At 47.3% G+C, this 72,089-nt stretch overlaps 1 pseudogene; it reads right to left on the bottom strand.

Moving 5' to 3' along the window:
• Positions 1 to 22,497: 22,497 nt before the first annotated feature.
• Positions 22,498 to 67,427, bottom strand: LOC141059308 (uncharacterized; annotated as a pseudogene).
• Between the last annotated feature and the right edge of the window lie 4,662 nt (positions 67,428 to 72,089).

Here is a 72,089-nt window from a genome sequence, read left to right as displayed (position 1 = left end):
ATCACACAATTCATGTGCCAAGCCACGGAATTCTTCAGCGTCTTTAAGTAATCCATCATCAGTCAACCTCCCTTTACTCTTTCTAATGCCTTCGTCCCATAGCGTAGGCTGTAGCCTCCCGGCCTTGGAGAATCCCAGAATCGAAAATATTTTTACTGCATTCTTAACAGATTTCTTTCCTCGTCTTTGAATCATAAGACTAACAGTATCTGATCCGTCACAGGAATCCAAACTCTTCTTTTTCTTCCACAGAAACATGATTCTCTCCTTTAGAGCTAAATATCCTTGCTTCAGTTGTGCACAATACTGGAGCGGCCGTACAGTCTGTTCCACAGGGTCTATCCCCCTCTGGGATGCCCAAAATTCCTAAGCGGCACTCATTGAAAGGAGGAGGGCGTCTTAGACTATCCCTCCAGACACCTCTGGTTATATATATTTATATATATTCCTGAGTTACGTATCCTACCCAATCTTCGATTTCCTCACCACGCCTGATACTAACAGTGAACAGGATTTCAGGATATTTTGACGTAAAGAGAGCCACAATCACTGATCAATCCGGGGTGTCCGTCCCTTATGAGGTAAGGTTCGAACACTGGGCCCCCAACGGGACTACACCTCTATATGATTCCACCCAAGAATCACCCCACCATCGGGGACAAACCTCAGATCCTCTTTGCAGCAACAAGCACGGGAAAAAACACACCAAGCGGTCAGTTTGAACAGTATAACTGCCAGCTTACCGTGGTTGTCGTGTGGGATGATCCGTCCCCATTTTCCAGCGCTTGTGTCCGGTCCGAGGGTCCTTTGTCTTGTTGTCCTCCAGGGCAGAGGCCTCCTTGTTCGGGGCCTCACGTTGGGTGCCAGCTGTCGACGGAGGGCTAAATTAACCCTTCATGGTTGACCAAGTGATTTCCAAATTAATTCACAAGATGTTGCTAGCAACGGAGAATGACCAAACGGAGATGTATCTCTGTATGGGTGGATCAAAGCAGATCACTAACCCCGTTTATTGAATCTCACATTACATAGCATTCTGCTTAATTATGCAAAGTATACAGCTACCAATAGAATCGTAACACATTTACTTTATAAGCCAATAGTATTGCAAGAAAATGTCCTTAGCTACGTGACATGGAAAGTTACAGAACTTCATGAGCCAAGGTCACTATACAAGACCCCTTTCTTCATACTGATGCGAACTAGTCATAACAGCTAACAGAATTTATCTCGTAAGCACAAAAAGAATGAAGCCTTCAGTTTGATTTTTAGTTTAACCCTTCACATCTCCACAATGCTGCTTTCCACTTTCCTTCCTTTCCAGCACTTCACAGTCAGTGCTCCAGGCCAGCAGCTGCAAATCCTGTCAGACAATGGGTACAGTCCGCTTCTTTGATCCTATATAGCTGCCTTTCTGGTGAGAATAACTGGTAATTTTGCTGTGGCCCATAAAGTGGTCACAACAGTCAGCTTGCTTGTTGAGTTCGATGTACACTCCACTAGGCTAGGGGCTGAGACCCTTTTGCGACCTGGTTTTTCCTCCATCTGATGTCCGTTATCGTGGAATGAGGCCCACGGGGAGCATGTTTTACCCGTGCCTCTGAAAGAACCCCTTTCCTCCTCAGGGAGCTTTCTGTCAAAACCAATCCGTCCAGCAGCTTCTACTGCCAGGAGCTGCTCCAGACACGTCCTGTCTCCTTCCCTCCCTCTGAGGGAACTCTCTCACATCCTGCAATTCTCCTGCTCTTCCTTCCTACACTCCACCCACCTCCCAACACCCTTCGTGTACCAAGCAGGGGCCATAAAGGGTGCTCTGTTATTCTATGTGGGTATGGAATGTGGGTGTTGAATGTAGTCAGGTGTCTCCATCTTACCTGGTCGTGGGATACCACACCTCTGGGTGAGGTGCAGTACCTCTGTGGCGACTGAACCCTCAGGGATACCACACCAGCAGATGCCCGGGCCCATCCGATGCCAGGGCCCACCGGAGAATTCTCTGATTCTCCGATGAGCCAGTCTGACCCTGATGGTGCTGGATGAGGGGAAGTTTATGTGTGTAGTCAGGAGGGGTTTACAGGGGGATGTAGCAGAGGCGTGTGTGTACGAGGTGTATGGAGCGGAGCCGTGTGTGTATGGAGCCCTGTGTGTGCAGAGCTGTGTGAGTGTGGAGCTCTGTGTCTTTACAGACCTCTTTGTGTACAAACCACTGTATGTGTGAATCTCTGTGTGTGTATGGACTCCTATGTGTGTACGGAGCTCTATGTGAGTACGGACCCCTTTGTGTGCGGAGCTCTGTGTGTCTGCAGAGCTCTGTATGTGTACGGACCCCTGTGTGTGTGGAGCTCTGTGAGTGTACGGAGCCCTCTGTATGTGGAGCTCTGTGTGTGTACGGACCCCTGTATGTGTGGAGCTCTGCGTGTGTACGGACCCCTGTGTGTGCAGATCCCTGTGTGATTAGCAAGCGTACATGCTACTGGTTTCCTCATTCCTGTCCATGTGCTTTGCATAAACCATTTCTCTACAGAAAAGAAACCTTTGTGAGACAGGATACATTTTAAACCACCACAGATAAAGTCTATGGATGCCAGACTGACTCCGCTCTGTGTTCAGAAGCATAGACTGCAGCGCCTCTATTCCCTCATCCTGAGGAATGTTCATATAGAGGCTCTCCACGTCTATAGAAGCCAACGTATAGTCCTCCTGCCGGCCAATATCCCTAATAGAATTCAAAACATCGCCTGAATCCTTCATATATGAAGGCGCGTCCTTCAGGAGCCAGGCCACATACTGCGACAGGGGCTGAGTCAGTGAACCCAACCCCAAAACTATTGGGCGACCCGAGGGGGGAGAGGGAAGTGACTTGTGCAATTTGGGGATGTGCTATCAATATGTTTTTTTTTTAAAAAGGGAGTAGATTTTCAGTTCTTTTTCTTGACAAGACTTCCAGTTGTACCTGCTGGCATAAGAAGGTGCAGTGTGGGGTCCTCACTCAATGGTGTATATGTACTACTATCTCCCAATAGTTTTTCTGCCTCCTGAATATAATAATCCTTTCTCAAGAGGACAATATTGCCCCCTTTGTCCCCTTCACAGTTCACCACATCCGACCACTCACCAATTCTGTTCCTCCTCAGAGAGATTTCTCAGGTTATCGGTAAATTACCGCCTCTACATCCTTAGTCACCTGGTCACGGAAAGCGTCAATCATGTTAATGGGTTAAACAGGCGGCATGTAAGAGGAACATACACCACCTGTAATGGGGAAAGGTTCTGTGCCCCCATCCTTTGGTGATTGTGGGATCCAGTTTAAACTTAACAGGACCTCTGCATCATCACGAACATTAGAAATGGAAGTATCATCTACAGTGACTACCCTGAAACCCAGTAGGACGATGGTAAAAGGACTTTACCTTATGGTGGAGACCATTTACTTGTAACAGTGAAAATCTTGTACAAATGAGTTTTACAGACAGCCTTAAAGAAGTCACTTCTAAAGTCAACGTCAAATTTTCCAGAGAAATTACCAAAACAGAAAAAAACATTTAAAAATTGTCTGCGCTGCTGGAAAGAAGCCTCTTTCTGCGATATTCATTAGAAGATTCTTTATTGGTCACTACGTGTTTCAATGGCGTACTGGCATCTTTGTCAAGTGTAAAAAGAAACAGGTTTTTGATAAAGATGCCAGTACAACATTGAAATGCGTAGTGAACCTTCTAAAGAATATCACAGCAAGAGTCTTTCCAGCAGCGCAGACAATTTTTAAATGTTTTTTCTGTTTTGGTAATTTCCCTTTGGCGGATTATTCCCCGTTCATGGGACAGCGGCAGCCGCTTATCTGAACCTTTATAGGGGTTGTGTCTCCACACAACCACCTACGGTGAGCAAACCATTGTTTTCACTGTCTCCTATATTAGGGTTTTACCCTATTGTGTGTTTCTCCCTTCACTGTCACTGTTTCTTCAGATTTTCCAGGGAGAAAGAACCCCAAACCTTTGGATAACACAGATACACAGTCATCGTCCAGGGCGTGATCTGTGAGGTTGACTACTGTTTGGGAAAGGGATTTCACTCTTTCTAATATCTACGTGAGACCTGTTTCTGACCTTGATTTCCCCACCCCTTCTGCCCCTCCATGTGCACCGTCTAATGGAAGCGTGACGTTGGAATCTGCATGTGGAGGCCTGTGGGTCGCGTCCATCATGAAAGCCTTGAATCAGAATCTGTGGTTCAGTAGTCACGTTGAGGTCTCCTGTTCTTGTTAGACAAATCACTTTTTGATCTAGGCAGCCTCTGTCTTTTTTGGTTGATTTTTATTTCATTATATGTGAAAACCTGTCCAGAATCAAAATCACCCTTGTCCCTGATAAATTGAGGGGGCACTGGAAGAAGGCGGTCTTGGCGAAACAGCGCAGTCAGGGTGGTAGTTGGGGTACATTAAGCCAGGTGCACACTGCTGTAAGTACATGGACATTAATGTGTTGGCTTTGCAGTCTTTTTTTTTTCTTCTATAATTTTAACACTTGCCTTATAACTTTTTCTACAGCATAGCACTTTGCATTTTGCTTGTAGTCCAGATTTAATACTGAGTATGTGTCACGCTCACGCCCTTACTGGTGGGAGTGAGCCAGGGGGTTGTGGCCCCTCTTTGTCACAAACCAGACTACCCTGGAAGGGGCGTGACTAAGACAGCTGCCTTGGTTTTCACTGGAGCCTCTGATGGTGTCACGGGGGCTTAGTTCAACTAAGGCTGAAATACCCGGGGCCCCTGTGGTGTCCCTTTACTAGGGGAAACCCTGTCTGACCCTCAACCCAGGGTTTTTGCTGAAGGTGCAAATGCCTGAGCCTCCGACCTTTCCTTATCTCCTGCTCAGCCCTGCACTTAACCCTCCACCCTCCACCCAGTGAGAAGTCACCACCAAAGCTCCCACACAAATAATGACAGACAGGGAGAACTTAAACTGCACTGCGCCGCACACACACAGGAATAAACAGTAATGTGAACAGGGCACAACTAAACACAAATATGGGAAGGAGAAAGGATAACGACTAGAGTTGAGCAATACCGTCCGATACTTCAAAGTATCGTATCGGATGGTATCGGCCGATCTTTAAAAAAAGTATCGGTATCGCCGATTCCGATACCGGAAGTCCCATTCAAGTCTATGGGACTTCCGGTATCGGAATAAGAAAAAACCTTTCCTGCCCTTGTACAGCCTCTCTGGGGTCTGTACGGGCCTTTCGGGGGGCTGTGCCGGCCTGCCAGGGGGTCTGTGCAGGCTCCGGTGGTCTGTGCCGGCCTGCCGGTGGTCTGTGCAGGCTCCAGGGGGCTGTGCCGGCCTGCCGGGGGGCTGTGCCGGCCTGCCGGTGGTCTGTGCAGGCTCCGGGGGGCTGTGCCGGCCTGCCGGGGGGCTGTGCCGGCCTGCCGGGGGGCTGTGCCGGCCTGCCGGGGGGCTGTGCCGGCTCCGGGGGGCTGTGCCGGCCTGCCGGGGGGCTGTGCAGGCTCCGGGGGTCTGTGCAGGCATCGTCCGATGGGACTACAAGTCCCATCGGGCGATGCCTGCTACCATGACAGTGATTGACACATTAGCCAATGATGGGACAGTAGTAGTCCCATCATCCGGCTAATGTGTTAAATGTAAAAAAAAAAAAAAAAAAAAAAAAATTACATGCTACATACATACAACATGCATACTACATACATGCTACATTCATACTACATACATGCTACATACATACTACATATATACTACATGCATGCTACATACATACTGCATGCTACATACATACCACATACATACTACATACATACTACATATATACTACATGCATGCTACATACATACTACATGCTACATACATACCACATACATACTACATATATACTACATGCATGCTACATACATACTACATGCTACATACATACCACATATATACTACATACATACTACATATATACTGCATGCTACATACATACTACATATATACTACATGCATGCTACATACATACCACATATATACTACATGCATGCTACATACATACTACATATATACTACATGCATGCTACATACATACTACATATATACTACATGCATGCTACATACATACTGCATGCTACATACATACCACATACATACTACATACATACTACATATATACTACATGCATGCTACATACATACTACATGCTACATACATACCACATACATACTACATATATACTACATGCATGCTACATACATACTACATGCTACATACATACCACATATATACTACATACATACTACATATATACTGCATGCTACATACATACTACATATATACTACATGCATGCTACATACATACTACATACCACATACATACCACATACATACTACATACATACTACATACATACTACATGCTACATACATACTACATACATACTACATATATACTACATGCATGCTACATACATACTACATATATACTACATGCATGCTACATACATACTACATGCTACATGCATGCTACATACATACTACATACATACTACATGCTACATACATACCACATATATACTACATACATACAATACATTCATACAATACATACATAGACATACAGTACATATAACATAGAGTAACATACTTACCAATACTTGTCACATTGTTCCCCGAAGCCATTGTCGTCTACGGAATAAATATTAACATAACAAACCACAAAAATACTCACCCACGATCCGAAGCAGTCCACGAGTGTGTCCCACGACGATCTTGGGTAGAGAACTGCAGCATCAGATGATGCTGCCGTTCTCTACGGGCTGCAGGAATCCAATGACGGAAGGTAGGTATCCTTCCGCACTGTATTCCTCCGCCACTTAAAAAAAAAAAGTCCCTAGTCTCACTTTATGCCATTGCTGTGTGGGAATTTCCCACACAGCAATGGCATAAAGTGAGACTAGGGACTTTTTTTTTTAAGTGGCGGAGGAATACAGTGCGGAAGGATACCTACCTTCCGTCATTGGATTCCTGCAGCCCGTAGAGAACGGCAGCATCATCTGATGCTGCAGTTCTCTACCCAAGATCGTCGTGGGACACACTCGTGGACTGCTTCGGATCGTGGGTGAGTATTTTTGTGGTTTGTTATGTTAATATTTATTCCGTAGACGACAATGGCTTCGGGGAACAATGTGACAAGTATTGGTAAGTATGTTACTCTATGTTATATGTACTGTATGTCTATGTATGTATTGTATGAATGTATTGTATGTATGTAGTATATATGTGGTATGTATGTAGCATGTAGTATGTATGTAGTATGTATGTAGCATGCATGTAGCATGTAGTATGTATGTAGCATGCATGTAGTATATATGTAGTATGTATGTAGCATGCATGTAGTATATATGTAGTATGTATGTAGCATGTAGTATGTATGTAGCATGCATGTAGTATATATGTAGTATGTATGTAGCATGCAGTATATATGTAGTATGTATGTAGTATATATGTGGTATGTATGTAGCATGTAGTATGTATGTAGCATGCATGTAGTATATATGTAGTATGTATGTGGTATGTATGTAGCATGCAGTATGTATGTAGCATGCATGTAGTATGTATGTAGTATGTATGTAGTATGCAGTATGTATGTAGTATGTATGTAGTATATATGTAGTATGTATGTAGCATGCATGTAGTATATATGTAGTATGTATGTAGCATGTAGTATGTATGTAGCATGCATGTAGTATGTATGTAGTTTTTTTTTTTTTTTTTTTTTTTAACATTTAACACATTAGCCGGATGATGGGACTACTACTGTCCCATCATTGGCTAATGTGTCAATCACTGTCATGGTAGCAGGCATCGCCCGATGGGACTTGTAGTCCCATCGGACGATGCTTGCACAGACCCCCGGACATCAGCACAGCCCCCCGGCAGGCCGGCACAGCCCCCCGGCAGGCCGGTACAGACCCCCACAGGGTGCACAGACCACCGGCAGGCCGGCACAGCCCCCCGGCAGGCCGGTACAGACCCCGGGCAGTCCACACAGCCCCCCGGCAGGCCGGCACAGCCCCCCGGCAGGCCGGCAGAGACCCCCGGAAGGCCCGAAATGACGGCGCATCATGATGCGCACACACCGCGCATCATGATGACGTCAGGCCGTCAATCAACTGAACTTCCGATTCCGATGCCGAATTCCGATATTGAAAAAATATCGGAAGTCGGTATCGGAATTCCGATACAGCAAGTATCGGCCGATACCCGATACTTGCGGTATCGGAATGCTCAACACTAATAACGACGGATCATACGACACCAGATATGAATCTCTCTCTCTTGAACACCTCCACTCCAGACCGGAACCACTTGGTATGAAACACAAGCTATAATCGGCGACGCCCATAGGCCAGCATGACTATTTAAAGACCGTGGGCGTGACTAACCATCCAACCTGGTCTCCAGCAGGATTAACCCCCGAGAGCCTGAAGATCAGGCCGGCGCCACTGAGGCTATAGTGGCTGGAGGTGGAACTACCTCTGCCTGCCGGATGCTGTGGTGTGAACAGCGTCCGACATGACAGTACCCCGTCTTCTACGAGGGACCCCAGAGCCCTCAAGACTCATAGGACCCGGCTTGTCCGGATGACGACGGTGAAAAGAACTGACCAGCCGATCCGCATGTATGTCTGAGGCTGGAACCCAAGACCTCTCCTCTGGACCATACCCCCGCCAGTGCACCAAATACTGAAGAGTACGGCGTACTACTCGAGAGTCCACTACCTTGGCGACCTCGAACTCTAACTCGCCATCCACCATGACTGGAGGTGGCATCGGCGTCGTGTCCACCAAGCCTACCACCTTTTTCAATAAAGCCCTGTGAAACACGTTGTGTATCTTGTACACCGCGGGAAGTTCCAACCGATAAGCTACTGGGTTAATGATGGCAGAAATCCTAAAAGGCCCAATAAACCTTGGACCCAGTTTTAAAGAAGGGATTTTGAGTTTTATGTTCTTCGTAGCTAACCACACCCATTCACCCACACACAGGTCCGGACCTGGCACGCGTCTACTGTCAGCCACCCGTTTGTACCTGGCACTCATGCTCAACAAACGCTGTTTCACCCGCCTCCAGACTGATGACAATTGGGCTCCTAGCTGATCCTCCTCCGGGACACCCCCGGAGTCACCCTGACGTAAGGTACAAAACTGAGGATGTTGACCGTACACACAAAAGAATGGAGACTCTCCTGATGACTCTTGGCGGTGATTATTTAATGCGAATTCGGCCAGAGGAAGGAAAGTAGACCACTCCTCCTGGTTGTCGGACACAAAGCATCGTAAATACTGTTCTAGATTTTGGTTCATGCGCTCAGTTTGTCCATTAGACTGTGGATGAAACGCCGATGAATGTGACAACTTGATCCCCAACCTTGAGCAAAAAGCTTTCCAAAACCTCGCCACAAATTGCGTACCCCTATCAGATACTATGTCAGACGGTACTCCGTGGAGTCTGACCACCTCCTTCACAAATACCTGAGCCAACGTCTTAGCATTGGGCAAAGAGGACAACGCCACAAAATGCGCCATCTTTGAAAAACGGTCAACCACCACCAGGATGACCGTGTTCCCTGCCGAGGCTGGCAAGTCAGTGATAAAATCCATGGAGATTTCTGTCCATGGCCTATTGGGTACCCCCAGAGGCTGTAGCGTGCCAGCAGGACGGGTTCGGGGTGACTTAGCCCTAGCGCACGTGATGCAAGCTGCCACGTACGAGACCACGTCCTGCTGGATTTTGGGCCACCAGAAACGACGCGATACCAGCTCTAAGGTGCCCTTCACCCCTGGGTGACCAGCCAGTACCGAATCGTGGTGTTCCTTCAACACCTTAGGCCTAAGATGCAGGGGTACAAATGATTTGTTGGCGGGAAGTCCTGGTGGTACCTCCTCTTGGGCCTCGGCAATCTCCGCCTCTACCTCAGTCGTGAGAGCCGAGACCACTACCCCTTTCTGGAGGATGGGTACCGGCTCTTCCCGAGGTTCTCCCCCCGGAAAACACCTAGACAAAGCATCCGCCTTGGTGTTTTTAGCCCCGGGACGGTACGTCACAAGAAAATTGAAACGAGTAAAAAACAATGCCCAGCGAGCCTGCCTAGGAGACAGACGCTTGGCCGACTCCAGGTAGAGCAGATTCTTATGGTCGGTGATAACTGTGACCTGGTGAGCCGCCCCCTCCAAGAAGTGTCGCCATTCCTCAAAAGCCAGTTTGATGGCCAACAACTCCCTGTTGCCGATATCATAATTCCGTTCGGCCGGCGACAACTTCTTGGAGAAGTAGGCGCATGGATGCATCTCGCTCAAGGACGAGCCTTGAGACAGTACTGCCCCCACTCCCACCTCCGACGCATCAACCTCTACCACAAAAGGTTTAGACACGTCTGGTTGCACCAGAATGGGGGCTGAAGCAAAACTGTTCTTCAGACGCTCAAATGCACGTATAGCCACCTCAGGCCAGTTCGCCAGATCGGCACCCTTTTTTGTCATGTCCGTGAGCGGTTTGGCGACAGTCGAAAAGTGTTTTATAAATTTCCTATAATAATTCGCAAACCCAAGGAACCGCTGGAGTGCTTTCAGACTCTCCGGCCTCTCCCATTGCAACACCGCTTGCACCTTAGCGGTGTCCATTTTAAAACCAGCTGCGGACACAATATATCCCAAAAAGGGCAACTCCTGGACAAAAAATAAACATTTTTCCAGCTTAGCATAGAGCTGGTTCTCCCGGAGCAACTGTAACACCTGCCTAACATGCTGCAAATGAGTGTCCCGATCGCTAGAATAAATGAGGATATCATCCAGGTATACAATCACAAATCTCCCCAGGACATGAGCAAAGACATCATTAATAAAATGTTGGAAAACGGCAGGCGCGGTGGTCAACCCAAACGGCATAACCAGACTCTCAAAATGACCCTCAGGAGTGTTAAACGCCGTCTTCCACTCATCCCCCTGACGGACCCTTATGAGGTTATACGCCCCCCTGAGGTCCAGCTTGGAAAACCATTTTGCCCCCGCTACCTGGTTGAACAAATCCGGGATCAACGGCATTGGGTAGGGATCACGGATAGTAATCTGGTTTAACTCTCGGAAATCCAGACACGGGCGTAACCCCCCATCTTTCTTCTTAATGAAGAAAAACCCCGCGGCTACAGGCGAGGACGAAGGCCGGATGTGACCTTTGCTCAGACTCTCCGCGATGTAGTCTTTCAGAGCTTGTCTCTCAGGACCAGAAATATTAAACATCCTGGCCTTAGGTAATTTGGCCCCGGGTTTTAACCTAATAGCACAGTCATAGGCTCTATGTGGAGGCAGTTCTGAGCAACCCTTCTCAGAGAAAACATCCGCGAAATCCTGCAAAGCCTCCGGCAGGCTGGGCGTCACGGCGGACACACATGTGGCCAAGCAATTGTCTTGGCAGAAACCACTCCATTGTACTATGTCCTGAGTTTTCCAATCAATTACCGGGTTGTGCCTGGACAGCCATGGAAAACCCAGGACCATTTGAGCTGGGAGATTACGGAGGACCCTACATGTAACCGACTCAGAATGTAGGACCCCAATGTGGAGTTTCACCTCTGCCACAAACTCAGTAATCTCCCCTTGAGGGAGGGGAACAGCATTAATGGTCACCACCTGTATGGGGTGAGGAAGTTTTTCAATCTTAAACCCGGCGGTGTGTGCAAACTCCTCATCTATGAGATTGGTGGCGGAACCGCTATCCACAAACACTGATATAGGTAGCTCTCTGCCGGCGACAATAACCTTGGCAGGGAGCATACATTGAGATACCATCATGGAGGATATGCATACGCTCAGTTGGGTCTCCTCCATACCCTCTGAGCTTAACAGTTTTCCGCCGGTGTGACCCTCTTAGGTAGTACCGGGCAAACGTTAACATAATGACCTCCTTTACCACAGTAGAAACATGCTCCGGACTTCCGGACTCCCGGAGCGCGAGGCTGAACCTGTGCCACGCCAGCAATCTGCACAGGTTCAGGGGACTCATCTACTTCAACCACACCTGCACCTCTGTTTTCCCCCAGAGGTAGCGTCTCCTGTGCCCCCTGACGAAAACGGCGATCAATACGTATCACCAAACTCATGGCAGACTCCAATGATGCCGGAGTCTCATACATCAGGAGGGCTTGTTTCACCCTCCCTGATACCCCATGAATAAACTGGCTCCGCAGTGCTGGGTCATTCCACTGTGTGTCTACAGCCCAGCGGCGAAATTCCGAACAATAGTCTTCTGCCAAGCGCTCCCCCTGGCGGAGGGCGCGGATTTTAGATTCCGCTAGAGCCAGTCGGTCAGGGTCATCGTAAATGAGCCCGAGGGCAGAAAAAACATTATCGACCGAATGAAATGTAGCAGAGTCAGGTGGTAAGGAAAATGCCCATGCTTGGGGGTCACCACTCAGTAATGACAACACCAGCCCTACTCGCTGGGCCTCATTACCTGAGGATATTGGCCGCATGCGGAAGTATAATTTGCAGGCCTCCCGAAATACGACAAATTTGCTGCGATCGCCTGAAAATCGTTCTGGCAGCGGAAACTTCGGCTCTGCACCGATACCTGCAGATGCCGTTTGCACCTTTGCTACTACCAGGCCCTGCTGCTGAACTGCCCCATTCAACTCGGAGACCTGTATGGACAGCGCCGCCAACTGGCGGGTTATGGAATCTAATGGATCCATGGACTCCTGAAAAAATGTGGGCCGATTATAATGTCACGGGGGCTTAGTTCAACTAAGGCTGAAATACCCGGGGCCCCTGTGGTGTCCCTTTACTAGGGGAAACCCTGTCTGACCCTCAACCCAGGGTTTTTGCTGAAGGTGCAAATGCCTGAGCCTCCGACCTTTCCTTATCTCCTGCTCAGCCCTGCACTTAACCCTCCACCCTCCACCCTCCACCCAGTGAGAAGTCACCACCAAAGCTCCCACACAAATAATGACAGACAGGGAGAACTTAAACTGCACTGCGCCGCACACACACAGGAATAAACAGTAATGTGAACAGGGCACAACTAAACACAAATATGGGAAGGAGAAAGGATAACGACGGATCATACGACACCAGATATGAATCTCTCTCTCTTGAACACCTCCACTCCAGACCGGAACCACTTGGTATGAAACACAAGCTATAATCGGCGACGCCCATAGGCCAGCATGACTATTTAAAGACCGTGGGCGTGACTAACCATCCAACCTGGTCTCCAGCAGGATTAACCCCCGAGAGCCTGAAGATCAGGCCGGCGCCACTGAGGCTATAGTGGCTGGAGGTGGAACTACCTCTGCCTGCCGGATGCTGTGGTGTGAACAGCGTCCGACATGACAGATGGTGAGGTCAGGCTTGTGTGGCAGGCAGCTGCCAGGATCCACTCCAGGGTGGTATGTTATGAATGGGTCACCGAGGAGAGCGCAATAGGCTATGCCACCAGAACACCAGAGAGGTTGGTCGCTCAGCGGATTGCAGACCCCTGATCTTATCAACACAACTAGCAGTAGCCGTGCAGCGTTCCTATGTTGCCCTAGACGCCTCATCACAGCTGGAGGACTAACTAAGCCTAAAGACAGAAAGGTGATATCTAAACAGCCCCGGCGCAGATCCCCAAAGGAAGAGACATCCCCAAACATATATTGTCGGTGAGACAAGATGAAGCACAAACACAGACAGAAAATAGACTGAGCAAATGATGGGGCCCACACTGACTAGATAGGACAGGACAGAAAAGGCACTGTCTGCAATCACACAAAAACCCTAATAATTCCAACACGACTGTTGTACAAAAATACTGAGGTTTGAACAACCTCGCCCCCACTATATCAGCACTCAGGTGTAAACTGGCAGCTAGCAACAGGCTTATACAGCAGGGGACTGAGCAAACACAAGATACAAAAATACAGAGCAGGAGCCAGCAGCCCCAGGGGGAGTATGCTGACCCCTGACAGCAAGGCAAAAACAGATGCAAAGGGTTTAGCAAATGACACTTGAAAGGAGTATCACCGGCAGTCATTGAGAGAAGTCTGCTCTCTTATGTAGTCCCAGTCACTACCACCACTCCTCCAATTATCTTCTGTAGCTGTTGGGTTAACATCATGTTGACCAGCACCACTACCAGCAGTATCCACCAGAGGGAGCCTTGCTTCAAAAGTCGGATCAAGAGACCAATTAGGCTGATGGCAACATATGGTGATGAACACAAGTGATCATGATCTTAGATAAGTATTTAGACAGCAAATAGTAAAGTTGTACCATAATATACCAAGAAGGATTACTCTAGAACATTGAAACTGCATTACTGCCATAGGAAATAGGAAAAAGCGCTATATAATGTACATATGAAATATTTATCTGCAAAATTGCTATGAAAAAAAAGGAAGGTACTTGCGCATAGATTGGCCAATATATGTGAGCCCAATTGCCATGTCAAGGCATCCTTCGTAAATTGGGTCCCTGTCCAGATAGGTCACATCTCCTGGGCAAAAAAATTACAATTTATGGGGCAGGAATGGACCAGCTAAAATCACCTGTGGCTAATGGGAGTGCACATATCCAAAAGACTATGATTCAATAGAAAAAAAAAGGACCAGCACATCTAAACTAGTGTGAATAGGCGCCAACCAAAAAAGCATACAAGCTTTTTGGCAATTGGGCTCACATATATTGGCCAATCTATGCGTGAAATGTTTACATAGCAATTTTTTAGATAAATATTTCATGTGTACAATATATATTTTTCCTATGGCAGCAATGCGGTCTCAATGTTCTAGAGTAATCCTTCTTTGTACATTATGGGTCAACCTTACTATTTGTTGCTTATATGCTTTTCTTAGATAAGTATTGGGGGATCTTGAGCATTGATGAAGATCTAAAGGAAAGCGTCAGCACAAAACCTCAAATTACATTCCGATGGAATTGGACATTTGGGAAAAGAATAGTAAAAAGTCATTTTACTATGCCAGATGAGGACAAAGTGTGGCTACCGGGAAGACCTAAAGGCTGCTTTATATGCAGTGGATGTGCGACCTGTCCAAATCTGAAAGTAACCAAGTCCTTCTCTAGCAGTGTTACAGAAGCTTTTGACATTGAGAGCTTTATTAACTATAGGACTAAGATTATCATTTACAAAGCCACGTGTATATGTCATAAACAACATGTAGGAAAAATGAAACGGGAAATTAGGAGAAGGATAGGAGAACATCTGAACGACACTATAAATTAGAGAGAGTGGAGGTAGCTCCTTCTAAGGAGAGCTAATATCGGCTGAGATATAAACTATCGCCAATATCTGCCATTATTGGTTCAAATTAAAATGAAATAAAATAAATACAATCTATCGGAGGCAAGAAAATCACACACAGCCAGTGTCCGTCAGTGTACAATTCTTTGCTGGTTCTCAGATGCCCAGTCACAAGTCTCTATTACAACCACAGAGAAAGTGGGAATTACTTCTCACATTTCAGTTGGGAAAAACAAAATTGTAAATTATGGATTCTGTCAAAATTCCTTTCTCACTGGTTCTAACCAGCTTACTATACTTTCAGAAACAAAGAGGAATGTTTAACACAAAGACACCTCTATCTCAGAGACAACTCCCTGTGTTATTGCTTTTATGAATAACACTTATAAAGCTAATACTAAAATACAGAATTATCCAAGATATATAGTTAGATTTAAATCAATAATAATGAAAGCAAAGTATAAACATTCACCATAACAATTCCTCCCTTTTTATTATTACAGACAATTTATCCATCAGCTATTTCCCCGTGCTATGAGAGCCTGGAGGGGGCGAATCCCATTCACCGACTGATACGTTGTCTGCAAATCTCATCATATATGTTTAGTGGAGGAGCTCTGGGATATTTTACAGATGAGATAACTGATGGTCTATGATGTCTGATCTTGCTCTCTTTACAAAGTGTCGTCACAACAAATATACCAGTTCTAGCGGTTACATTCACTAGTAATACCAACATTTATGCAAGGAAAGGGTAAATGAATCTACTCTTTTTCACTAGCCCCATTTCCATTATATGAGGTCTACCATTCGGTCTTGGGCGATTGTCTGCAGCTCTTTCATACTGGGAACGTTTGGGGACAGCATTTATATCTAGGTCACCATGCGGAAGTATGAAGGCAGCAGGCTTCACTTAAGTTCTTTTACTGGAATCTAACCTACTGTAAACTTTTGAGTCCTGTGAGTTACAAATTTACCTTGCTCTAGGTCCAGCTTATACCGACGTAACCATGAACTGTCCACCCACCCACAATCTGGACCAGAAACACATGGCTACTGGTGAGGTTTCCTCCATCACAAGAGTTAAAATCAAAAGTCTCTTCGCGGAAACAGCTACAGTTGAAAGCCTTGTATGGGTTTAGGGGCACTGCGAAATATGGCATACTGTAGTATTAGAGGATATTGGGGTATGGGTGCATATCCAGCAGTTCTTAGGAATGTGTTTAAAAACTATGTGTTGCAGAAGGACTTAGTGATACTTATCAGTTTTTTGCCTCAGTCCTTCTTTAGTACCTAATTCAGGGCTATGGCAATGTACTGTATATAACCACCATCAGCATGCTCCAGCGGGGCAGGGTCATCATCTGTGCTGGTGCCAGGGTTCTGGACCTTTTTCAGTGAATGGCATGGATGCAAATATTTTTGCCTTGTATCTTTACAGAAGTAGCTCACTGTTTCTGGTTTCCTGTGGTCTCATGTGTCTCTTGACCATGACCCAGTCTCCTGGTCAGTGGCGGATTAAGTGGACCATGGGCCTGGGGCTGTTCATAAAACCTGGGCCCCAGTACCCCCCTTCCCAGGAAAACATTTTCTGTCAAAATTTTGTGGCTCTTCTCACAAAAACACTGCATATGCTGATTTTTAGGTATACAAATTGTAACATTTATTAGACCTTAAAAACAAAGAAAAATTACTTTTTTCTCACAAGAAATTGTATTGTATGGTCAAACAATATAAATAATATTAAATATTCCTCAAAATCAACAGTCAAAATATATAATGTGGTATATACTGGCCTGTATTTCTTCATACAAGGTAAACATAAGGCTATATTCACCGTACCACATGTAAGTGCAAATAAGAACATGTAAACATAATATTAAACAATAATTCAACATAATTATTTATCTATACAGATGTATATCTGTGTGGGTGGTAGCCTAACAGGAAAAGTGCAATGAGCACAGGCAACAATTTCTTAATAGACTAGAAACTCGGATTTTTTTTGACACTGAAGATCATAAACTGCTCACAGACTTTTTCGGCGAGATTTTTTGGTGCTAAAGTCGTTGATGATTTCTGAGAGGTCTAGACTCTTCAAAAGCTCTTGTTCAATGCTCATTAAAGAGAGATGATTGAGTCTGTCTTGTCCCATTTGACTCCTCAACTCATTTTTAATTCGTTTAAGTTTTGAAAAGGATCTCTCACCTGTGCAGTTTGAAACCATCATGCATAAATACAGCTAGCTGAGCGCTGCGGTCCCCGTGCGGGAATTGACAGCCGTACGGACCGCAGCACTTGGCTTGCTACGGGTCCGTACGGAAAACCCGCCACCATTCCGCCACGTGTGGACATGGCCTAAAAAGACGTTGCACATAAGCTGTAGGCCTACGGCCAATACGCACAAAATCGCCCAACGTGAACCTGGCCATAGGGGACGTGATGTGAGGACCTGAATGAGTTACGTTACATAATGCGTGCAGTGCACTGCTCACTGGTCCGAGGCTGTTCCTAAAGTCTGGGCACCCGCCCACCCGGCACCTCTCTTGACCAAGGCCCCCCCTGCCCACCCCCCCATCCACATAAAGTAGGTGAGAGAAAGATGTGGTAGGCAACTAAGGGCTAAAACACGTGTGCCGGCGATCAAGGACGGAGGCCCAGATGTTATGCGGTGTACTCTTAGAGGGTAATCATCAATAGGCAGGAAATGTACATTGTTTATAATATTTAATGAGCAATCAACATAGGGCTAAAATACATGTATAACAAAGAGTGTTTTTCCCCACATCCACATGAGTCAGTCATGACATACCTCCACCCCACCCTGCTGCAACTTACCCCCAAGTTCGGAGAGGTGAGGAACAGGCAGTGCTGCTGCTGCTGCAACACTGTCCACCAGGCACCAGAGAGTTCTTCTTCCTCCTGTGATACACGGCGTCGGCTGGGCTGTCAGTTGCCGGGCCCCGCTGTATCTATGGACACCAACGAAGGGGAGGGAACAGAGGAGCCGCTGCCAGAGTGTGAGTGGCCAGCGTCACTCTGATGCAGCCACGTGATGCCAGTTGCTGGCCGGAATGAGCGCGGACGCTGCGGAGAGAGGGGAGGAGGATCAGGTGACTGAGCCAGCCATTCAGCGCAGCGCAGCCGCCAATTGCCGCGACATGCGACTATTGGGGGAAGCCAAAATTGCGCTGCGGCGGCTCTGGATTGGGCCCTGGGCCCCCAAAAAACCTTGGGCCCGGGGCGACCGCCTCATCTGCCCCTATTAAGATCCGCCAATGCTCCTGGTACCAATGTGGGACAGCTTCTCTCTACACATTGGAGCGGTCATCGCAGAATGCAATGAAAAGCAATCTACTCAGAACCAGTGTGTTTCTTCCATGACCTTCTGGATTTTTATTTCAGAGTACCATTAAGTCGTTCCACCTTCCCACTACTTTGTGGTTCTAGGAAACATGGAAAACCTGCTCTGTCCCAAAAGTGACCATGATTTGTTTCATTAATTCTCCAGTGAAGTGTGTGCCTCTGTCACGCTCTATGGATTGGGCACCCCATATCTACAAACCACTTCACTGATCAAATTTTTTCTTTTTACTTTTCTCACGGCCCAAGCTTCAGATAATCTTCGGAAGAGATCAAGGCATACTAGGACATATTCATAAGTACCCACCTTAGGTAGCTGTATGTAGTCCACCTGCAGACTCAAAAACGGGTAATCTGGTTTTGGTGTGCATTTCTGTGGGACTCGAATAGATCTGCCGGGTTTTGTTTTGCACAAACAAGACATACTTTGTAGCCACATTTGGGAACACTGTGGCGCACCAGTTCTGTAGCATCACTACACACAATACACGCTTTGAGTTGTGACCTGGGGAAGTGTGCTAGTGCAGCTATCATGGGGAACAGTTAGCGTGGCAGGCAAATCCGGGTACTTGCCTGCCATACCCGACAATGACTGCATGGCACGCACTTTGACCCATGTGCTCGGACCGTGGGAGCCTGGAATACCTGCAGTACTTTGTGATCAATGGCTACGGGGGGACGGTGAGGTGACAGTCATCTGTCAAAAGGGGCTTCCCGCACTTTCGGTTACTGAGTCCCCTAACGGGGACGTGTCTGCTATGGCCAGTATTCCAATCAGTTCTAGTTGCTCTGCTTCCTTAGTCACCTGATCAGCAAAGGGATTCCGTATTGCAAGGGTAGTTTGTTCCCATGTGCGCACCGATACTTTGAATACGGCTGCACTTTGGGGAAGGGCGAGTGCTGTGAGTAGCAGCTCTACCGTCTCAGGTTTGCCAGAAGAGTCCAGAAAATTACAGCTCCGCCAAATGGCGCCAAAGTTATGTGCAACCCTTTAAAACATAACTCGAGCCTGACAATACATGAATCTCGTTACTTTTTCTCAGATTGCATGCTACAGTGAGAGCCTTTAGCTCAGCCTCTGGCACAGGGCAGCTGGAGGAGTGGTTCATATATTACTGCCTTACCATTGTGGACTATTGAATACCCGGTGATGAACCGTCCTTGATCATTGATCCAAGCTCAGAAACCATCTACAAAATACTCAGAAGAGGAATTAGTGAGGAGACATCAGGGATATCTAACAAGCCCTATATTTCTGCCTCCATCAATGCCTGACAGTCATGTTCATGTGTCAAAGTCAAACTCCGTTTCCTCATCTGCTAGTTTACAGGTGCAGGTTTTGGCTCACAGTCCCATCCTTCCTCCCTATCCTGATATTCTCCTCCCTTTTCTAAATCCACTGATAGTAGTGTAGCTGGAGTTAGAAAATTACAGCGTTTGATAGTTATATGGGGCTGTTAATCGGGGAGTTTATAGGAACAATAAGACCTTCTGTCTGGAGCTCTCGGACGTTATCATGTATCACCGCATTCTGGACAGTACTTATAGGGTCCGGCTTCATACAGCTGGTTGGAGACTTGGATTAAGTTTAACTGTCACCAGGGAATGGGTAGTTGTCCCCAATAAAGTCTGTGATGTGCTACAGCTGGCTGGTTATTGTCTCGAACCAAGTAGGTATGGAATTGGGTTCAGAGCATGTGCTATCCAAGTCTGTGGGAACTGTCAGGGACAGAAGACTAGACAGGGGGCCTTCGCCTATGGGGCTGGTCATCTTGGGGCCATTTGGAGTGAATTCTATGCAGGTTCCTATTTTCTGCAACACGTCTCTAAATTCAAAAATACATCAGGGGAAACTAAAACCTGGGTCACAATTGAATCAAGAAAATTCAGTCAGAAGGGCTGAGTCACTTGTAATTTAGTAGGTCGCCCCTCTATCCTTTCACAAGTTACATATTCGCGGGGACAGTATGTCTTCTGAGATGTGGTCTTACATTAATACTGTACGGGCTGCTCCAGTGTCTATCATGAATGAAATCAGCTCGTCTCTCCCCAGGAAATGAGGACAGTGACTGTGGGTCCCAGGGGGGTGATAACGGAGCACAGGGTGACATCTGGATGGCCAGTTTCCTATGGGGGGTTCAGGATAGTAGTTATTGATATTTGGAAGAAAAATGTCCTTTTTGCCCACAATACCAACATTTTCTTTGCTGCAGTCTCTATTTCTTCCTTGCTAGTTACTTCCCCCTCTCCCTCTTTCCTTTTTGGGCTGCACGGGTCCTCATTATCTCTTTCTTTGACATGCTTTCTAGTTCAGCACCCTGGGATATTTCCTTCAGAACAACCCATTGCATATTACACCACTTCGGGCGACTAGTACAGACTGCGGTCTGGAATAAAGGTTTAAAGGGAATCTGTCACCTGAATTTGGCACTGTATGTAAGTGAGTTATGCCCAGTCCGATAGGCGGTGTTTTGGCTCTATCCCTCCACCCCTCCTTGGCCACTATACGCAATATTTCAGGTATTTTCCGTAGTTGTCCATATTACGCGTGTGCGCATTGCAATCTCCAGTATGAACTATAGGTCCGGTGAACTATGTCTTGGAAGTATTTCACTACCATTTCTGTGTTCCGGAACATAGTTCCCAGGCACATGCGCACTAATGCTTTTCGGCTTTGCCCGCAGTTGGGCAAAGCATAATGCACACCCGCGTTTGGAGATTGCAATATGAAAGACAACTACGGAAATCACCTGAAATAATACGTACAGCGGCCAAGGAGGGATGGAGGGAAGGAGCCAAATCACCGCCCATGGGACCAAACTCAACTCATTTTCATACAGCGCCAAATTGAGGTGACAGATTCCCTTTCATACCTTTCATGAAACACTGCAGCAATAGTAATTGGACACTATAAAATGCCTGAGACTAGATCATCTCATGTGGCCCGATATGTCTCCTCAGCACCTTGGGGACGCATTCTAACTGTTAGGGATCTGGGAACTGGTTAACGAGAGATAAGCTCACTGGGGGGCCAACGTCAATGTTAGGCTTTTGGCTATACCTGTGGCTGATCATGTAGCAGCAGGTTATTTTCTATCCCAGAAGGTAGAAAGTGTAAGTGACTCTTGGTCTTCATGGGGAGCAGAGGCACCTAAGGGTATGTTTCCACGGTCCGGAAACATTCAGGAATAGCTGCGCATTGAATGCGGCGTACACCGCAGCGTTTAATCCACAGTGGACACATGTTCCTGCATAGTGGAGGGGATTTTATGAAATCCCGTCTCCACTATGTGTCCGATTATGCAGGTGACACACCCGCGAAACCGTACATGCGGCACGTCTTTCCCGACCGCAGCATGCCGGTTTACCTTGCGGAGACGCTCATTCTCGGCAAGGTAAACTGCCTACTCTATGCGTACCTTGCGGTGATTTCGGATGTGTTCAATGAGCTCATCCAGAAGCACCGCGCATAAAGCAGGGGGCGGCGCTTTGGGCGGAGCGGGTTATCCCTCTCGACCAAAGCGCTAGGAAGACGGTACGTGGAAACGTACCCTTAAGCATCCATTGCATGGGTACCAAAAGACAGTAATTAGCCCCCCCCGGCGATTCTGTTGGCCACAATATCTACAGTCTCATCCTATCATTTCTGCATAAGGCAGGGGTGTCAAAAAGGATTCAAGATTTACATCAAGTACAAAGACTACAGGGGTCTCTGTGTTTTCATACTATCATAGATTACATACACAGTTCTATGTCTATTTCCTTTGATTTATCTTCACGCATTGAGATACAGGAAAGATCTTTTTACCGTGTTAGCCAGTAGATAGAAAAATATTTAGAATCTAGAGTCCTCAGTGGTTGATGCCTTTTAATGGCTAACTCAAAATATAGTAACAAATTGCAAGCTTTCAAGACTACTTAAGGTATAGAATAATGCAAAATCTGAAGAGTCACATATTTATACACAAGACAGAAATAATGCAATAGATAAGACAATTGACGTGAAGCAAACCTATCATTATGGGAGAGGGAGAAATAGTTGTGGCCATAAATATTGGAACAGTTCATAGATAAGGAATGTAAAAGTTTTATTGTCCTCTGATTGTGGTCTGATTCTGTGTTGTGATGCCTCCACAAGATCTGAGGAGCAAATTCTTTAATTGATGTAAAAAGACATAAATCCATGCGACACATTCATTCCTGCACTGATTGCCTCAAAGGTTGTCATGAGTTTATACTTCCAGACTCTTGTGTCTGAGATTTGAATACAAATTTAAAAAAAACTGACTGTCACATCCAAACAAATATGAAAATTGAACTGCATTACTGCACTAGATATATGAAAAATTAAGAATGCTTAGTGCATAAATTGGCCAATTTATGTGAACCTGGAAGCCACGCTAAGGCAATTCTCATTTCCAGGACCTAACACTGCCAAACCTGTCTTAGAAAAAAGTCTTCATGTGTATGGGAACCTGTGAATCCTCTCTTGGACTGAAATCTATATCTCTGTTGAGGGGTAGGGTCCTGCTGTGATTAAAAATGCCTGAGGCTAAGAGGCGGAGTGCTCACTCAGAAGGCTAATGAATACTGACCGTCACATCCAAGCATAGACTAGGTGTGAACAGGTGCTTACCTACAGTCACCAACTCACATATAATACAATAAATAGGGCAGCACTCTGTAGCACTATAGCTTGCAAGCATGAAATATGAGAATTGAACTGCATTTTTGCACAAGAAATATGAAAAATTAAGAATGCTTAGAGAATAAATTGGCCAATTCAGTCGCCTTAACGTGGCTTCCAGGTACACATGAATTGGCAAATTTATGCGCTAAGCATTCCCAATTTTTCATATTTCAAGTGCAGTAATGCAGTTCAAATTTTCTTATTTCACGTTTGCAAGCTATAGCGCTACAGAGTGCTACTTTATTTTATTATCTCTGAGATTTGAAGTTACATTTTATTACAAGTAATTTCGTGCCCAGGCTTCTTCCCTGTGTGAGTTCTTTGATGTGTAAAAAGAGCTGATTTATCTGTAAAACATTTCCCACATTCTGAACACGAAAAAGGCTTCTCTCCTGTGTGAGTTCTCTGGTGCCTATCAAGATGCGCTTTCCTGTTAAAACATTTCCCACATTCTGAGCATGAAAAAGGCTTCTCCCCTGTGTGAGTTCTCTGATGTTTAAAAAGAGCTGATTTATCTCGAAAACTTTGCTTACATTCTGAACATGAAAAAGGCTTCACCCCTGTGTGGGTTCTCATGTGCCTATCAAGTTCTGTTTTTAAGTTAAAACATTTCCCACATTCTGAACACAAAAAGGCTTCTCCCCTGTGTGAGTTCTCTGGTGGCAATCAAGATGAGCTTTCCTATTAAAACATTTCCCACATTCTGAACATGAAAAAGGCTTCTCCCCTGTGTGGGTTCTCACGTGCCTATCAAGGTCCGTTTTTAAGTTAAAACATTTACTACAATCTGAACATGAAAAAGGCTTCTCACCTGTATGGGTTCTCACGTGCCTATCAAGGTCCGTTTTTAAGTTAAAACATTTCCCACATTCTGAGCATGAAAAAGACTTCTCCCTTGAATGGGTTCTCTTGTGGCTATCAAGATGCGCTTTCTGGTTAAACCAATTACCACACTTGGAACAAGAAAAGCTATTCTTTGCCGTGTGAATTTTTTGATGTTTAAGAAAAGACTTTTCGATGGGAAAACTATTTCCACATTCTGAAAATGAAAATGGCTTCTTTGCTTTAGTTTGTTTTTGAATTCTTATTTTGTGACTTTGATTTTCCTTAGTAGTCGGTAATGAATCAGAAGACAGGACCTGTTTCAAAGGATCAGATGACAGATCTTTGCTGTGAATGGATGATGGTATATCTGGAGTAATAGTATTCAGTTCAATTGTATCCTGTGGAATCTCAAGATCATCCGATTTAAAAATTGAAGATGTCAGCTGTCCCTCTGATCTTCTGGTACAGTCATCTGCCAAGAATAAAACCAATATTTATTTTTGAATAAAATATCCTTAAATTTTATAATTTTGAACATTTCTGCTTAAACTGTCAGTAAAAATATCAAGTTATGTAAAAATATTGAATTATTCACCAAGACAATGGCAGTTTACAGTCTAATAGGAAACTTAATAGGATGAACCAGTAGGGCATGGGGTTCATCTTTGTTCATTCTGCCTCCCAAATATGGAATAAAAAGCCACAAAACAATGTTATGTAGGTGAAAATAATACCAATAAAATCTTGTACTCATCTCACAAAAAACAAGCCACCCACTCAGGTCCATCAACTGTAAGTGGAAAAACAGAGGTTTCTACAATATTAGTGGTTCAAAGGCTGTTGAAAAGCAACATGGCTTCCATAAATCAATCCAGCAATATCCGCTCTTTCAAAGTCTAATCTCCCCCTCACTTCTGAGCCTTGAATTGCGCCGAAACCACATTTAGCATCCATGAATTTGGCATTGCCATAGTGAGGAGAATCCACTTAATTTATGGTGTGTGTCTTTCTCCTGAAGCACAATCTGGGCACTATGTGTTGGGTAATAAAACTGCAAATGTGCAATTTTCACTCTCCAACATCTACTGATTGCTAATATGCGTAAAGTGTCTTTGTAGTCAAAATACTCCCTACCTCTAAAGATTAATTAATTCAAGGTTATAATTCCCAAAATTGCATCACTCTATGTGAATTTTGTCATGATCCTAGTGCAGGTTTTGGACCTGCACGTCAGGGGTTAATGGTTGTGGCATCTCTTTGGATCAGGGAGGTCTTTTTATAACCCTGAGAAGCTCCAAACGCTGTCAGTTATACTTTTGCCCTCAGCTGAGTAGTTTGACCCTTGTGTGCTTGTGCCTGCTCTGTGTTTGATTCCCTGTTGCAGATCCAGTCCGTCCTCCCATCTTGGTTTGTGTCTAGTGATTCTGTACTGTTTACTGCCTGCCTGGTACTTGACCCCTGCTCTGCTCTGACTGCCCGCTTCATCTTTCCCTCTTGTACCTCGTCTGCCCTCCACGGTTCTTACCCCTGGCCTGCATCTGACTCCTCTTCTGTTATACTCCCTTTGGTACCGTTGCTGCCCTCTCAGACCCTACCTCGGCTTGACTGACCTTTTCCTGCCAGCACTCTCGCCTGCCTCCCCATTGAGTCACGGCGGACTCCGCCCCAGTCCCGCCTCCTGCGGTCACGTGCCGCAGGTCCTGTGACCCTGTGGGTACGCTTACTCCCAGCAGCCTGCAGGGTCTTCTGCCCCGCTCGTCTCAGGCTTAACCAGATCCATGCTGTGTGCACATCACCGGTTAGTGCCCGTGACAAATTTCTATTGCTCTAGTTTTCTGCCCCTTTGTCACATTAGGTCTTCTGCACATAGTGTGTCCCATCTCCTCTTATCTGCTCTTGCTACGTCTGTTTCTGACACCAGGAGCCACATTATTCATTCTGCAGGCAGCGCTGGTAATGGAGGAGACATGGGAACCAGAAGATTCAAGAGAATTTAGGGAAGTGAGAATCTGGAATTCCTTGCCTGATGAGGTGATGATGGCAAACTCAGTTGAGAGGCTCAAGATAGGCCTGGATGTCTTCCTGGAGCGTACCAATATTGTATCTTACAGTTATTAGCTTCTTTAGAAGGACGTAGATCTGGGGATTTATTCTGACGGAATATAGACTGAACTTAATGGACAAAGGTCTTTTTTCGGCCTTGCTAACTATGTTACTATGTCCACTTGTTTCCTATTATTCTTTATGAAGAATTTCAAAGTTATCACCACATAAAGTGACACATGTCAAATTTGAAAAATGGGCCCTGATTAGGAACACACAACTGGCTGGGGGAAGTGGTTAAATCAGAGTATTTTGGACACTATTGCAGTCAAAAACAGTATAGACAACAACACAGATACTGAAATGATGAAACATATTAGTCTTAATCAGTAAAAAATGCTTAAGTAAGGCTCTCTCACCGATAAAGCCTGTAACTCCCCTACACGCCTTGCTGTAGATATGGCCACCAAGAATGCTGCCTTGCACGAGAGGAACTGGGGAGTACAAGACAGGGGCTCGAATGGAGGACCCGTGAGGCCCCTGAGAACCAAGTTTAAGTACCAAGATGGGACAACAATTTGTCTCGAGGGATATAATCTGATTGCTGAAACCATGAATCTCTTTATCCACCGATGGCCAGCTAGATCCTGGTCAAAAAAGGTATTTAAGGCGGAAACCTGAACCTTTAGCGTACTTGGTTTAAGACCCAGTTCTAGTCCCTTTTGCAAAAAGTCCAGTATTTTCGACATGTTTGGGTGGAAGGGATCAGGTGTATTAGGGTGACACCATGAGGAGAACTTCTTCCATACTTTATTATATATGGCATTGGTAACAGGTTTCCTTGACTTTTGTAAGGTGGATATTACCGATTGTGAGAGCCCCCTGGCTCGTAATACTTGGGCTTCAGTAACCTGGCCACAAGGTTCAGCATTCGAGGCTTTGGGTGACAAAGAGGACCCTGTAGAAGGAGGTCGTGTCACAGTGGCAAGTGAACTGGCCCGTCCAACTGGAGCTCTATAATGAGATTGGAACAACTCCTTTTCAGCCATACCGGGGCATCCAGGATAGTCGGTACCTGATGGTCCCGAATCTTTCGAAGGGTCTTCGTGAGTAATGGTATCGAGGGGAAGACATATGCCAGCCGAAAACTTCATGTGTGGGCGAAGGAGTCTACTTCCTGAGAGGCGTCCCTGGGATTTAGGGAAAAGTAGGCCTCGACTTGTGTATTCTGGCTTGAGGCCAATAGGTCGACCTATGGTAGGCCCCATTTGTCTGTCAATATCCTGAAAACTTCCTTCTTCAGGCACCACTCTCCTGGCTGGATCTCTCAGTGGCTTAGAAAGTCTGCCTGTTGGATTTCGGACCCCTTCAGGTGTACTGCCGTCAAGGAGAGGAGATGTCTTTTAGCCCAGCAGAATATCTGGCCTGAGAGCCCTCTCAGACTGTCGAATCTCATGCTCACTTGATGTTTGAGATGGGCCACAGAAGTCATATTGTCTGAGTAAACTCGGATGTGTTGCCCTGGAACGGAAAGTGAGATACCACAGCCCCCAGCCTCTTCTGCTGGCATCCGTGGTCACTGTCACCAGGGTGGATTGTACCCAACCTACGCCTTTGCGAAGGTTTGCTTGATTTGACCACCAGGCTAGGGAGGCTTTTACACTTCCTGTTGTTTGGGTCCTTCTGGCTAATGAGTTGGGATTCCCATCCCAGTTTTTTAGATTGTGTGCCTGCAGAGTTCAGGAGTGTGCCTAAACCCAAGACACCGATTGTATGCAGGCCGTCATTGAACCCAGGAGAGACATAGCTGTCTGTAGGGTGACCTTTGTTTTTTGAGGTTCAGTACCTTTTCTATCAGATTTTGGCGATGGTCCTCTGGTAAGAATGACATTTGCCTCACCGAATCCACAAGAATCCCCAAAAATCTTATCGACCTTGAAGGCTGGAGTTGGGTTTTTTTAGGTTGAGGACCCAACCGAGGTTTTGTAGAATGTCCAGAGTTCTGGCCACATGGTCTCTGAGGATCTCGGCGGAAGGACCAATAATTAGTAGGTCGTCCTGATAGGATACGATGGAAATACCTTGTCCCCGCATGTACGATACTGCCTCCGCAGTGACTCTGGAGAAGACCCTTGGGGCCGACGAAATCCCAAAGAGGAGCACATTGTATTGACAGTGCATTAACCTTTGGTTCAGCCGAACAGCAAATCTTAAATATTTCCTGTGTTAGAGTGTATAGGCACATGGAAATAGGCGTCCTTTAGGTCAGTAGTTGCCATAAAGGAATGCGGGCCTATCAGGAGGATGGCTGATTTTATGGATTCCATCTTGAATTTGGGGTAAGTGATGAAACAATTGAGAGCCCTTAGGTTTATGATAATCCGGGCCTGTCCTGTGGGTTTCTTTACCATAAAAAGACAGGAATAATGACCTCTTCCCTGTTCGTTTTCTGGAACCGGGGATATCGCTCCTGACACCAACAGCTCCTGAAGCCCCGACATCATTAGGGCCTGAGACTATCGAGATGGAGGGGAGGTGACTCTCAAGATCTGGGGAGGGGAAGCCTCAAATTCTATTAGAAGGCCCTAATTGATGACATTGAGAACCCAGCGGCTGCTGGAAATGGCCTGCCAACTGTTGGCGAATCTCGAGAGCCCCCCCCCCACACCGGATCGGAGTCATTGCTTTTCCTGCTGTGGTTGCTGGGGAACGAGAATATTTTTGGGCTTCCCCTTGGCATAGCTCCATCTCCCAGTTTTTCCCTTTCCCTTGGGCTGGGAGGGCTGAGATTGGGAGGGCCGAAAAAAACGCTTCCTAGGTGGTCTTTGCTCAGAAAAGGGCTTTCCTTCTATCCGTGGCCTTTAACAGGATCTCATCTAGTGCTGGTCCGAACACATACTCGCCCTTAAAGGGAATAGAGCATAGTTTTATTTTTGAGGTTACATCTCCGCTCCACATCTTGAGCGAGAGTTCCCCTCTGGCCGAGTTAGCCTGGACCAATGGATTGACTCTATAGAAGTGTCTGCCAGGAAAACGGTCGCCTTCTGGAGAATCAGCAGCGAGTCTAGCAAATCCCCTCTAGGAGTCCCCTGGGAGATGTGATTCTCCAATGCATCCAACCAGCAGAAAAGGTACCTGGCTACACAGGTGGATGCAATATTAGATCTGAGAGCAGATGTGGAAGTTTCCCAGGATATTTTTTAGAAGACTCTCAATCTTCCTATCCATGGGATCTCTTAACTGGGAAGAGTCTTCAAAGGGTATGGCGGTTTTCTTTGCCACTCTTGCCACCTGATCATCCACTTTAGAGATACACCACTTAATACGATCTTCATTGAGAGGGAACCCGTTTGAAGTGTGAGGGGGTGGTTAGCCGCTTTTCTGGAAGCTCCCATTCCTGATTGGCTTTCCCATACATAAAAGTATTGTGGATATGGTCAATCTGTTTATTTACATGTTACCAACTAAACAATTCGTCCTGTATGGATTGAGGGACGGGTTCTTCCTCCAACCCCATAGTGCTCTGTACAGCACTCACCAATTCTTCAATATGTTCAGAAGAAAAAAAAGATATTTCCTGACCTCAGAATTTCTATGGGCTACAAAATCTTCCCATCTCCCTGACGACGACTCGTAAGAGATATCTGAATCTGAATCAGAGGCCTCCACTTGAAACTTTCTCTTTTTTGGGAGAGATGGACCAGGCCAGGGTGGCGGTGGGGGAGGAGTAAACGTGGCCAAAGAGGTCTGCACCTCCTGTTTGACAAGCGTACGTATCTCCTCAATTAGAGAGGGGTGCTCCACTCTGATTACTTTATCTGTACAGGGCTGGCACAGCTTTTTCTCCCATCTTAGGGGCAGCTTTAGGTTACAGATGACACACTTGGTGGGTCTTTTAGTGGAGGCTTTATGGGTAGACTTGTCTCCCTAAATGGAAGTAGGGGAGCCTATAATACCCAGACCGATTGGCGCGTACAGGAGGGAGAGACGCCGGAGAGCTCAGGGAGGCCTCTGGGAAGGGGATCACTGGCCCGCTTTACCCCCGCAAGGGGACGCAGGTGGGCCAGGAAAAGGTCCCTGAATCCACCCGAAGGGGAGACGAGAGCATGAGGGAGGAGAAAAGGCAGAGCCCACGACCACCACTGCCTGGACGAAGGTCTAATCTCTAAGGTACTACTGCAGTCGCCGGCCACGCAGCATACCTGGAACCTGTCCATGCCCCATGGCGGACAGGAAAGACACTGGCTAATGGGAGATGGGATGTGTTTTTAACCTCTTTGTGTTTACTGTCCCCCATTAGGGTATGGAGACAACCTCCTACGCTGTCGTGGAAGGTGTCTAGAGAAAAAAAAATTTTTCCTCACCCTCCCGGGGCCAGTGCCGTGTCTTCGTGACAGTTCCTGGTGCCTGTCATTGTTTGCAGTGCTCAAGTCACGTCTATAACGCTGCAGCCAGTCGGGGAACTCAATGGCCATGACGACTCATGGCGTCAACTCACATGAAGCTGCTGAGCTCAGGTATTGGATCCAGTAGTGTTGATATGACATCAAACAATAACAGGCACCGGAATCAGTGGCTGAACCTAGGATTGGAGAGTAAGAGCTAATTCAGATATACCGTATTTTATGCATTATAAGACGCAGTTTTTTCCCCAAAAATTTGGGGGGGGGAATGGGGGGGGGTCTTATAATGAGGATATACCTTACCGGTACTGTTGCTGCAGGCTGGGATGAGGGGGCGCCCGGCGGTGCTGCTGGGGTGCTTGGCGGTGGTGCTGGGGTCACTGGTCCAGCGGGTTGGCTCTGCCGACATTTTGTGAAAGGCCAGAGCCCCCCGCAGTTCCATGGTTTCCTGTGCAGTGGACGCCAGAAAAATGGTCACCGGGGGATGGCGCACGCGCAGATAGAGATCTTGATGCGACGATCTTCATCAGAGCATGCGCCGCCCCCCGGCAGCCATTTCCCGGAGTCCTCCGCACAGGAAACCACGAAACTACAGGGGGCTCTGGCCTTTCACAAAATGTAGGCAGAGCCCCCCGCAGCACTGGAGACCCAGGCAGCAGCGCCGCACACCTGGGCAGCAGCGCCGGACATCCCAGCACCACCGACGGCCACACCCGCAGCACTGGACACCTGCAGTGGCGCACTGTACATCGGATACCCCCTCATCCCAGCCTTCAGCAGCGACCCAGGGACCCCGCTTCACCGCAGCCACCACCCCCGGTAAGCAATAAGATGCATGGATTATAAGAAACACCATAATTCTATTTAAATAAAAAGTTTTTCCTATTTTTCTCTTCAAAATTTGGGGTGCGTCTTATTTTCCGGAGTGTCTTATAATCCGAAAAATAAGTTTTTCTCATGTATCAGAAAAACAATCCTTGTTTCATCAGTGATTCTGTTCAGCATTTCATCAGATCTTCCGCAATGTCAACATCTCATTTGCGTTTGGTCTGAGATTCATCCATTTTATTCCAATGAGAAATAGGAAAAGGTAGAGAAACTTACTTATCTAGCAGCCGATGAAATTTGAGTGCTATCCGATTTTTCCAGGACGTCCCTCCTGACAGCACCAGGGACGACGTACCTCGCCTCCTTGCAAGGACAGGAAGAGCACACAAGAGGTTAAAAACCAGTCTCCATCCCCATTCCCTCAGTGTTTCTTCCTGTCCCTGCACGGAGGGACGCCCCCGCGCTGAAACCCTCCTGGGTGGGGATCCCTCAGCCACAGAGATCAGGGGAGGGACGAGCCCCCTGGGTAGAGCTGCTTCCTCCCGCAGCGGAGGCTCTCAGCTCCGACGCCAGCAGCGCGGGGACCGGAAGTCGCGTGCAGAGAGACCGCAACGCACTTCCGGTGACGTCAGAGCGCTGCAAATACAGGCCGCCGGCGGGCGCGCTGAAGGAGCAGAGCTCGGCATCAGCGAGACAGGCAGCACCCGCCTGTCCTGATCTTGCAGAGGCTCACAGCAAGGATGGAGAACCAGGGCAGAATCGACCCGGACGGGGTAAGTGTGCATAGCGCATACCAACCGACCGAGACCCGGACTGCCCAGATCAGAGCCTGACTGTCCCTCTCTTGCACTATGCAGGAAAAGGCACAACCGACAGCGCCCACTCCCACGACCGCGGAGTAAGACCCAGGGAAGCCCAATAAGTGTCCCGTATGCAGGGTTAAGCTCCCCAGCAAGCACAAGAAGTTGCTGTGTGACACCTGTACGGCCAAAGTAATGAAGGGCGAACAGCCGTCCCTCCTATCGGAGATGAGATCGCTGCTTCGAGAGGAGGTCTAGGCTTCCGTGGCCACCCTGTCCCAGCCCCAGCCAGCCAGTCCAGGCCCCAGTGCTAAGCGAACCAGACAGGAGGTGGAGCTTAGTTCAGAGGAAGGTTCCTACTCCTCGGAGTTGGATCAGGAAGAAGGCGAGCTGGGCACTAGTGAACCGGAGTATGGGAAAAGATACCTCTTTTCCTCGGATGATACAGACAATCTGGCACAGGCGGTCAGAGACACAATGCAGATTGAGGAGGTCCAGAATCCTCAGTCCAGACAGGACATGATGTTCGGGGGCCTTAGGGCGCAGAGGAAAGTAGTATTCCCAGTGAATGACCATGTGCGAGCTATGGTCCTGGTGGAATGGGAGGCAGCGGAAAAGCGTCTCGTGATATCTCGAGACTTTAAGAGACATCTCCCCTTCGACCCGGAGGACATTAAAGAATGGGAGGTAGTTCCCAAAATTGATGTCAATGTGGCAAAAGTGGCCAAGAAAACAACGATCCCCTTTGAGGACGCGTCTAGTCTGAGGGACCCCATGGATAGGAAGACGGATAACCTACTAAGGCGGGCCTGGGAAACATCAGAAGCCTTAATTAAAACAAACGTAGCAGCTACTTCGGTAGCAAGGTCTATGTGTTTATGATTGGGGCAGTTAGAGGAACACTTAACTAATAAAACCCCAAGGGAGGAAATTATAGATTCACTTCCGATCATGAAATCAGCCACAGCCTTCCTAGCCGATGCATCGGCAGAATCCGTTAGAATTTCTGCCCGGAATGGCTTTTTGTCAAATTCGGCACGCAGAGCCATCTGGTTAAAGACCTGGACGGGTGACGGAGCCTCTAAAAACAAGCTCTGTGCCCTTCCCTTCTCTGGGTTAAATGTCTTTGGCCCAGCATTAGATGATATATTAGAAAAAGCATCTGATGTAAAGAAAGGGTTCCCAGAGGAAAAGAAACCTAGGGACCAGCCCTTTCGTAGACCTGGGGGATAAAGAAGACAGCAGTACTATAGATACCAGGGGAGCTCTCAGAGGGGTTCCTACGGTAGCACCCACTCTAGAGCTGGAAGATCTAGAGCCCACCCTTCTGGATCTCGTACTAGATCCAGAAGAACATGACTATACCAACATAGTGTGTCGACTCAGAGAATTCAGTTCCCAGTGGTCTCAGATCACAAAAACATCAGTGGGTACTGAGAACAATAGCAGAGGGTTACCAAACAGAATTTTCATCCCCTCCCCCCGAAAGGTCCATTTCTCCCCGCAGAATAATTAACGACTCCCAGATGTGGGTCGACGTGACAGAACTGGCAAACTCACGTGTGATAATTCCGGTTCCCCGGGCAGAAATTGGGGCGGGCCACTATTCGTCCCTATTTGCCATCGTGAAGCCATCCAGAGAATCCCGTACCATTATAAATATGAAACCCTTAAATGCCTGGGTCATGGACAAAAAATTCCGAATGGAGTCAATCAGATCCACAGTCCATCTGATAGACAAGAATGCCCTGATGTGTACCCTGGACCTGAAAAGTGCCTACTATCAGGTACCAATTCACCAAATGTCACAGAGATTCCTGAGGTTTGCAGTAAGACTTCAGAATCGGACCTGCCACTTTCAATTTCAGTGTCTTCCGTTTGGTCTGGCCTTCGCGCCTCGAGTCTTTACGAAGCTAATCGCGGAAGTGGTGGCGTTCCTAAGAAAATCGGGGCATAATCATCATTCCATACCTAGACTACTTCCTCCTGCTGGCGAGGTCAACAGAGGAACTGCGGCGACACAAGGAGAAGACAATAGAGGTTCTAGAGTTCCTGGGTTGGATCATAAACAAAGAAAAATCGGACCTAGTACCAGAAAGGAGAAAAAATTTTTTGGGAGTACTACTGGACTCCAGAAGCAGAACTTCCTTCTTACCACCAGAAAAACAGACAAAGATACGGGACAGCATGAAGGAACTTCAAAAAGGCCGCGTTTTCATCAGAGTAGCAATGCGCGCTCTGTGCCTCATGACATCCTGCATCCCTTGTGTCCGATGGGCACAGTTCCATGCGAGAACCCTTCAAAAAGAAGTACTTGCCACCTGGAATCATCACCAGACCTCCCTAGACAAGAAAATGGCCTTGTCTCCAGCAGTAAAAAGATCCCTGGTGTGGTGGCAGCGACAAAACCAAAGGAAAGATGTCCCCTGGATCACCTCCCCATGCATCATAATCACTACAGACGCCAGCAAATGGGGCTGGGGAGCTCATATAGAAGGCAGAATTCTTCAGGGAGAATGGCCGGCAAACATGCGGTCCACTTCCTCCAACTACAAGGAACTTTACGCCACATGGGAGGCCCTAAGAAGTAATCAGGACCGACTAAAAAACCAACACGTCAAGATTCTATCGGACAATGTGACAGCGGTATCCTTCCTCCGGCATCAAGGAGGAACAAGGCATTATGCACTCCAGGACCTGGCAAAAAAGATTTATTCCTGGGCAGAAAATACGGTTCTGTCAGTAACAGCCGTCCATCTCGAAGGATCACAAAATACTGTGGCAGATTATTTAAGCAGGCAGATGATCTGTCCCACGGAGTGGGAGCTGAACACGGAGATCTTCCAGAACTTATGCCAGCGCTGGGGAAGACCGCAGATAGACCTCTTCGCAACCAGAAAGAATACTAAGACGTGCAGGTTTTTCTCTCTGAATCCGCTGGACAATCCAGAGGGGGTAGACGCCCTAAGCCAGAAGTGGGGGCAGACTCTCTCATACGCATTTCCCCCGATAGCTCTCATTCCAGCCATCCTCAGGAAGATTCAGGAGGATCAGGCAAGAGTGCTACTGATGGCACCTTATTGGCCGAAAAGGAGCTGGTTTCCACTCCTGGGGATTATGGCAGAAGATCGACAACTTCTGCTGCCACAGAGGGAAGACATCATTCACCAGGGGCCGGTTCTTCACCAAGATCCAGGAAGACTTCACCTGTCAGCCTGGATCCTTAACGGCAGATCCTGAGGGCTCGAGGCCTGTCAGACCAGGTCATATCGACTAGTCAGGCCTGCAGAAAACCCGTAACTTCTGCGATATACCACAAAATTTGGAAAAGATTCTGTCTAGATTGTGGCAGGCCCGACTCAGCGGAAGGAAAACCAGACATCCCAAAGAAACTAGATTTCCTTCAGGCAGGCTTTAATAGAGGACTTAGGCCTAGCACACTGAAGTTCCAGATCTCGGTATTAAGCGTCTTTCTTGATTACCCCTTGGCCTCCTATCCCTGGGTAATAAGATTCATCAGGGCAATTCAGAGGTTACGTCCCACAATCAGGAGGTCAGTCCCCCCATGGGATCTTAGTCTTGTCCTGCGGTCCCTTTGCTTAGATCCCTTTATACAGAGCCAGGAGATGCCCATTTCACATCGAACCATGAAGGTAGCATTCTTAGTGGCGATCAACATCGCAAAACGGATAAGTGAGATACAGGCGCTATCTATCCGAGACCCATTTCTCCGAATCTGGGAGGATCGAATAATCGTGAGATTAGACCCCACTTTTTGCCCAAAGTTGTGTCAGTCCAAAACTTAAACCAGGAAATAATTTTGCCTTCCTTTTGTGAGAACCCATCAAATGACAAAGAAAGGGCCCTGCACGAATTAGATGTACACCAGGCAGTTATTGATTACATCAAGGCCATGCAGGGTTGGAGACAGGACCATAACCTGTTTCTACTCTTTGGGGGGGAAAAACAAAGGGAAAAAAGTCTCAAAAGCCTCCATCGCGAGATGGATAACATCGCTAATCAGTTTAGCCCATGTCTCTAAGGGGGTTCCTCCCCCAGAAGGGTTAAAAGCTCACTCAACGCGAGCATTATCAGTTTCCTGGGCAGAAAGGGCAGGGGCTTCAGTAAACCAAATCTGTAGGGCCGCAACCAAGTCCAGGTTGGAAACATTCTGTAAGCATTACAAATTAGATGTATTATCTAACCAACAGACTGCTTTCGGGAGAATGGTTCTCCAGGCAGTCATCCCACCCTAAGGGGATACTTTGGTAGTAATCAAGGTAGGGGACCACCAGAATGTCTGATTCACGCAGATGGGCCATAACCTCGGCTATAACCTTAGTGAATACCCGGGGGCAACTGCAATGCCAAAGGGAAGGGCAACATATTGGAAATGCTGAACTGACCCATATAAATGAACCGCCACTCTAAGGAATCGCTGGTGAGCTGCATGGATGGGTATATGGTAGTAGGCGGCTTAACTCCAACACCACCATAAAGCAGTTTTCAAACTACAATTTTATCGTGGAATTGTTTCCATCTTGAACGGGCGTATGACCGGAAACTCATTGAGGGTTTTAAGATTGATTATAGTCCTAAAGGAGCAGTCTGGTTTACGGACAAGGAATAGAGGGGAGTGAAAACGTCTGACCCTTTCTGCCTCTGGTACTTCAGTCAGGACCTTTTTGCTGCATAGGTCACGGATTTCGGTCTCCAGGGCAGCCTGCTCCAATGGGGAATACCTGAGTGGGGTGATACTAAATCTGTGTTGGGGGACACAGGAGAATTCTAACCGTACTCCTGAGGCTATCAACCCCAGGATAAGTGAACGTATATTTCCCTATAAAATTGAAATTTATTAATCTCAATTTAAAAAACACACCAACCCAGTGAAAAACTGGTATATAAAAAATACCATAGGATAAAAACCCTAGCCTAGAGGATACCCTACAATAGAACTAAGCTTTATTCCTCCCTGGCCGTGGAGGTTGGCACCCTAGTAGGACGATTTTGGCGCCCCCACTCAACGTAGGCTTTCCCTCACTCCCCTATTTCACCCTAGCAAGAAAGGTGGGAAAACAATGTCCAAAAAGGGCAGAGGTGAAGTAAGCCTTGAAACTAGATGGGTACCCAATAGGTATAGCATAAACCAAAGTACATGACCATTTTTGTTTCCCCGTAGATGGTACGGTTCATCAGAAGGTAGTACTCAAGTGAATGCTGGCTGCCATAGTAGATGATGACGCGCCGCAGCCCCACACATGGTGGACTTAAATAACCACCACCAATTAGTTGGCCCCGATAAGCTCCGCCCACCCTATCGCGGGCAAATAGACCGGGTTACACATTATGCTGCAGACAGATGTCTCACCAACCCCCCCCCCCCCCCCCCAACGAGTGCCGCTTTTTTCTCCTTCATTTCCGGTTACTCATACTGCCACGCTCAGATCAGCGTGGCTCGGGTGTCCAGGAAGTACCCTGTGCTCCCAGATAATGGGAGCGTATGTCACATCCGCCCACTCCACCGGAAATGTCCTGCGCTCCAGACAGTGGAACGCAAACAGCGCTCACTTCCTCATTGAGATCTCATACCAACAATAGAAACGGATCACATGATTTAATCCAAATAATGGGAGATCTCAAAAGCGCTCACAAGATGCAAAATCAATATTACACCTTCTTGGGGGATAAAGCAGCAGTTTAATGTATCATATATTAATATATCATAGAAAAATCAAACAAAGCAGAAAACATATTTGCATTAATCCAATAAAAAAGGCCATAATAGGGGCATGTACAAAACATGCATGTAGTGTGCTGTCTAAATCACATATATCCTATCACGTTGTGGACTCCATTGAAACACAAAAGGTATATATTTTCTCAAATGAAACATGCATAAGAGAGGCATTCATTTAAATCTTTTGGAGATCTGATAAATCCTCTCCGACTGTATTAGGTTTATCAGGTCCTTAAAAAGCATTGGGGGATCCCTCTTGCAGACCCAAGTGTCAATAAATTCATCTCAGCCAAACCAGGTGTGAAGTACAGGAAGGGCCGGTCTATTGGTGATCGTTTGGTCCATAGTCTTTATCAGAAACCCGCTGGGACTGGTACATGGCTTGACAGAAGACCTATTGGATTCTATAGATGTGGCAATTGCTCCAGATGTAGTATGATGGCTCAAGGAAAGACCGTCTGTAGTGCAGCCAATGGTTTTTTCAATTAGAGACTTTGGGAATTGCAGGTCCATAGAGATGGTATATAAGGCCACCTGTACCTGTCCCCTGGACTATATTGGAAAAACCAAGAGAGAGCTGAGTGTGGGGGAACACCGAAATGACATTAAACACAGGAGAGATACACCACTAGCCCGCCATATTAATGAGACTCATGCAGGCCGCTTATTGGAGTTATCTTTCACTATGGCGGAGCTTGTGAAGCCTAAAACGAGAGGAGGAGATTTGGACAGACTAATATTAAAACGTGAGGCTGAATGGATATTTAGGATGCAATCCCTCTCTCCTAAGGTTTAAATGAATGCCTCTCTTATGCATGCTTCATTTGAGAAAATATATACCTTTTGTGTTTCAATGGAGTCCACAACGTGATAGGATATACAGTGGGGAAAAAAAGTATTTAGTCAGTCAGCAATAGTGCAAGTTCCACCACTTAAAAAGATGAGAGGCGTCTGTAATTTACATCATAGGTAGACCTCAACTATGGGAGACAAACTGAGAAAAAAAAATCCAGAAAATCACATTGTCTGTTTTTTTTTCATTTTATTTGCATATTATGGTGGAAAATAAGTATTTGGTCAGAAACAAAATTTCATCTCAATACTTTGTGATATATCCTTTGTTGGCAATGACAGAGGTCAAACGTTTTCTGTAAGTCTTCACAAGGTTGCCACACACTGTTGTTGGTATGTTGGCCCATTCCTCCATGCAGATCTCCTCTAGAGCAGTGATGTTTTTGGCTTTTCGCTTGGCCACACGGACTTTCAACTCCCTCCAAAGGTTTTCTATAGGGTTGAGATCTGGAGACTGGCTAGGCCACTCCAGGACCTTGAAATGCTTCTTACGAAGCCACTCCTTCATTGCCCTGGCGGTGTGCTTTGGATCATTGTCATGTTGAAAGACCCAGCCACGTTTCATCTTCAATGCCCTTGCTGATGGAAGGAGGTTTGCACTCAAAATCTCACGATACATAGCCCCATTCATTCTTTCATGTACCCGGATCAGTCGTCCTGGCCCCTTTGCAGAGAAACAGCTCCAAAGCATGATGTTTCCACCACCATGCTTTACAGTAGGTATGGTGTTTGATGGATGCAACTCAGTATTCTTTTTCCTCCAAACACAACAAGTTGTGTTTCTACCAAACAGTTCCAGTTTGGTTTCATCAGACCATAGGACATTCTCCCAAAACTCCTCTGGATCATCCAAATGCTCTCTAGCAAACTTCAGACGGGCCCGGACATGTACAGGCTTAAGCAGTGGGACACGTCTGGCACTGCAGGATCTGAGTCCATGGTGGCGTAGTGTGTTACTTATGGTAGGCCTTGTTACATTGGTCCCAGCTCTCTGCAGTTCATTCACTAGGTCCCCCCGCGTGGTTCTGGGATTTTTGCTCACCGTTCTTGTGATCATTCTGACCCCACGGGGTGGGATTTTGCATGGAGCACCAGATCGAGGGAGATTATCAGTGGTCTTGTATGTCTTCCATTTTCTAATTATTGCTCCCACAGTTGATTTCTTCACTCCAAGCTGGTTGGCTATTGCAGATTCAGTCTTCCCAGCCTGGTGCAGGGCTACAATTTTGTTTCTGGTGTCCTTTGACAGCTCTTTGGTCTTCACCATAGTGGAGTTTGGAGTCAGACTGTTTGAGGGTGTGCACAGGTGTCTTTTTATACTGATAACAAGTTTAAACAGGTGCCATTACTACAGGTAATGAGTGGAGGAAAGAGGAGACTCTTAAAGAAGAAGTTACAGGTCTGTGAGAGCCAGAAATCTTGATTGCTTGTTTCTGACCAAATATTTATTTTCCACCATAATATGCAAATAAAAGGAAAAAAAAACAGACAATGTGATTTTCTGGATTTTTTTTTCTCAGTTTGTCTCCCATAGTTGAGGTCTACCTATGATGTAAATTACAGACGCCTCTCATCTTTTTAAGTGGTGGAACTTGCACTATTGCTGACTGACTAAATACTTTTTTTCCCCACTGTATGTGATTTAGACAGCATACTACTTGCGTGTTTTGTACATGCCCCCATTATGGCCTTTTTTATTGGATTAATGCAAATGTGTTTTTTGCTTTGTTTGATTTTTCTATGATATATTAATATATATATGATACATTAAGCTGCTGCTTTATCCCCCAAGAAGGTGTAATATTGATTTTGCGTCTCGTTAGCGCTTTTTCTATTGTTGGTATGAGATCGCAATGAGGAAGTGAGCACTGTTTGCGTTCCACTGTCTGGAGCGCAGGGCTTTTCCGGTGGAGTGGGCGGATGTGACATACGCCCCCATTATCTGGGAGCACAGGGTACTTCCTGGACACCCGAGCCACGCTGATCTGAGCGTGGCAGTATGAGTGACCGGAAATGAAGGAGAATAGCTTAGTTACTCACCGATAACGGTGTTTCTCGGAACCCATGACAGCACCACGGAGAGAGGGGATCCGCCCTTCAGGGACAGGAACCTACAGATAAAAAGGGCAGTACCTCTCCTCCGCCTTCAGTTGGTTACAGAGCATCAGAGGGTCTCCAGGTTAGTTAGACAACAGAAATATATGCACAACATTATAATATTGCTTATCAGAAGCACCGTGCCTTAACGGAAACACTCTACTAACAGTAAAACGTGCTCACCACACTCGTGAAGGGGAAGGGAATAAGCGGGTGCTGTCATGGGTTCCGAGAAACACCGTTATCGGTGAGTAACTAAGCTATTCTCTCTCACCCATGACAGCACCACGGAGAGAATTTCAGAGATTGGTAGCTTAGGGAGGGACCACCGCCTGAAGGACCCTTCTCCCGAAGGTCAGGTCAGATGTAGAGGCTAGATCTAATCTATAGTGCCTAAAAAAGGTCGAAGGTGATGACCAGGTGGCCGCCTTACAGATTTGTTCTTGCCAGGGTACTCTTGGATGCTTTGAGCCCCTTCCGAGGACCCTGGAAACATACAAAGAGAGAGCCTTCCTTCCTACACTTTTTGGTGGCCTCTAAGTACTGTACTAGGCACCTTTTAACATCTAAAGTGTGGAACTTTTCTTCCCCCTTATTTTTTGGATTTGGGCAGAAGGAAGTAAGGACTACCTCCTGGGACCTGTGAAAATGTGATGACACTTTGGGCAAATAGGCTGGGTCAGGTTTTAAGATAACTCTATCCTCTAGAATTTTTGTGAAAGGAGGCCCCGCTGACAAGGCTTGAATATCGCTTACTCTTCGGGCTGATGTTAGTGCCACCAGAAGCACCGTTTTAAGAGATAGGACTTTTAGGGGTGCCGAGTGAATTGGTTCAAACGGAGGGCCTGTCAGTGTTGAAAGTACAAGATTCAGGTCCCATGATGGTAATCTTTGACTGGCTATTGGCCTCGATCTGGTTGCGGCTTTAATAAACCGTGCTACCCAGGGGTCACCTGCCACATCATGGTTATAGAGGGCGCCTAATGCCGCTATTTGTACTTTTAATGTGTTGACCGCCAGACCCTGTTCTAGGCCCACTTGTAGGAATTCTAGGATTTTATCAATCTGAACCCCGTCCTGAACCTTTGCCCTAGAGGTGGATAGAAATTTTTTCCATATTCTACCATAAGCTCTCATTGTAACTGGTTTCCTACTCTTTTGTAGTGTAGTTATCAGGTTTTCTGAAAAACCCCTATCCCTCATCAGTGCCCTCTCAAATTCCATGCTGTTAAATGGAGGTTCGGTGCCTGAGGATGTAGCACTGGGCCCTGCGATAGCAGGTCCGGGAGATCCGGTAGGACCCACGGGTCGGTTACTGAGAGCATTCTTAGCCACGAAAACCAGGTTCTTTTGGGCCAGAAGGGGGCTATCAGTATCATTCTTGCCCTGCCTGACTTTCTTTAGGACTGCTGGAATGAGCATGATTGGGGGAAAGGCATATGTTAGATTCTGTGTCCATGGGAGCATAAATGCGTCCAGAGTTAGAGGATTCCCCCTGGGATCTAGGGAGCAGAAGGCGTCTACTTTTTTGTTTTTGAAGTCGGCGAACAGATCCACGTCTGGGGTCCCCCACATTTTTACAATCTGCCGAAAAATGGACTGCTTTAGTACCCATTCCCCCTGTCGCAATTGGGTGCGGCTCAGAAAGTCTGCCCTTTGATTCTCTGTACCGCAGATGTGTAGGGCTGTCAGAGATAATAGGTTTGCCTCCGCTAGTTTGAGGATTTTGGCGGATGTGTCCATTAGGGTTCGGGACCTGGTTCCCCCCTGATGGTTTATATAGGCCACTGTGACCCGATTGTCCGAAAGGATACGGACATGGTGGTTCTGGAGTAGGGGTAGGAAGTGTGATAGGGCATAGCCTACTGCTAGAAGCTCCTTTTGATTTGAGGAGGCTCTTAGTTCTTGATTTACCCATTCGCTCTGAGTCACCTCGTTGTTCATGTGCGCTCCCCATCCTGTAGGACTGGCATCTGTTGTCACTACGTGTGTTATCTTTGGTGCCCAGGGGATCCCTTTGGACAGGTTCTCCTGGTTTCCCCACCAAGCTAGGGAATGAATAGTGCTTGAATTTAGGGTAATGCGACCCTCTAGGTGTCCCCCTACTACTGCCTGGTTGGCCAATACGTCCCACTGGAGATTTCTCGTGTGTAACTGAGCCCATTGAACTGCTGGTAGGCAGGCAGATAGTGAACCCAACAGTGACATGGCCTTCCTTAGTGTCATGGAGGGATTTTGGATTGCTCTTGCTGTAATTTGAGCGATCTTCTCCTTTTTGTGGTTTGGGAGGCGACACTCCTGAATGTTTGAGTCTAGTGTTAGGCCCAAGAATTCTTTTACCCTGCTCGGCTCCAATCTTGATTTTTTTAGATTTAGAAGCCAGCCCAGGTCTTGTAGAGTGTTCATCACCCGGTCTCTCTGTTCCCTGCATTTTTGAGCTGAGCTGCCCGCTATTAGGAAATCGTCTAGATACGGGATTATTATTATATCTTGTTCCCTTATATGAGCCATCATTTCCGCTACTATTTTGGTGAATACTCGCGGGGCTATCGATATTCCGAACGGCAGGGCTCTGTACTGGAATTCTTTGACCTTGCCTTTTATTGAGACGGCTAACCTCAGATACTTCCTGGAGTCTTTGTGGATAGGGACGTGATAATAAGCGTCGCTGAGGTCCAACACCGTCATGTATCAGTTTGGGAACAGGACTTTGGTGGTAGATTTGATCGACTCCATTTTGAAGCTCTGGTTCTTGACGTATTTGTTTAGCTTTCTCAGATTTATAATTGTACGAAAGGTGCTGTCTGGTTTGGTCACTAGAAAAAGAGGGGAGTAGAACCCTCTGCCCATATCCTGCAGGGGGACCTCCTGGAGGACTCCTTTTTTTACTAGGCCTAGAAACTCGCTTTCTAGCGCTTCCTGTTCTCGCATGCTGGATCTCAGCGGCGTTGTTACATATTTTTGAGGCGGGAGAGAGAAAAAGTTTATCCTTAGGCCCTCCTGGATTAGGTTTATTATCCAGGGGTTTGTTGAAATCCTCCTCCAGGCTGGAAGGAAAAAGGATAACCTTCCTCCCACCCTTGGCGTACTGTCACTTGGAGGGCTTTTTGTCCCGGGGAGAGTTATTAAAGAAGAAGCCTCTATCTCTTCTTTTATCATCCCACTTTTGTTCCCTTGGTGGTCTTCTCTGAAAAAACCTCCTATTCCAAAGGGGTCTTTTAAATGCCGCTGGCCCTAAATTTGGGAATCCTTTTTTCTTGTCCCCTGCTTTCTGGAGGATGTCATCTAACGTTTCCCCAAAAAGGAATTTTCCTTCACAGAGGATGGAGCATAATTTCATTTTGGTCTGAAGGTCCCCTGGCCAACTTTTAAGCCATAGTGTCCTTCGGGCCGCGTTTGAAAGTGCTGCTGTTTTGGACGACAGTCTGACTGAATCGGCCGATGAGTCTGCTAGGAATGCAGCCGATCCCCTTATTACTGGGATAGAATCTAGAATTTTATCTCTAGGTGTCCCTTCCTTCAGCTGTTTCTCAAGTTGGTCCACCCATACCATTAGGGCTCTTGAGGTACATGTCGCCGCTATCGCTGGCCTGAGGTTACCGCCTGCAGACTCCCAAGCCCCCTTTAGAAAGGTATCTGCCTTCTTATCTAGGGGGTCCCTGAGGGTGCCCATGTCCTCAAAGGGGAGGGCGAATTTCTTTGAGGCTTTAGCGACTGCCACATCGAGTTTCGGGGCTCTGTCCCAAGACGTGGATGCCTCCTCCTCAAAGGGATATTTCCTTTTAAGGGAAGGGACTGTAGTATTTTTCCTGTCTGGCTTGTCCCATTCCCTTTTGATTAGACCCTTGACGATTTCGTTTAGCGGAAATACTCTCCGTTTTTTCTGGCCTAGCCCCCCGAACATTATGTCCTGGACTGTGTTATCCGGCCTCGGGTCCAATACCCCCATGGTAGATCTTACAGCTTTCACCAGTTTGTCTACCTCTTCTAGGGGAAAACAATGTCGTCCTCCTGTTTCCTCGTCTGAGGATGAGGAGCCGGATTCTGAGGATTTAGTCGAGATTTCTCCCGATGTGGAAGAGTCTGACTGGGAGGTTTCTACCGTGTCTTTTTTCCTCGTTTTATCCTTATGTTTAAGGGATTCGAGGGCACTCTGGACCTCTGATTTAATTGCGGCCCTTAGGTCAGATGCGAAATCCGGAGTCTCCTGACAAACAATTTCTTTTGTACAGGACTCGCATAGTTTTTTCTCCCATGATACCGGTAGGGGTTTAGCGCAAGTGGGACATTCCCTGTTCTTCTTTTTAGCCTTCTTCTTTCCCTAATAAGGGAGAGGGATTGCATTACAAGGGTGACATTCACGAAGATCACTTACCCCAAAAAAAGGCGCACGGCTGCAGATACCGGTTCGGGAGACGGAGTCAGATCCTGTATAGGCTGATCTCCTGGTGGCGTTTTGCTCCTCGCTGCTGACGTGCTACGCCGCGTGGAGTGACTGCTGGAACGGCACTCTGTGTTTCATTCCTTTTGTCGGTGGTGGTGTTGGTGGTGCTGCTGCTGTTTCAGCTGCTGCCTCTGCTCCTGTTGCTGGTCGCTATCCTCCATTATTAGGATCGCTTCCAGCCAGGAGTTTCTGCACCTCACCTTTTTTAAACTTGGCGCCGCGTGACGTCACCGCTCCCCCTGCACGCGCTGGTCGGGAAGCGCGCTCCTGCGCATGCGCCCGGTTCCGGGACCCGGAAGTCGTTGGTCTACTTCCGGGGCAGCGGCCATCTTGGTACTCTCCGTACCATGGCGCTGCCCACGCTCCACCGGGTCCCGCTGAGCCCCAACCTCCTTTCCGGAGCGGCGACTCCGGTGTCTCTCCCCCCCGCTCACTCGGCAGCCCGCATCGGCCCCGGCGGTGGCGGCTTCGGGCACCGCACCTGCCGCGACAGGGGCCTCCCCGCTGCCGATACCCGGACAGGCCGGCCCCGGACTCCTCACAGGTACGCCGTACCGTGGGTCCCTCCGTCAGGGACAGGAACCCAACTGAAGGCGGAGGAGAGGTACCGCCCTTTTTATCTGTAGGTTCCTGTCCCTGAAGGGCGGATCCCCTCTCTCCGTGGTGCTGTCATGGGTGAGAGAGAAAAAAAAGGGGCGCTCGTTTATGGGGGGAGGTGAGACATCTGTCTGCAGCATAATGTGTAACCCGGTTTATTTGCCCGCGATAGGGTGGGCGGAGCTTATCGGGGCCAACTAAACAACGGTGGTTATTTAAGTCCACCATGTGTGGGGCTGCGGCACGTCATCATCTACTATGGCAGCCAGCATTCACTTGAGTACAACCTTCTGATGAACAGTACCGTCTACGGGGAAACGAAAATGGTCATGTACTTTGGTTTATGCTATACCTATTAGGTACCCATCAAGTTTCAAGGCTCACTTCACCTCTGCCCTTTTTGGAAATTGTTTTCCAACCTTTCTTGCTAGGGTGAAATAGGGGAGTGAGGGAAAGCCTACGTTGAGTGGGGGCGCCAAAATCGTCCTACTAGGGTGCCAACCTCCACGGCTAGGCAGGAATAAAGCTTAGTTCTATTGTAGGGTATCCTCTAGGCTAGGGTTTTTATCCTATGGTATTTTTATACACCAGTTTTTCACTGGGTTGGTGTGTTTTTTAAATTGAGATTAATAAATTTGAATTTTATAGGGAAATATATGTTTACATGTTTGGTTTATCATTTCCTAAGAGATCCTTACTTGAGCTTTATCAACCCCAGGATCCATTTGCTATTGGAAAATTAGGGACCAGGCTGGGTAGAAGGCAGCTAGCCTACCTCCTACCGGAGCAGCTGGTCATTGGGGTGGTTTCTTAGCTTCACGAGATGCTCCTTCCTGGCGACCCCCTCCTCCAAACATAAATCCTGTATCTCTCCTTTTTTCATCCCATTTGCCTCGATCTCCAGACAACCTTCTACCAAAATATCTTTTCCTGGTGAAGGGACGTCTGTAAGAAGGGGTCAGCAGACTGGGAAATTTCTTTTTATCGTCCCCAGCTTTTTCCAAAAGTTAATCCAGAACTGGGCCGAACAGATATACTCCTTCACACGAAGTGGAGCAGAGACGGGATCTGGCCTAGATGTCCCCTGGCCAACATTTCAACCATAGAGCCCTTCGTGCTGCATTTGACAGTCCTGTGGCCTTGGCCGTCATCCTTGCTGAATCTGCCCAAGCACCGGCTAGAAAGGCTGCAGCATTCTGAGTCATTGGCAGGGTCTTAAGGATGGATTCTCTCGAGGCTCTGTCTGCTAATTGGGATTCAAGCTGGTCCAGTCAGACCATCGTGGATCTGGCTATGCAGGTAGCAGCAACCGCTTAGGGCGCCAGCTGACATTTCCCAAGTCCCTTTCAGAAATGAGTCCGCTTTCTTATCCAGCGGATCCTTTAAAGAGGCCATGTCATCACAGGCATAGGTCTCATTCCTCCCGATTCCCGCGGGACAGACTAGATTTCTAGTCTTTATCCCGCCGTCCCGGCTGGGAAGCTTTCTATCCCGCGATCGCGGTGTATGACCGCAAAATACAGCAGAGGCCGCACACAGTGCGGGGATCGCCGCGTCACATCCACAGGGAGCACAGAGCTCACCTCCAGCCCAGCCCCAGGAAGCAAGAACCCGGAACTACAGCTACCGTATATCACCAAGGAGACGCGCCCCCATCCTGCCTCAAGTGCCCAGAGAGCGTGTGGTGCTGTGAGGACGCGGTCAGGCGCTCAGGTCCACGGAACACGCTGAGTCTGGGGGGGGGGAGACAGTGGAGTCTCGGGGACAGAGAGGAGTCCGGAGGGGACAGAGGTCTGGAGGGGACAGTGGAGTCTGGGGGAGAGAGAGAAGTTCGGAGGGGACAGAAGGGACAGAGCACTATAGGGGTCAGATGAGTCCAGAGGGGACTGAGGAGTCTGAGGGAGAGAAAGGAGTCCAGAGAGGACTAGAGGGGACAGAGGAGTCTGGGGTGGACAGAAGAGAACAGAGGAGTCTGGGGTAGACACAGGGGTTTGGGGTGGACAGAGGGGACACAGGAGTCTGGGGTGGACAGAGGAGAACAGAGGAGTTTGGGATGGACAGAGAAGTACAGAGGGGACACAGGAGTTTGGGGTGGACAGAGGAGTACAGAGGGGACACAGAGGTTTGGGGTGGACAGAGGAGTACAAGGGGGAAAGAGGAATCTGTGATGGACAAAGGAGTACAGAGGAGTCTGGGGTAGACACAGGAGTTTGGGGTGGACGGAGGAGTACAGAGGGGACACAGGAGTCTGGGGTGGACATAGGAGAACAGAGGAGTTTGGGGTGGACAGAGGAGTGCAGAGGGGACAGGAGTTTGGAGGGGACAGAGGAGTGAGGAAAAGGTGTGTGTAAATGGGTGTGGCTTAAAATGGGTGTGGCTAGGGGCATGGCGCCGCCGCCTTTATCCCTCTTTGCATTCTTCAAAAGTTGGGAGTTATGGAGGACTTTTTGGAGCCTTTAGCCACCGATGCATCCAGTTTTGGGGCTTTATCCCATCTGTTCACCAAGGGGTCCTTGAAGGGATATTTCCATTTGAAGGCCGGTGGTAGGGATCCCCTTTTCTCTGGCTTCTTCCATTCTCTTATTTATCAAGTTTTGCAATTTGCCATTTAGTGGGAAAGATTTGCGTTTCCTTGGGTCTAGGCTGCCGAACATCAGGTCCTGAGCTGAAAGTTCCGGCTTCATGTCAGCTACCCCCATGGTAGACCTTACTGATTTGACCAATTTGTCCATTTGATCTAGGGCGAAGCAAAACCGGTTGGAGGAGTCTTCATCCAAAGACGATGCCGAAGAAGAGGCAGAGGCCTCTGAAGAATATTCGCCCTTCCTAGGGGCAGCTGAGGAGTCTGACCCCGAAAAACTTGCTCCACTTCTGCTTTTAGAGGATTCCCCTTGAGACAGGGATTTTAGGGAATCCTTTACTTCTGTCCTAATAATCTCCCTCAGGTTTGCTGTGAAGTCAGGGGTTTCTTCCACCACTACCGTTTCCCCCACTTTTTTTTTTACCCCCTACTGTCTGTCGCACACATGGCTGAGGCTGGTTTCACACTTGCGTTTTTTTGCGCAAAAAAAAGCATGCGTTTTTTTCCCCTATACTTTACATGGGTGCGCATACACATGCGTTTGTACACGCATGCATTTTTTTGTAGTGTGTGCTCGGTGCACAAAATGCATCTTGTTGCATTTTTTGTGCATCCAACTTTTCCCAAAAAAACGCATGCGCACGTAATGTGTTTTTTTTCACCCAAACACCCATTATAGTCTATGGGTGCGCGGACGTGCGCATGGTAATGCGCACGTCAGCACAAAGAACGCATGCGTTTTTAAAAAGAAAAAAACATGCTCAAAACCGCAAAAAAACGCACACAAACGCATGATGCGTTTATGTGCGTTTGCACTGCGCAGTGCAAAAAAACGCAAGTGTGAAAGTAGCCTGACAACTTTTTAGGGTAGGCGTCTGGCAAGGGAAAACTGCAAAGGGCAAATTCCCTGTTTTTCATTTTACCAGAGCATTTCTTCCCCTAGAGAGAAAATATAAGGGTACATTCACAAAGCTCTCTTACTCAAGCAGTAGAAGTAGGTACCGGATCATGGGGTGGGGGTGGGGGGCGGGCTGAATCCTTTAGCCTGGAGGAACTCTTTTGGCTGGACTGACCACTTCGTCCTCGGTTTTTCAGCTGGGGGTTTGTACGGGGCCTCTCTGAGGTGCTCTCCTGCCCCTGCTCCTGTTCCAACTGGACCATGGGAGCTTCCGACTCATCCATTGCTGCAATGGGCAAAAAGCAGCCCTGCAGCGTCTCTGTGGCCTTTTTGTAGTCCTCCCCTGGAAATCCGGGTCAGCAGGGCTGTGGCCAGGTGCGTCACCCCCCCGTTCAGGGCGTCTCCTGGTCTACCCCACTGTGCCCCGCCCCCGCGCCGCCGCGACCCGGCAGCGCACACAGGAGAAAAGCCAGCTGCCATCCCTCTTCCGGCCAGGCGTCCCCGGTCGCTTGACTTCCGGCGCTCGAATGAACGCGCAGCGACGCGCCGGAGGACAGCGGCGTGCACCATGGCCCGACCCGGTACGACCCCAGCTCTGTGAACGCCAAGCCGGCCAGTGCCAGGCAGAGGCCCGGACCGCAGGACAACCCGCACCAGGATGGACCCGGGGGGGAGAAAATACTTTCCGGCGCTGGCTCTGGAGACGGCCATCCTCCGGACCCCGCTCCGCACACCATCGTGGAGCCCTGCCCGGACCCACCGTGGCACTTCCAGGGATCCTGTACTGAGACGAGGTAGGAGACCCCCCGCTACATGTGGTGGTCAGCTGGCCTGGGAATCCTGATGATCGAAGATGGACGATCTGTAGGGAATCCTGTCCTCCAGGAACAGGAAACCAACTGATGCCGCCCTTTTGTATCTGTAGGTTTCCTGTCCCTGAAGGGCAGATCCCCTCTTTCAGATGGTGCTGTCATGGACACTCGAATAAGTATTGCTGGAAGGTTGATTTTACAGCCATACAGGACACTACATAGCTAAACTATCTGAGTAAGGAAAAACTGCCTAGCTAAATAGCTAAAAACTACCGTAGCTGCTAACAGTGCCGGCATCAGGAGCAGCCGCTCTGCGCTGTTAGGCTACTGTCACATTAGCTTTTTTTAGCGCTGCGCTTCGTGCTCAATAGAAACGCATGAAAAAAAAACGCATCATGCGTTTGCTTTTTTTTAGGCGCATGCATTTTAACCAGTTTCTAGCCATGTTAACTCTTAAAATGCATGTGATTTTAAATGCAGGCGTTCGTTCCCATAGACTGTAATGTGCTTTGTCGCATTCCATGCGTTTGACACAGGTTGGACGGACCAAAAATGCAACAGGTTGCGTCCGGCGCGCCTAAGCATACACTACAAAAAACTCATACTAACGCGTGCAAACGCTAGATCATGTGCCCCCCATGTTAAACATGGGGTGCATGCGCATGGATGCGCACGATGCGCTGCACTAAAGACGCTAATGTGAAACCAGCCTTACAGTGTCAAAATGTTGCTAAAACAAGATGGCCGCTATTGATATGCCGAGGGACATGTGATTTCAGCAGCTAATGACACAAGCCGTTGGGTCAGGACATTGTGGATGTTTCCGGCGCCATGATTGGTTAGCCACAATGTGCACACATAAAGTTAGGAGAAAAAAAAAAAAAAAAAAAAGACTGTTTACAAGCACGCCGCGCCTCTGAGCTCTGTAAACCCCCTCCCCTCATCAAACACGTGCCCCACACTCATGATACACCACCATTATAGTTACAAAAGAGCTGAAAATACTTTTGTGGCAACACACATTTTCCTGCACTTTTTAATCACATGTTTCCAATTTTTTTTTATATCTTATCAAATTTTGCTCACGTTTACGATCACGAATCCGAATGTTCCATATTTGTGCCGAATTTATGCCTGGCGATCGTTTTCTGAAAAAGTGTGTTCATCATTATTACTCACCTGGGTAGTCATATGTAGGAATCTCCTCTTCACACCGCTCATCATCTCTTACATATGTCTCTGTAGCATTAATATGGGTCAGATCTTCACCCTGAAACAAATATTATAAAAGTCACAGACAGATGGAGAAGTCACATCTATGATCAGCTCTAATCCTGCCATCTCCACCGCTCTCATTACACAAGTATAAAACATATAATACTGGTGGATAAAACAAGACTGAGCACAAGACCTTCACAGCCGTCTACACATCACAGGGGAGATCTCATGTCACCTTCTCTCCATCTACCTGATGATCCTGAGGAACATTGGGATCTCCTTGTTTACAGTCCTGTGGAAGAAGAGGACGGGGACATCTCTCTGGTGTTGTCCTCTTACTGGATAGATCTGGAGGAAACACATACAGGGACTGAATTCATTCTTTACATACAGATAATTATAGGCCGTGTGTATTCAGTCCTGTCTATTACCTGGTGATGTGAGGGGCTGGGGAACCTCCATCATGACATCTTTGTACAGATCTTTGTGTCCTTCTAAGTACCCCCACTCCTCCATGGAGAAATAAACAGCGACATCTTGATACCTTATAGGAACCTGACACATACAATGATACCGTCATCCCCCCGATTCCTTCATAGTGTTACTGTATAATGTCCCAGCAGTGTCACCTCTCCAGTCAGCAGCTCAATCATCTTGTAGGTGAGTTCTAGGATCTTCTGGTCATTGATGTCCTCATGTATCAGGGGGTGAGGTGGAGGCCCTGTGATTGGGCTCAGGGGTCTTCCCCATCCCTCAGACACAGGGTCCTGACAGCGCTCACTAGAGGTCTTCTTCACCACTGTGTAATCCTGGTTATGGAGAGACACATTAATAAATCTCACTACAGACATTTCCAGAGTCCTCACCTCTCCAGTTCTGTCCATCTGTTATTCCCATAGATAAGAATGATGTAATGTGACGTCATCAGAATCTCTCACCTCTCCAGTAAGCCGGAAGAGGATCTCTAGGGTGAGGTGTAATATCCTCTCCGCCATCTTGTCTCTGTCCATATCCATCCTTGATGGGTAAATAAGGAAAATTTTCTTATGTAGAAGATCTTCACTGAGAGGATCCGATATTGTAGAGAACTGAATGAGGAGAAGATGAGCCGATGTAACATCATAAAATCCTGTGTAATAATACAATTACTGGAGATAATAAGGGAAACATATGAGGAGATTTATTATTTTACAGTATGTAGCGTAAAATAAAGACAACTGGACTTGAAGAAGGATTCATGGCAACTTTTGACGTCCAGGGCCAAATATATCACAAAATAGGTCCGACGCTTCCTGTAGCAAATCAAGACCCACTTTTACAAGTTTACTGTTTGGGAGATGAACAGATGCGAGCTGATCGACATTGTGAAGTTATACCTGAGACACAAAAGACATTGTTTTGAATTTGCAAAGATTTTTTTCTTCAACACAATCAGTTAGTAACCCTTTGTAGAGCGACCTTAGAAAGAATGCCAAGTGCGGAATACCAGGCTATAATAACAGCAGACAAGACACCGGTTGGGGAGCACAAAAGGAGATTTACGTCTCACAGTTTTAACGAAGTAGCTACTGTAATGGTTGGACGGGACTTTCTAAGCCGAGATATAATTATTCAGCGACAAAGGGAAACTCTTCGACGTAGAAACACATAGATCATATGATGCTCTGCCATATCCGATAATATTGTGGAATGTCCAAGATGGCTATCACTATAATCTAAAGCAGGCTGATCCCAACACTGCTAGGCCAACCAATAAAAAATATAACATCCAATGACGCATTATTATTATTATTTATTTATATAGCACCATTGATTCCATGGTGCTGTACATGAGAAGGGGTTACATACAAAATACAGATATCACTTAGGCTACTTTCACACATCAGTTTTTGTGCATCAGGCGCGATGCGGCGAAAAGTGTAAAAACCGGATCCGGCGCCTGTTGCCACCGGATCCGGTTTTTTCCCCATAGAGTTTCATTATCGCCGCATTGCGCCTGATGCCTATGCGGCGTATCCGGTTTTTGCCAGATCCGGCAAAAACCGCCGGTCCGGCGTCTGGAAAAAACGTTCTCTGCAACGTTTTTTCTCAGCGCCGGACCGGCTTTTTCCACAGCGCATGCCCGGACTCAGTGAATGTTAACCCCACAAGTGCCCGGTGAGAGAGATCTCTCTCTGTCACCCAGACACTTGTGAGAGATCTCTCTCGCCGGGCACTTGTGGGGTTAACACTCACAGTGTCTGGGTGAGAGAGAGAGATCTCTCTGTGGGGTTAACCCCACAAGTACCCGGCAAGAGAGAGAGATTCTCTCGCCCGGACACTGAGTGTTAACCCCACATGTCTCTCTCTCTCTCCAACCCCCTCTCCTCCCTTTCAGCAGCTGTCTCTCTCAGCGGCTGTCTCTGTCCACCTCCTGCTGCGGCTCCTTTAAATCACGTCCGAGCCGTATCAGACGCCGCACACACATCCGGTGTCACGGCTGCAGGCCGGATCCGGCGGCCCGGCTTTTCGCCGCACGCCGCCGGACCCCACACACCGGATGTGTGAAAGTAGCCTTACAGTAAACAAGCTAACAATCACAGACTGATACAGAGGGGAGAGAGGACCCTGCCTTTTCGGGCTTACATGCTACAGGATGGTGGGGAAGGAGACAGTAGGTTGGTGGGTTGCAGCAGTTCCGGTGTTGGTTGAGGTGATATTACCGGTAGCGGTGAGACAGAAGGAGGTAATGGGGTCATTGCAGGCTGTAGGCTTTCTTGAAGAGGTGGGTTTTCAGGTTCCGTCTGAAGAATCCGAATGTGGTTGATAGTCGGACTTGTTGGGGCAAAGAATTCCAGAGAATAGGGGCAGTTCGGGAGAAGTCTTGCAGGCGGTTGGGTGAGGAGCGAATAAGTGTGGAGAGAAGGAGGTCTTGGGAGGACCGGAGATTACGTGAGGGAAGGTATCGGGAGATTAGTTCAGAGACATATGGGGGAGACAGGTTAAAGATGGCCTTGTAGGTCAGTAGGTTATGAATGAGTCACCGTAGGAGGCAAAAACAGAAATACTAGCTAAGTCCAGAAAACCAGAGAAGTTGGCAGCTATCGGATTGCAGACCTCTGAACCTATCAACAACAACTAGCAGTAGCCGTGGGGGGTTCCTACGGAGCCCTAGACCCCTCGATCATAGCCGGAGAACTAAATAGCCTAAAGACAGAAAGGGATATCTAAACTGCCCCAGAGCAGACCCCAAAGCAATAGGCAGCCCCCAACATATAATAACGGTGAAGCAAGATGAAAAGACACTCACACAGATAGAAAGATAGGCTGAGAAAATGATGGGGCCCAAGCTAACTAAATAGGGCAGGATAGAAAAGCTGCTGTCTGCAATCCGCCAAAACCCTATCAAAACAAGAGCCAACAGACTGATAGGGAAAAAAGCCCTGAAGACGCTAGACTTCAAAAAGACTATCAGTACTCAGGTATTTTCTGAAGACAGAGCAAAAAGGAATTCAGCTCACCCCAGCAGGGAATGGTAGAAATCCAGAAAAACAAGGCAAAACAAAGCCAAAACACAAATGCAAAAAGCAGAGCAGAAAACTTAGCTTTTGAGGAGCAGGAATCAGACTGGTCTCCTAGAATCCCTCAGAGCAATTACTAGCAAGGCAGAAGGGCGTCGGCTGCCTTATATCCAGTCAGCAATTCCAGTCACCCAGTCATCATCATCCTGCTCAGGTGCTTGGTAATCAGCCTCACTACCTTCCTTCACCAGAAGAGGGAGTTCATCAGACCTCAATGGTGAAGGGGAAAATGAACTCACAACATCAGTATTAGCAATTTGAACTGGATACGCTGAGGGAATGGGAGCCAGTGAAGAGATTTACAGAGGGGAGAAGCGGAGGAGTAGCGAGGAGAGAGATGAATTAGTCGGGCAGCAGAGTTAAGGATGGACTGCAGAGGTTCAAAGGTGTTAGCAGGGAGACCACAGAAAAGGATGTTGCAGTAGTCGAGGCGGGAGATGAAGGCATGCACAAGCATTTTAGTAGATTGAGGGTTGAGGAAAGGACGGATTCTGGAAATATTTTTGAGCTGGAGGGGACAGGAGGTAGAAAGAGCTTGGATGTGTGGTTTGAAGGACAGGGCAGAGTCAAAGGTTACTCCGAGGCAGCGGACTTCCGGTACTGGGGAAAGTGTGAGGTCATTAATTGTTATAGCTAGGTCGGGTAAGGAAGATCTGTGAGATGGAGGAAAGATGATGAGTTCAGATTTGTCCACATTGAGCTTGAGAAAGCGAGAGGAGAAGGAGGATATGGCTGATAGACATTCTGGGATTCTGGACAGCAGAGGTGACGTCTGGGCCAGAAAGGTAGATTTGAGTGTCATCAGCATAAAGGTGGTACTGGAATCCGTGGGACTTTAAGAGTTGCCCCAGACCAAGTGTATAGATTCAGAAGAGTAGGGGTCCTAAAACAGAGCCTTGGGAGACTCCAACAGAGAGAGGGTGGGATGAGGAGGTGGTGTGAGAGACGCTGAATGTGTGGTTGGAAAGGTATGAGGAGATCCTGGATAGGGCAAGGCCTTTGATGCCGAAGGAGGAGAGGATCTGTAGTAGGAGGTAGTGGTCAACTGTGTCGAATGCAGAGGACAGGTCTAGAAGCAGGAGTAGAGAGTATTGTCCATTTGATTTGGCTGTAAGTAGGTCATTAGGAATTTTGGTCAGGGCTGTCTCAGTGGAGTGATGGGGGCGGAAACCAGATTGTAGATTGTCAAAGAGCAAGTTCGATGATAGGTGGGAGGAAAGTTCAGCGTGGATGTGCTGTTCCAGGAGTTTGGAAGCGAATGGGAGCAGTGATATTGGGCATGAGACGGTTAAGCCATAAAATACATAGCCTTTATTGATATGAAACATCCAAAACATTTAAAATGATTTAATAGGAGATATATGTCCAATATACATTTACAAGGTTCATATGTAAATATGCTACAGTTGTGGCCAAAAGTATTGACACCCCTGCAATTCTGTCAGATAATACTCCGTTTCTTCCTGAAAATGATTGCAAACACAAATTCTTGGTATTATCTTCATTTAATTTGTCTTAAATGAAAAAAACACAAAAGAGAATGAAGCAAAAAGCAAAACATTGATCATTTCACACAAAACTCCAAAAAAAGGGGCCAGATAAAAGTATTGGCACCCTCAGCCTAATACTTGGTTGCACAACCTTTAGCCTAAATAACTGTGACCAACCGCTTCCGGTAACCATCAATGAGTTTCTTACAATGCTCTGCTGGAATTTTAGACCATTCTTCTTTGGCAAACTGCTCCAGGTCCCTGATATTTGAAAGGTGCCTTCTCCAAACAGCCATTTTTAGATCTCTACAGGTGTTCTATGGGATTCAGGTATGGACTCATTGCTGGCCACCTTAGAAGTCTGCAGTGCTTTCTCTCAAACCATTTTCTAGTGCTTTTTGAAGTGTGTTTTGGGTCATTGTCCTGCTGGAAGACCCATGACCTCTGAGGGAGACACAGCTTTCTCACACTGGGCCCTACATTATGCTGCAAAATTTGTTGGTAGTCTAAAGACTTCATAATGCCATGCACACGGTCAAGCAGTCCAGTGACAGAGGCAGCAAAGCAACCTCAAAACATCAGGGAACCTCCGCCATGTTTGACTGTAGGGACCGTGTTCTTTTCTTTGAATGCCTCTTTTTTTCGCCTGTAAACTCTATGTTGACGCCTTTGCCCAAAAAGCTCTACTTTTGTCTCATCTGACCAGAGAACATTCTTCCAAAATGTTTTAGGCTTTTTCAGGTAAGTTTTGGCAAACTCCAGCCTGGCTTTTTCATGTCTCGGGGTAAGAAGTGGGGTCTTCCTGGGTCTCCTACCATACAGTCCCTTTTCATTCAGACGCCGAAGGATAGTATGGGTTGACACTGTTGCACCCTCGGACTGCAGGGCAGTTTGAACTTGTTTGGATGTTAGTCAAGGTTCTTTATCCAACATCCACACAATCTTGCGTTGAAATCTCTTGTCAATTTTTCTTTTCCGTCCACATCTAGGGAGGTTAGCCACAGTGCCATGGGCTGTAAACTTCTTGATGACACTGTGCACGGTAGACACATGAACATTCAGGTCTTTGGAGATGGACTTGTAGCCTTGAGATTGCTCATGCTTCCTCACAATTTGATTTCTCAAGTCCTCAGACAGTTCTTTGGTCTTCTTTCTTTTCTCCATGCTCAATGTGGTACACACAAGGACACAGGACAGAGGTTGAGTCAACTTTAATCCATGTCAACTGGCTGCAAGTGTGATTTAGTTATTGCCAACACCTGTTAGGTGCCACAGGTAAGTTACAGGTGCTGTTAATTACACAAATTAGAGAAGCATCACATGATTGTTCGAACAGTGCCAATACTTTTGTCCACCCTCTTTTTTATGTTTGGTGTGGAATTATATCCAATTTGGCTTTAGGACAATTCTTTTTGTGTTTTTTCATTTAAGACAAATTAAATGAAGATAATAATACCAAATAATTTGTGTTTGCAATCAGGAAGAAACTGAGTATTATCTGACAGAATTGCAGGAGTGTCAGTACTTTTGGCCACAACTGTATGATGTATTAGACAGGGACTATAAAAGGAGCATAGGGCATACATTATATGCAAGTGCTGAATAATATAACAGTAAAATACCCGTGCAGAAATAATGACCTGCTCAGCAGATGTGCACATAGCCTAAGTAATTTTTCACCATGTGCACATAGCCTTAGAGTTAAAACAGTGCCTTATATATACTCTGCATTGATGGCCAAAATAATGAGAGCACTTGAAGTATCAATAAAGTGTCCCACAAAAAATTTTATGATAATCAACAAAAATACACTAGAGTCTACACATGTAAAGCAGTGCTCACATAGAGAAAATATATATATAACATGTAGATGCCAAAATGAATCTTACACAGGGCTAGTATGATTGTATATAAACAGTAAAGTGCCTGGAAATACAGTTAGGTCCATATATATTTGGACAGACAACATTTTTCTAATTTTGGTTCTAGACATTACCACAATGAATTTTAAACAAAACAATTCAGATGCAGTTGAAGTTCAGACTTTCAGCTTTCATTTGAGGGTATCCACATTAAAATTGGATGAAGGGTTGAGGAGTTTCTGCTCCTTAACACGTGCCACTTTGTTTTTAAAGGGACCAAAAGTAATTGGACAATTGACTCCAAGGCTATTTCATGGACAGGTGTGGGCAATCCCATCGTTATGTCATTCTTAATTAAGCAGATAAAAGGCCTGGAGTTGATTTGAGGTGTGGTGCTTGCATTTGGAAAGTTTTGCTGTGAAGGAAACTGTCACGACTGCGGCTGCAAACGTGGCCCAGCAGGCGCCTCCACGCCGAGGGGGCGGGCGTCCCCTGGGGAAGCAATATGGACCCTCTATACCACAGAGGGGGACCCGGGCCTACCCGAACTAGGGAAGGGCAGCGACTGGGATTCTGTGGCAGCTGAGAGTGTGGACAAGGACACGTAGGACTTGATGACACCGCACAACTTCAGGTATAAAGAAAGTAAAGTTTTCTTAAAGTAAAGTCACAGTACGTAAACAAAACAGGGCTAAGCCAGGCTCCTGATTTCACACCTCCCAGAAGGGTACCACCTAGAGGACCCCAAAGCACTAACGGATCACCGAGGCACACATAAGCGGGACATCGGGACACAGGCCGGACATCGGGGTACACGAGGTAATCAAGACGCAGGCAGGACATAAGGATAAACGAGGTCATCAGGACAATCAGGGTCACCCACAGGACATCAGAGTCATCGGCAGACATCAGACAGGAGTCGTTTGGTTCCGGACATCCAACACGACCTACAGGCACCATTGCAGTCATCAAGCTACAGGCAGCGGTCATCAAGTTACAGACTGTGGTCGTCAGGCTCTGGGCATAGGATCTAGGAAGGAACTCAAGCGTGATGGTGCTAACACCGCAGGATTGCTGGGCCTGCATGGAGCTAGCACCGCGTGGTAGTCAGAGCACAGGATAGCAGCTGCTCAGCAGGAACACCGGTTACAAGAGTCTCAGAGTCACTGGTTGCGGGGCTCCAAACACAGAGGGATTCCAGGAACATAACACCGCAGACAGTTCAGACATGGTCAGGTACGGGACAGGTACAGGATCAAGGATTCAAGCCAGGATACACCGCCTCCAAGGCAGGGTGAATTTAGACAGGGTCAGGTACAGGATCATTGATTCAGGCCCGGATATACCACCTCTGGGGCAGGGCGAGGGAACAGGACAAAGCAGGAATCAAGGCAGGAAATTTGATACCAAAACTGAGACAGACGAGATCCAGGGACACAGACACGAGACACACATGGCAAGGTTCAGGAGCTTTGTGAGTAGCTCTGGTCCCGCCCATAGTGAGGGTAAGTTTATAAAGGAGCTGCCCCTCAGGAATTGGCTGGGGACAGCACTTCAAGTACACACACTAACCCTGATAAAAGCAGGGGAGGTGTGGCCACGCACGCCCTAAGCACAAACAGAAACCATTGCAGCACAGTCCGTGCAGGAACTGCAGCTTAGAGCACCTGGCATCGTCTGCAAGCCTAGACACACGTGGAAAGTCATTCACCAGCTGCAAATGACCTCGCAACCCATGGACAGCTTCCACAGCGGCAACCAGGGACCGCACATGCGGATGGTCAAGCAGCAGGGCAAAGACCTAACAACACATGTGCAGCTACGCAGCAGAGCAGGGAACTGAGCAGGCTCCATACAGGTAACAGCCAGCAGTATCCCAGCTCAATTAGGAGGAAAGGAGCAAAGGGTTAAAAGCAAAGACATGCATTGTCACGCCGACAACCAGATACAGATAGAACGGCGTGACAGAAACATCGGTCAAAGGAGCTCTCCATGCTGGTGAAACAAGCCATCCTTAAGCTGCAAAAACAGAAAAACCCATCCGAGAAATTGCTACAACATTAGGAGTGGCAAAATCTACAGTTTGGTACACCTGAGAAATAAAGCACTGGTGAACTCATCAATGCAAAAAGACCTGGGCGCCCACGGAAGACAACAGTGGTGGATGATCACAGAATAGTCTCCATGGTGAAGAGAAAACCCCTTCACAACAGCCAACTAAGTGAACAACATTCTCCAGGAGGTAGGCGTATCAATATCCAAATCTACCATAAAGAGAAGACTGCATGAAAGTAAATACAGAGGGTTCACTGCGCGGTGCAAGCCACTCAAACATCAAGAATAAAAAGGCTAGACTGGACTTTGCTAAAAAGACATCTAAAAAAGCCAGCACAGTTCTAGAAGAACATTCTTTGGACAGATGAAACCAAGATCAACCTCTACCAGAATGATGGAAAGAGAAAAGTATGGCGAAGGCGTGGTACAGCTCATGATCCAAGATCCAAAGCATACCACATCATCTGTAAAACACGGCGGAGGCAGTGTGATGGCTTGGGCATGCATGGCTGCCAGTGGCACTGGGTCACTAGTGTTTATTGATGATGTGACACAGGACAGAAGCAGCCGAATGAATTCTGAGGTGTTCAGAGCCATACTGTGTGCTCGGATCCAGCCAAATGCAGCCAAACTGATTAGTTGTCGTTTCATACTACAGATAGACAATGACCCAAAACATAAAGCCAAAGAAACCCAGGAGTTTATTAAAGCAAAGATGTGGAATATTCTTGAATGGCCAAGTCAGTCACCTGATCTCAACCCAATTGAGCATGCATTTCACTTGTTAAACTTGTTTGTTAGACTAAACTTCAGACAGAAAGGCCCACAAACAAACAGCAACTGAAAACCACCGCAGTGAAGGCCTGGCAGAGCCTCAAAAAGGAGGAAACACAGCGTCTGGTGATGCCCATGAGTGCAAAACTCATTGCCAACAAAGGGTTTTCAACCAAGTACTAGAATTGAACATTTTAATCTGTCCAATTACTTTTGGTCCCTTTAAAAACAGGGTGGCAAACCCTTCATCCAATTTTAATGTGGATACCCCTCAAATGAAAGCTGAAAGTCTGAACTTCAACTGCATCTGAACTGTTTTGTTTAAAATTCATTTTGGTAATATCTAGAACCAAATTTAGAAAAATGTTGTCTCTGTCCAAATATATATATGGACCTAACTGTATAGCCCCGATCTAACTCATGTGACCTAGGTATAGCGCAAAGTGGCAAATAGTGCAGTCAGCAATGACCCTACTAGTGAACATCGCCAATACACATATGATAGGAATGGCAGCTGACAATAAAGTGCAGAGTGCATGTAAATGAAAAGCATACAACATTGTAAAGCATTAGTCCCCGATGCGCGTTTCGCACTAGCTTCGTTTCAGGGGGGGGGTAAAGGTGATTCTTGTGTAGACTCTAGTGTATTTTTATTGATTATCATAAAAATTTTTGTGGGACACTTTAGTGATAGTTCAAGTGCTCTCACTATTTTGGCTATCAGTGCAGAGTATATATAAAGCACTGTTTTAAGTCTAACTGCTGAACAGGTCATTATTTCGGTCATTGTCCTGTTGAAAAAGAAATGATGGTCCAACTAAACGCAAACCGGATGGAATAGCATGCCGCTGCAAGATGCTGTGGTAGCCATGCTGGGTCGGTATGCCTTCAATTTTGAATAAATCCCCAACAGTGTCACCAGCAAAGCACCCCCACACCATCACACCTCCTCCTCCATGCTTCATAGTGGGAACCAGGCATGTAGAGTCCATCCGTTCACCTTTTCTGCGTCGCACAAAGACACGGTGGTTGGAACCAAAGATCCCAAATTTGGACTCATCAGACCAAAGCACAGATTTCCACTGGTCCAATGTCAATTCCTTGTGTTCTTTAGCCCAAACAAGTCTCTTCTGCTTGTTGCCTGTCCTTAGCAGTGGTTTCCTAGCAGCTATTTTACCATGAAGGCCTGCTGCACAAAGTCTCCTCTTAACAGGTGTTGTAGAGATGTGTCTGCTGCTAGAACTCTGTGTGGCATTGACCTGGTCTCTAATCTGAGCTGCTTTTAACCTGCGATTTCTGAGGCTGGTGACTCGGATGAACTTATCCTCCGCAGCAGAGGTGACTCTTGGTCTTCCTGTCCTGGGGCGGTCCTCATGTGAGCAAGTTTCTTTGTAGCACTTGAAGGTTTTTGCCACTGCACTTGGGGACACTTTCAAAGTTTTCCAAATTTTTCGGACTGACCTACCTTAATTTCATAAAGTATTGATGGTCACTCATTTTTCTTTACTTAGAATTTGTATTATGGCAAGAAAAAACAGCTAACAGTCTATTCAGTAGGACTATCAGCTGTGTATCCACCTGACTTCTGCACAACACAACTGATGGTCCCAACCCCATTAATAAAGCAAGAAATCCCACTTATTAAACCTGACAGGGCACACCTGTGAAGTGAAAACAATTTCCGGTGACTACCTCTTGAAGCTCATCAAGAGAATGCTAAGTGTGCAAAGCAGTAATCAAAGCAAAAGGTGGCTACTTTGAAGAACCTAGAATATAAGACATATTTTCAGTTGTTTCACACTTTTTTGTTAATTATATAACTCCACAAGTGGTAATTCATAGTTTTGATGCCTTCAGAGTGAATCTACAATTTTCATAGTCATGAAAATAAAGAAAACCCTTTGAATGAGAAGGTGTGTCCAAACTTTTGGTCTGTACTGTATATACAATAAAAAATATAATCCATGGACTTCTATGCCTACCAAATAATGATCAGATAACAATGTAGGCAACATTTTCATCAATTTAATTGATATGTATGCCAAGGTGGAAAGTGAGCGTGTTCTGTCCATACAGCTGAAGTAAGAAAAACGTAGAGCGGATGAACACATTAATGTAAGAAATGCGATTGTCAATTATGGCAACGTGGTGGACATTGGAGAAATGCCTATTTTACTGGCTACATTTACAGGAAGTCACAGACATATTCATGAGTATGCGCATGACAACATGACGTGTTCGGATATACGGCCATTCTGATTTGTTTATTACAGTTTCGTGTAATCCAACTTGGCCTGAGATAAGGGAAGGGAATTAACATTATTCAAAGTGAACCTGACAGCAGGATTGTGCACAGTAACCTACAGACAGTGTCAGGTCAGCGCCGTCATACTGATTACAGTGATACCTGGTGATGAAATCCGTCTTGTGGTTGTTTTATCTTTATTTGCAATTTTCAGGTAATGAGATTCTCGTGCTCAGGGGCGGGGCTGTGGTCGGATTGTGAGCGGGGCTCTGTATGTGCTGCTCTACTTACATATTCATCTGTATGGCTTATGACAGGTCACTGATCCCTCAGGGACCTGCCCCCTATTTTACATACTGAATATAATATGTTTTAAAAAAAAAAATATTAATTCACATTCAGCAGGCAAGTGCCGGTGGTGGTGCCTGCACTGTAGCATGATGATATCTATAATGTCTATTTAATAATTTTATTTGGTGTTCAGGAACACAGGACATACTCGGGTACAGGATCACACAGGTCCAGGTTTAGACTGCACTGGTGAGGGTAGCGGTATAGGTGCGCACAAGACAGATCAGGTTCTGTTAGATGCAGGATGGGGTCAGGAGTTGGTTACAGAAGAATACACATGATCAGGTTCAAACAGGGCAAGCATGATGAACAGGATCAGGTTAAGGGAGCACAGGTACAGGGACCTTACAACTAAGTAGCAGAAAGCACACTGATTACTACAATTGCTAAGGTACCTCCCAATAATGGAGGGTGCCTTAAATATCAAACAGCTCTATCATGTAACATGAAGGAAAGGCTAAGTGCAACATGAAGGGACAAGGGAAAGAGAACCAAACACTAGGGAAGGGAGGAGTGAAGACCCCTAGACAGATCTAGCATCACCCTGTCTGCCCTATTGTCCCTACACAGGTTCCGCACCTAACGCTGAGCAAGATACCTAATCCCTGCCTGACCCTGGCAATAAGCCCTGCACCGGGAAGGACAGGATGCGCGCTAGTCAAACCCCACTACCGCTAAAGACAGCTAGGATACACAATACAAGGGGATACTTAGCTTGTGTAGACTCAGAGAGAAACACGGTCGTCCTTCAAACTCCAATGAGGACGCTAGCTGCCTGCTGCAGCTCCAAGCCTCAACAGGGAAGTAAAAATAGAAAATATCACCCAGCAGCAAGTAAACCAACACTCAGGTCCAGGTGTGGCCATTGGCACCTGGGTAGGTGGCCACTCGTCTGCAAAGCATACTACTGAGACCTTCTGCAGATGGATGCAGTGCAATGGTCTGCTGCCTCTGACACATCCGTGACAGTCTCGCTGCTATTGGCTGAGGATGTTTTCAGACGTGCAGGTGCTGCCCCTTTAATAGGCAGGGAGCGTGCGCCTGGAGCAGACTCCCAGGAGACCGGCGTCACACAACCGACTATAAATCATCTCAGCGTCCATCTAGAAAATGGACAAGTTTATTTCACTACCAGAAATGCAGAGGAAAGAGCGGCTCGACCACTTGACCCTACATAACTTTAGATGGAGGTGGACGGCTCGATCAGCACAAGGATCACCCTGAATCTAGCGCTCCTGGAAACTCCCGTCAGTAAGATCACTGATGGCTCAGGGAAAGATAAAGGGTATGTGCACACGTTGTGAATTCTGTGTGGATTTTTCCCCATGGAATCTGCAGAATCCGCAGGTAAAATGACCTGCGTCCTGATTTACTGCGGAATTACTGAGAATTTTGTGTGGATTTGGACTGCGGATTCCTATAATGGAATTGTCATAGTTTGAACAGGGCTCTTGCCCTGCACTCACAGGGTTAAGTGTTCGTGGCCTCTTTCTGGATCTGGTAGGGGTATTTATGCTCACTCTTTACCAGGGTTGTCTGTCAACTATACTGTTGTTTGGGTGTGCCTGACCCCTGGTGTGCGTGTATTCTGCGTTGCTTGTTTGCTTCTCGTGTATGACCCAGTCTGTTCCCTCACTCTGTACTCCGTCTCTCGTTTTGGTATTATTGTCTTTCCTGGTTCTGACCTCCTGGCTTGGCTATCGTTACTCCGTTACAGTTTGTCCCTGTTGTACCGTCTATTGCCCGTTCTGGTTTTCTGATCTATTGCTACGTCCTGACTATCCGCTCTGTCTAACCCTTTGGTACTGTATTGCTATCTTGTGCTTTGACCTCGGCTTCATCTGGTTTCTATCTCTGTCTATGCCCCTTGGTAACATTGTCTTGTAGATACTTTTCTAGGAGTTTCCCTGCAACTCCTGGCTCTATGGAGCTGAGGCCACACCCCCAGCAGTCACGTGCTTCAAATCCTGTGAGACTGGGGCATGCATTGTCACCACTGATGCCCCGCTCTGCAGATATCTTTGTGCATAGTCTTTGTACTCAGGACACGCGCATTGGCTCAGTGAGCAAGTGCAGTGCGGTGTTCTTGACAGGAATGGGTGTAAAAACCCTCACCCGCAGAGCAGCACTCCACAGAGAATAATGGAGCCTCTGGCACCGACCTCCACCGGCACTCCACATAGAAAATAGAGCCACCGGCACCGACCTCCACCCGCAGGGCCGCACTCCACATAGAGAATAATGGAGCCTCCAGCACCTACCTCCACCCCCAGAGCCGCACTCCACATAGAGAATAATGGAGCCTCCGGCACCGAGCTCCACCCGCAGAGCCGCACTCCACATAGAGAATAATGGAGCCTCCGGCACCGACCTCCACCCGCAGAGCCACACTCCACAGAGAATAATGGAACCTGCAGCACCGACCTCCACCCGCAGAGCCGCACTCCACATAGAGAATAATGGAGCCTCCAGCACCGACCTCCACCCGCAGAGCCACACTCCACATAGAGAATAATGGAGCCTCCAGCACCGACCTCCACCCACAGAGCCACACCCCACATAGAGAATAATGGAGCCTCCAGCACCGACCTCCACCCGCAGAGCCGCACTCCACATAGAGAATAATGGAGCCTCCAGCACCGACCTCCACCCGCAGAGCCGCACTCCACACAGAGAATAATGGAGCCTCCAGCACCGACCTCCACCCGCAGAGCCGCACTCCACATAGAGAATAATAGAGCCTCCGGCACCGACCTCCATCCGCAGAGCCGCACTCCACACAGAGAATAATGGAGCCTCTAGCACCGACCTCCACCCGCAGAGCCGCACTCCACATAGAGAATAATGGGGCCTCCAGCACTGACCTCCACCCGCAGAGCCACTCTCCACATAGAGAATAATGGAGCCTCCAGCACCGACCTCCACCCGCAGAGCCGCACTCCACATAGAGAATAATGGAGCCTCCAGCACCGACCTCCACCCGCAGAGCCACACTCCACATAGAGAATAATGGAGCCTCCAGCACCGACCTCCACCCGCAGAGCCGCACTCCACATAGAGAATAATGGAGCCTCCAGCATCGACCTCCACCCGCAGAGCCGCACTCCACATAGAGAATAATGGAGCCTCCAGTACCGACCTCCACCCGCAGAGCCACACTCCACATAGAGAATAATGGAGCCTCCGGCACCGACCTCCACCCGCAGAGCCACACTCCACATAGAGAATAATGGAGCCTCCAGCACCGACCTCCACCCGCAGAGCCGCACTCCACATAGAGAATAATGGAGCCTCCAGCATCGACCTCCACCCGCAGAGCCGCACTCCACATAGAGAATAATGGAGCCTCCAGCACCGACCTCCACCCGCAGAGCCACACTCCACATAGAGAATAATGGAGCCTCCGGAACCGACCTCCACCCGCAGAGCCACACTCCACATAGAGAATAATGGAGCCTCCGGCACCGACCTCCACCCGCAGAGCCACACTCCACATAGAGAATAATGGAGCCTCCGGAACCGACCTCCACCCGCAGAGCCGCACTCCACATAGAGAATAATGGAGCCTCCAGCACCGACCTCCACCCGCAGAGCCGCACTCCACATAGAGAATAATGGAGCCTCCCGCAGAGCCGCACTCCACATATATGGCTGCTCTGTGTGCACAGGACCTGTGATGAGGTCACAGGAGGGGAGGAGTCAGGGGTCACATGATCAGGGGCCTCAGTGTGTGCAGGACTCTGCTGTGCTGGTTGTCATGGTGCTCAGCGTGGGACTGGAACACCTTGTACTCACCAGAGAAAATCATTCTTGGGGCCCACTATGTAGCTACATAGAGATAAATACAAGACCACCAATTGTGCGGTAAAACGTGCTAATATCCGGGTATAATATAAGGTAGTACAAAGCTTAATTATGTAGCAGGAGTTGGGGCAGCCCCCTCATATAGTATAATGCAGCCCCCTCATATAGTATAATGCAGCCCCCTCATATAGTATAAAGCAGCCCCCCTCATAGGGTATAATGCTATATATAGAGATAGATAGATATAAATATAGATAAATAAATAGATATAGAGATAAATGGAAAAAAATCAGGCCGCGCTCCAGTTCAAGGAAAAGTTGTGGCCTTTAATCCAGCACCAAGTGGGGCAACGTTTCGACCTCACAGCACGGTCTTTGTGCTTTACCACTTGGTGCTGCCTGATTTTTTTCCATTTATATTTTGCGTTGGACAACCGCATTACTCAGGAAGTATTGCCCCCAAAATCGGCTCAAGTTTGTGCTGCTGTCTGTTTTCTATTTAGATCTAGAGATAGAGATATATAGAGATATAAAAAAAAAAAACAATACTCACCTCTCCTCTCTCCCAAGCTGATTCCGGTGGCGGCTCTGCTTCAGTGTCAGGAGCTGCCATCTGCCAGACACACAGCGGGTGCACTATGAAGTGACGTCATCGTACCGGCTGTGAGTCAGGAGCAGAGGGGACTGATGGGAGAGCTTCATCTGACGCTCTCTCTTCCATTACAATTGAGGGCGATGCCGGCCCTGACTTACTGCCGCATATCGGCTGCCTGGTCTGGGGGAGTGGGGAGCCCCGGCCCTGATAGTGGGCAGTGTTAGCCGGCTGCTGCGGCCAACACTGTGTCACTAACCGGAGACCGCTAAATTTAAATGATATTCACCCCTTTCCACGCCCATGTGGGAATGGGGAGCAGTGAATATTCATTTCTGTTTTGCAGTGGGGACCGGGACTCCTGCCTCCTGTCACCCGCTGCTGCTCCGCTGGCACAGGTCCCCCATAGCAGTAATTTTTCATGATGTTGTATAAACTTGTTATTCAAGGACGTTGGGGAATTTAGGCTGTCCCATGCGGTTACCAGTAGTAATATGGAAAATGCGAAAATCCAAAACATTATGCCCCCTTTATTTGCTATTGGCTTGTTTGACCAGCATGCAGTGCGATGCGTGGATCCAAGTCGGTTTTCCTTCTAGCTTCACTGATGTAGGGGTGTTGAGGAGGACTTGATAGGGACCGTCATACAAGGGTTCTAGTCCGTGCTTTCTGACATGCCTTTTCACGACTACCAAATCACCAGGCTATGACAGGTGTCGGTTTCTGCTGAATCTGGAAGGGAAGAGGAAACTAGAACATAGGTGTTAGCAAGATTTTTACTAAGCTGAAGAACATATTGAACAGCACGTTCAGTTTCTTCTCATAACTGCTGAGGCTGGAAACTTGCAACTGGGGGCCTGGCACAAAACGATATCTCATATGGGGACAGGCCATGTTTTGCAATAGGAGTAGTTTGAATGTGTTATAGTACAATGGGTAGGAGCTCTGGCCATGGAGCCGTAGTCTCCTGCATCATTTTGGTCAATTGTCCCTTCAGTGTGCCATTCAACCTCTCAACTTTCCCACTGGTGGATGTGGATGGTATGGAGTATGGAGGGCTACAGTGGATCCAAGCATTGTCAGAACTTCTTGGTACACATGAGAAGAAAAGGCTGGACCTTGATCACTTTCAACAACTTCTGAAACCCCATATCTGCATATGACTTCCATCACCAGTTTCTTCGCTGTGGTTTTTGCAGTCATGTTGGTAACAGGGAATGCTTCCGGCCAACTGGAGAACAGGTCAACAACATCCAAACAGTATTCATACCTTCCAGACTTAGGTAACGTGATATGGTCCACCTGGAGCCTTTGGAAAGGATAGTCGGTCTTAGCAAGGTGCTTCGGTACACATTGAAGTTGACCGGGATTGCAGGTCTGACAGATATTACAGGCACGGTTGAGCGCTGTCAAAACTGGAAATTCCCGGGGCCCAGTAGAATTTTTGCACCAGTGCAAGGGCCTGATTTTTTCCTCGATGTGTAGGTCCATAAGGCAATAGCAGGGTACATCCACTTAGGGAGACACACGAGTTGGTCCTTTTTCCAGAGACCATTATCCATACGTGCCCCATCAGTCTTCCATTGCTTCACCTCTTACTTTGGAGACATTCTCTGCATCGCCATTAAGCGGTCTCGCGGGGTCTGACAGAAAACTTCAGTCTGTTGTAGATCATCAGGGTCTTGTAGGGTCAATGCTTCTTGTAACTGTTTACGCTGAGAGCGTGTTGTCACCATAGTTGGTATGGTTGGTTCAACGGGTAAGAGAGCGGCGGCTTTTGCTTGCATATCCGCAAATGCGTTGCCAATTGCCTGTGGACTATTCCTAGGACCGTGCGCCTTAACTTTGATAATGGCCACCTGAGTAGGTAATTTGATTGAGTCCATGAGGGTTTTAACAGCTTCAGCATTTTTCATTGGAGTTCCGGCAGTAGTAATAAACCCTCGATTGGCCCATAGAGCCCCAAAATCGTGAGCAATACCAAATGCATACCGTGAGTCCGTATATATATTTAAAAAAAAGAGAAATTAATCCAGCTCACCGCACTGCCTTGCTGGTAGGATCCAGATCCTGCGCACGGATTTGACTAGGCAGTCAATCAATAATAGGAAAAAAAAAAGAAGTTCCAGCGTCAGGAATGGAAAATTAAAAATCCATTTTATTGTGCCATTGCATATTAAAATTCCAGCAGGTACAGCATATCTGTCGGATGACTACAGAACAACGCGTTTCGACGCCTCAGGTCTTAATCATGTTCCGTATATATATTAGCCCGTCTGTTCTTGGCCAAAATACATGTAGTAGACAGAGCCTGAAGTTCTGCTTCTTGTGCTGACTATGAGGGCGGGAGCGCAGCTGCATGCAATACAGTGTCCTCTGTGGTAACAGCATATCCCGTGTGGAGTCTACCAAACTCGTCAGCATATCTTGTACCATCCATGTATAACACCAGATCAGGATGTGGGAATGGATTTTCGCCGACATTTGAAGGAGTAGCTGTTTCTTCAGTCAGAAGTTGGGAACAATCATGTTGGAGGTAATCCTCATCACTGCCATCTTTCTTGGGGACCGGCAGTAAAGTAGCGGGGTTGATTGTAGTACAGCGATGCAACTTGACATAGTCAGGCAAAAGGAGTGAAAACTGCAGCCGTGTCATGTGGGGCAAAAATATGCGTTTCATGTCCAAGAATTATGTCTGCAGTTTTGTCGAACAACGAGTGAGTGGCGTGAACTGCCCTCATGCAACTTGGTGATGCTCGGGCCACGGGGTCGAGGCGGGCCGAATAATAGCCCACTGGCTGTTGCCTATAGCCATGTGAAGTGTCAGGAACACCGCACTGCACTTGCTCACTGAGCCAGTGGACGTGACCTGAGTACAAAAACAGTGCTCAAAGATACCTGTGGAGCGGTATAGCAGCGGTGACGATGCGTGCTTCAGACTATCAGGACCTGAAGCACGTGACAGCTGGGGGTGTGAGCAAAGCTCCACAGAGCTAGGAGCTGCAGGAAAACTCCTAGAAAGGTAACTACGGGACAAGTTACCAAGGGGCATAGACAGAGACAGGAACCAGATCAAGCCGGGGTCAAAGCACAAGATAGCAGGACAGTACCAAAGGGTTAGACAGAGCGAATAGTCAGGATGTAGCAATAGATCAGAAAACCAGAAGGGGGAATGGACGGTACAATAGAGAAAAACTGTAACGGAGTAACAATAGCCAAGCCAGGAGGTCAGAACCGGAGAAGACAATAGTACCAAAGTGAGAGACAGAGTTCAGAGTGAGGGGACAGACCGGGTCATACACCGGAATCAAACAACCAATGCAGTATCCACGCACACCAGGGGGGTCAGGCACACAGCCAGAATAACAGTATAGCTGACAGGGAATCCTAGTCTGGAGTGAGTATAAATACCACTCCCAGATCCAAAGAGAGGCCGGCAAAAGTAAACCCTGTGAGAACAGGACATTAACCATGTCCTAACCATGACAGTAAGTACCCCTTGCTGCGTGTCCTTCATTCTCAGACACATACAAATGGAACGGTCGAGTATAGTCCGGGATGCCCAAGGCAGGGGCAGAGGCAATGAGCCGCTTTAGTTCAGAGAAGGCACGATAAAGGCTTTCCATACAAACCGGTGATCTTTCCTTGTAGCTCATTATGCCGTCTTTCAAGGCGTCGTAAAGGGGTTGCATTATGCGGGATGCATCCGTTATCCACTCTCGACAATAAGTACATAGTCCAAGAAAACGCTGGAGTTCAGTTTCATCTTTTGGGAAAGGAAGGAGCTGACAGCTATTTTTCTATTTTTCTTTCTTCTGTGAGGTGTCTGACACCCTGAAGGAGACAGTGACCCAAGAATATCACTTGACCAAGGCAGAACTGAAGT

Source organism: Dendrobates tinctorius, unplaced genomic scaffold (genome assembly GCF_039654945.1).
Source record: "Dendrobates tinctorius isolate UK_male_01 unplaced genomic scaffold, ASM3965494v1 ptg000226l, whole genome shotgun sequence".
Lineage (NCBI taxonomy): Eukaryota > Metazoa > Chordata > Amphibia > Anura > Dendrobatidae > Dendrobates > Dendrobates tinctorius.
This window is presented reverse-complemented; position numbering and strand designations above follow the sequence as displayed.